General features: G+C 43.9%; 4 protein-coding genes across 6 annotated transcripts; 3 read left to right on the forward strand and 1 right to left on the reverse strand.

Moving 5' to 3' along the window:
- Positions 1-36,445: 36,445 nt before the first annotated feature.
- LOC127343391 (gallate 1-beta-glucosyltransferase 84A24-like) lies at positions 36,446-37,996 on the forward strand. Its single transcript, XM_051369519.2, has one exon. It carries the CDS (start codon positions 36,508-36,510, stop codon positions 37,855-37,857), a length of 1,350 nt encoding a protein of 449 aa, XP_051225479.1. The 5' UTR covers positions 36,446-36,507; the 3' UTR covers positions 37,858-37,996.
- Positions 37,997-42,007: 4,011 nt separating this feature from the next.
- On the reverse strand, positions 42,008-44,965 carry LOC127343392 (uncharacterized). 2 transcript variants are annotated; one of them, XM_051369521.1, is made up of 8 exons: positions 44,495-44,965; positions 43,931-44,222; positions 43,503-43,574; positions 43,221-43,288; positions 42,991-43,132; positions 42,840-42,920; positions 42,634-42,726; positions 42,008-42,551 (listed from the first exon to the last, which is right to left on the reverse strand). In XM_051369521.1, exons 2-8 carry the CDS (start codon positions 44,165-44,167, stop codon positions 42,450-42,452), a joined length of 795 nt encoding a protein of 264 aa, XP_051225481.1. In that variant the 5' UTR covers positions 44,168-44,222; positions 44,495-44,965; the 3' UTR covers positions 42,008-42,449. The 2 variants fall into 2 exon arrangements, with proteins under 2 accessions (XP_051225481.1, XP_051225480.1); XM_051369520.2 differs by having other exon boundaries at positions 43,931-44,182; positions 44,495-44,963.
- A 3,084-nt stretch (positions 44,966-48,049) lies between these two features.
- LOC127343393 (small ribosomal subunit protein RACK1z) lies at positions 48,050-50,136 on the forward strand. Its single transcript, XM_051369522.1, has 2 exons — positions 48,050-49,024; positions 49,809-50,136. Exons 1-2 carry the CDS (start codon positions 48,140-48,142, stop codon positions 49,920-49,922), a joined length of 999 nt encoding a protein of 332 aa, XP_051225482.1. The 5' UTR covers positions 48,050-48,139; the 3' UTR covers positions 49,923-50,136.
- A 14,777-nt stretch (positions 50,137-64,913) lies between these two features.
- LOC127343395 (uncharacterized) lies at positions 64,914-71,179 on the forward strand. Of its 2 annotated transcripts, XM_051369523.1 has the most exons (4): positions 64,914-65,435; positions 66,725-68,203; positions 68,458-68,483; positions 70,214-71,179. In XM_051369523.1, the coding sequence occupies exons 2-4, from the start codon at positions 66,727-66,729 to the stop codon at positions 70,940-70,942; spliced, it is 2,232 nt and encodes a 743-aa protein (XP_051225483.1). In that variant the 5' UTR covers positions 64,914-65,435; positions 66,725-66,726; the 3' UTR covers positions 70,943-71,179. The 2 variants fall into 2 exon arrangements, with proteins under 2 accessions (XP_051225483.1, XP_071684445.1); XM_071828344.1 differs by lacking the exon at positions 64,914-65,435 and having other exon boundaries at positions 66,703-68,203.
- Positions 71,180-72,089: the final 910 nt, after the last annotated feature.

A 72,089-nucleotide genomic window follows, 5' to 3' on the forward strand; every position in this document is an offset into this window, starting at 1 on the left:
TTTCGTCAATTCGTATCGCGTTTTTAGGTCGAAAGGGCTTATATAGGCGAAGAGGCGGCGCAGGAAGGGCACCAGGGCGCCCTCCCCATAGGCCGGCGCGGCCAGGGGCCTGCCCGCGCGGCCCTATGGTGTGGGGCCCCCAGGCCTCCCCTCTGACTCCCCTTCGGTGTCCTGGTCCGTCTTGGTGAATTATGATGTTTGGTCTTCGTTTCGTTGAATTCCGAGAATATTGCCTGAACAGCCTTTCTGGAACCAAAAACAGCAGAAAACAGGAACTGGCACTTCGGCATCTTGTTAATAGGTTAGTTCCGGAAAACGCATAAAAACATTATAAAGTGTGAGCAAAACATGTAGGTATTGTCATAAAACAAGCATGGAACATCAGAAATTATAGATACGTTGGAGACGTATCATCTAGTTTTGTGCACAAACCTTGGAGAGCTTCCTCATATTATGTAGAGCAATCTTCTTGATCTTATCATAATATCTATCTTTCTTTTGGTATCTTCTTTGTGGTTCATTTGGTTGCTTGCTTCATTTGTTGAAGCTTATTGACTTTGCTATCTTTTTGCAATCTTTGATCCTATCTATAGTGTGATTCCTTCCGAATATTCGTCATTGGATACGTGCATATTATTCAACTCAAATTCTGAGAAATGCACAAGCTATGGAGGAACTCTCACTATATTGACCTTCTAAATTTTTCACCCATTTCGGCAATTGGTGCCAATGGGGGAGAAGTTTGGAGGGTTTAAGGGAATTTGGTTATGTCTTTGCTTTGTGCTTAAGCATGTGCCTTTATTGCATTGCATCTTGTTGCTTTGCATAGTTGAATATTTAGAGGAAACTCCACTAGGCTTTGAATGCCAATATATGCAAGGAAAGTCAATATCATTCACATATGCATATATTATGGGGGAGTTTGCTCTATATATTCAACTTGTTTGTTAGTTAAATTCCTTATATAAACCCTCTCAAAGAGATTGTCATCAATTACCAAAATGGGGGAGATTGAAAGTGCATGGAGCCCCCATGTGTGGTTTTGGTAATTAATGACAATCCCTATGGAATAATGTTTGCATTGAGTTATATTTGTCGGATTTGTCCATAGGCAATGCTTGAACCATATGTTGGCTTCAAGATTGCAATAAGAAGCAAATGAAGAAGATCAAGTGTCAAGTATGTCTTGAAGATGAAGTGAACCCTGATGCGTGTAGTTGACACGTCCGTTGGGAACCCCAAGAGGAAGGTGTGATGCGCACAGCGGCAAGTTTCCCTCAGTAAGAAACCAAGGTTTAATCGAACCAGTAGGAGTCAAGAAGCACGTTGAAGGTTGATGGCGGCGGGATGTAGTGCGGCGCAACACCAGAGATTCCGGCGCCAACGTGGAACCTGCACAACACAACCAAAGTACTTTGCCCCAACGAAACAGTGAGGTTGTCAATCTCACCGGCTTGCTGTAACAAAGGATTAACCGTATTGTGTGGAAGATGATTGTTTGCAGAAAACAGTAAAACAAGTATTGCAGTAGATTGTATGCGATGTAAAGAATAGGACTGGGGTCCACAGTTCACTAGAGGTGTCTCTCCCATAAGATAAACAGCATGTTGGGTGAACAAATTACAGTTGGGCAATTGACAAATAGAGAGGGCATAACAATGCACATACATATTATGATGAGTACTGTGAGATTTAATTGGGCATTACGACAAAGTACATAGACCGCTATCCAGCATGCATCTATGCCTAAAAAGTCCACCTTCAGGTTATCATCCGAACCCCCTCCAGTATTAAGTTGCTAACAACAGACAATTGCATTAAGTATTGCGTGTAATGTAATCAGTGACTACATCCTCAAACATAGCACCAATGTTTTATCCCTAGTGGCAACAGCACATCCATAACCTTAGAGGTTCTTGTCACCCCTCCAGATTCACGGAGACATGAACCCACTATCGAGCATAAATACTCCCTCTTGGAGTTACTAGCATCAACTTGGCCAGAGCATCTACTAATAATGGAGAGCATGCAAGATCATAAACAACACATAGACATAATTTGATAATCAACATAACAAGTATTCTCTATTCATCGGATCCCAACAAACGCAACATATAGAATTACAGATAGATGATCTTGATCATGTTCGGCAGCTCACAAGACCCGACAATTAAGCACAATGGGGAGAAGACAACCATCTAGCTACTGCTATGGACCCATAGTCCAGGGGTAGACTACTCACTCATCACTCCGGAGGCGACCATGGCGGTGAAGAGTCCTCCGGGAGATGAATCCCCTCTCCGGCAGGGTGCCGGAGGAGATCTCCAGAATCCCCCGAGATGGGATTGGCGGCGGCGGCGTCTCAGTAAGGTTTTCTGTATCGTGGCTCTCGGTACTGGGGGTTTCGCGATGGAGGCTATTTGTAGGCGGAAGGGCAGGTAAAGAGGCAGCACGAGGGGCCGACACCATAGGTCGGCGCGGCCAGGGCCTGGGCCGCGCCGCCCTAGGGTGTGGCCACCTCGTGGCCCCACTTTGTCTCCTCTTCGGTCTTCTGGAAGCTTCGTGGCAAAATAGGACCCTGGGCGTTGATTTCGTCCAATTCCGAGAATATTTCGTTACTAGGATTTCTGAAACCAAAAACACCAGAAAACAGCAACTGGCTCTTCGGCATCTTGTTAATAGGTTAGTTTCAGAAAATGCACGAATATGACATAAAGTGTGCATAAAACATGTAGATATCATCAATAATGTGGCATGGAACACAAGAAATTATCGATACGTCGGAGACGTATCAGTATCCCCAAGCTTAGTTCTGCTCGTCCCGAGCAGGTAAAACGATAACAAAGATAATTTCTGGAGTGACATGCCATCATAACCTTGATCATACTATTTGTAAACATATGTAATGAATGCAGTGATCAAAACAATGGTAATGACATGAGTAAACAAGTGAATCATAAAGCAAAGACTTTTCATGAATAGTACTTCAAGACAAGCATCAATAAGTCTTGCATAAGAGTTAACTCATAAAGCAATAAATCAAAGTAAAGGTATTGAAGCAACACAAAGGAAGATTAAGTTTCAGCGGTTGCTTTCAACTTATAACATGTATATCTCATGGATAATTGTCAACATAGAGTAATATAATAAGTGCAATATGCAAGTATGTAGGAATCAATGCACAGTTCGCACAAGTGTTTGCTTCTTGAGATGGAGAGAAATAGGTGAACTGACTCAACATAAAAGTAAAAAGAATGGTCCTTCAAAGAGGAAAAGCATCGATTGCTATATTTGTGCTAGAGCTTTTATTTTGAAAACATGAAACAATTTTGTCAACGGCAGTAATAAAGCATATGAGTTATGTAAATTATATCTTACAAGTTGCAAGCCTCATGCATAGTATACTAATAGTGCCCGCACCTTGTCCTAATTAGCTTGGACTACCGGATCATTGCAATACACATGTTTTAACCAAGTGTCACAATGGGGTACCTCCATGCCGCCTGTACAAAGGTCTAAGGAGAAAGCTCGCATTTTGGATTTCTCGCTTTTGATTATTCTCAACTTAGACATCCATACCGGGACAACATGGACAATAGATAATGGACTCCTCTTTAATGCATACATCATGTTTCATTCATTATGAGTTATTTGTACCAAAAAGTGTGTTGTCATATTAGGATGTTGCCCCTAAAAATGAAAAGAGCCGTGGAGGCCATCAAAAAGAAAAAAAAAGAAAAAGAGAAAGAAAAAAAATGAAAAGAAAGAAAAAAAAAGAAAAAAAAGGAAAAAAGAAAAAAGAGAATAAAGAAAAAGGGGGCAGCATTACTATGTTTTATCCACACTTGTGCTCATGTTTTAGCACCCACATTATTCATAGTCATCATTTGTGCTCATGTTTAGCACCTACATTCATATGAGAGAGTTTTTATGTTTTACTAGTATAACTATGTGGGGAATTTACACTATAGAACTTGGGTTGTATATTCCAATGATGAGCCTCCTCAAAAGTGCTCTAGGTCTTCGTGAGCAACCAAGTTGGATGCACCCCCACTAGTTCCATTGGAGAGCTTTCATACACATATAGCTCTATGTGCATCCGTTGCATGGCAATCACTACTCCTTGCATATCATCGATCATAAGGCTTCCTCTTGTCTAATGGTCATTTACAGCTTTGCAAGCCTTTCTTCCATTTGGCCTTCCAAACCCCCATTAACGTTCTTTATGCCATAACATCCTGGTGCTAATACCAAATGCTTGCGCTCACCGGTTGAGTAGACTTCGAAACAGTTGATTCATGACGTTCATGTTTATGTTTACTTGACTGAATCCTTCTTATGTTGTGAAAATTTACTTGATGCTTGGAATGAAGGATAGAACTTCTATGCTGAATACTTAATACATCTTTAATGAACTTTGTACGGTTGCATGTCTTTAAAGCAATAGTTCATGAAAACTTCTAGCTTGTCTAACTCTTGCATTATCATCTCTTATATCAATATAGATACTTGCTTTGAATGATTTGATCTCAGCTCATATGCTTTACAATAGTATGATCAAGGTTATGATGGCATGTCACTCCAGAAATTATCTTTGTTATCGTTTACCTGCTCGGGACGAGCAGGAACTAAGCTTGGGGATGCTGATACGTCTCCGACGTATCGATAATTTCTTATGTTCCATGCCACATTATTGATGATATCTACATGTTTTATGCATACTTTACATCATATTTATGCATTTTCTGGAACTAACCTATTAACAAGATGCCGAAGAGCCAGTTGCTGTTTTCTGCTGTTTTTGGTTTCAGAAATCCTAGTAAGGAAATATTCTCGGAATTGGACGAAATCAACGCCCAGGGGCCTATTTTGCCACGAAGCTTCCAGAAGACCGGAGAGTCAACGAAGTGGGGCCACGAGGCGGCCAGATGATAGGGCGGCGCGGCCCAGGTCCTGGCCGCGCCACCCTGTCTCTTGGGCCCCTCGTGTGGCCCCCTGACCTGCCCTTCCGCCTACAAATAGCCTTCGTCGCGAAACCCCCAGTACCGAGAGCCACGATACGGAAAACCTTCCAGAGACGCCGCCGCCGCCAATCCCATCTCGGGGGATTCAGGAGATCGCCTCCGGCACCCTGCCGGAGAGGGAAATCATCTCCCGGAGGACTCTACGCCGCCATGGTCGCCTCCGGAGTGATGTGTGAGTAGTTCACCCCTGGACTATGGGTCCATAGCAGTAGCTAGATGGTTGTCTTCTCCTCATTATGCTTCATTGTCAGATCTTGTGAGCTGCCGAACATGATCAAGATCATCTATCTGTAATGCTATATGTTGTGTTTGTTGGGATCCGATGGATAGAGAATAATATGTTATGTTGATTATCAATTCATGTCTATGTGTTGTTTATGATCTTGCATGCTCTCCGTTATTAGTAGAGGCTCTGGCCAAGTTTTTGCTAGTAACTCCAAGAGGGAGAATTTATGCTCGATAGTGGGTTCATGTCTCCGTGAATCTGGGGGAGTGACAGAAACCTCTAAGGTTATGGATGTGCTGTTGCCACTAGGGATAAAACATTGATGCTATGTCCGAGGATGTAGTTATTGATTACATTACGCGCAATACTTAATGCAATTGTCTGTTGTTAGCAACTTAATGTTTGGAAGGGGTTCGGATGATAACCTGAAGGTGGACTTTTTAGGCATAGATGCATGCTGGATAGCGGTCTATGTACTTTGTCGTAATGCCCAATTAAATCTCACAATACTCATCATAATATGTATGTGCATGGTCATGCCCTCTCTATTTGTCAATTTCCCAACTGTAATTTGTTCACCCAACATGCTATTTATCTTATGGGAGAGACACCTCTAGTGAACTGTGGACCCCGGTCCAATTCTCTATATTGAAATACAATCTACTGCAATTGTTCTACTGTTTTCTGCAAACAATCATCATCCACACTATACATCTAATCCTTTGTTACAGCAAGCCGGTGAGATTGACAACCTCGCTGTTTCGTTGGGGCAAAGTACTTGGTTTGTGTTGTGCAGGTTCCACGTTGGCACCGGAATCCCTGGTGTTGCGCCGCACTACATCTCGCCGCCATCAACCTTCACGTGCTTCTTGACTCCTACTGGTTCGATAAACCTTGGTTTCTTACTGAGGGAAACTTGCCGCTGTGCGCATCACACCTTCCTCTTGGGGTTCCCAACGGACGCGTGTCGAACGGAAAGACAATACGTCAACCACGCGCATCATTCCTCTTCTTATTTGTTCTTCCTCTCTTATTCCCCCAATAGCTTTTGTAGCTTTGTTGGAATTTGAGAGAGAAGGACTTCAGCATCTTTGTGGTGTTCTTCCATTGTATTTGGTGCATTGGTTTGACTTCTCCGCGGTGATACGTGAAGGTGAAAGTTCGTGAGATATTCACTTCGGGAGCTTGTTCCCGGAGCTTGTTCCTCTTGGGTCTTTGGACCCTAGACGGCTTAGTGGTCTTTGTGGTGTTCTTGGGGACTCCAATCAAGTTGTGGAGATTCTTCAAGGGCAAGGCCTTTGTGGCAATGCTTAGTGGTCTTTGTGGTGTTCTTGGGGACTCCAATTAAGTTGTGGAGATTCTTCAAGGGCAAAGCCTTTGTGGCAATTTATTGGGAGCCTCCAATTAAGTTGTGGAGATAGCCCCAAGCTTTGTGCGGGTTCGGTGACCTCCCTAAGGTTCCATAGTGGATCGAGGACATCCCTTTTTGGTGGGAATTCTCGAGGAGAATACGGTGGCCCTCGTGCATTTGGAGTGACTTGTCCTCCACACCGCTCCAACGGAGAGCACTCGCAAGAGCGTGAACTTCGGGATACATCGTTGTCTCCGCGTCACTTTGGTTATTCCTATACCCGAGCTCTTTACTTATGCACTTTACCTTGTGATAGCCATCGTGCTTAAAGTTATATATCTTTCTATCACATAGTTGCTTGTATTGCTTAGCATAAGTTGTTGGTGCACATAGGTGAACCATAGTATATAGGCTTTGGGCTTGACAAAGTAAACGCTAGTTTTATTCCTCATTTGTTAAGCCCATCTCGTAAAAGTTTTAAATCGCCTATTCACCCCCACTCTAGGCGACATCCGTGTCCTTTCACCTAGCGTCCGCTCGCTTTCCCACGGGCCCTCATGGCAGTGACCCGGGTTCGATCGGCCTCGAATTCACAGCAAGCGCGCGAATGTCAACCGCCGGTGTGGCAACCGCGATGATTAACCCGCCAACCGCCGCAATGGAGCGCCGAACCGCCGCGGAAGAGCAACTGCCGGCCTCTTCGTTATACGCGCCACCGTTAATCCCTGTAGATTATAACCCATGCGTCTACGGTAATTCAAGTTGAACCGCCTACTTCTTGTTCCTCTTCTTCTTCGTCTCCAACACCGGCACGCCATGAGCGACTACACGCTGCCGTCGGACTCAGAGAGCGAGGGCAAGTCGCCCGGATTTCAGCATTGGGGGGTGATACGCGTTCAACACGCGTCCGTTGGGAACCCCAAGAGGAAGGTGTGATGCGTACAGCGGCAAGTTTCCCTCAGTATGAAACCAAGGTTATCAAACCAGTAGGAGCCAAGAAGCACGTTGAAGGTTGATGGCGGCGGGATGTAGTGCGGCGCAACACCAGGGATTCCGGCGCCAACGTGGAACCTGCACAACACAACCAAAGTACTTTGCCCCAACGAAACAGTGAGGTTGTCAATCTCACCGGCTTGCTGTAACAAAGGATTAACCGTATTGTGTGGAAGATGATTGTTTGCAGAAAACAGTAGAACAAGTATTGCAGTAGATTGTATTTCAGTAAAGAGAATTGGACCGGGGTCCACAGTTCACTAGAGGTGTCTCTCCCATAAGATAAACAGCATGTTGGGTGAACAAATTACAGTTGGGCAATTGACAAATAAAGAGGGCATGACCATGCACATACATATCATGATGAGTATAGTGAGATTTAATTGGGCATTACGACAAAGTACATAGACCACCATCCAACTGCATCTATGCCTAAAAAGTCCACCTTCAGGTTATCATCCGAACCCCCTCCAGTATTAAGTTGCAAAGCAACAGACAATTGCATTAAGTATGGTGCGTAATGTAATCAACAACTACATCCTTAGACATAGCATCAATGTTTTATCCCTAGTGGCAACAGCACAACACAACCTTAGAACTTTACATCCTTTGTCCCAGGTGTCAATGCAGGCATGAACCCACTATCGAGCATAAATACTCCCTCTTGGAGTTACAAGCATCTACTTGGCCAGAGCATCTACTAGTAACGGAGAGCATGCAAGATCATAAACAACACATAGATATAACTTTGATAATCAACATAACAAGTATTCTCTATTCATCGGATCCCAACAAACGCAACATATAAAATTACAGATAGATGATCTTGATCATGTTAGGCAGCTCACAAGATCCGACAATGATAGCACAATGGGGAGAAGACAACCATCTAGCTACTGCTATGGACCCATAGTCCAGGGGTAGACTACTCACACATCACTCCGGAGGCGACCATGGCGGCGTAGAGTCCTCCGGGAGATGATTCCCCTCTCCGGCAGGGTGCCGGAGGCGATCTCCTGGATCCCCCGAGATGGGATCGGCGGCGGCGGCGTCTCTGAAAGGTTTTCCGTATCGTGGCTCTCGGTACTGGGGTTTTCGCAACGGAGGCTATTTGTAGGCGGAAGGGCAGGTCAAGAGGCGGCACGGGGGCCCCACACCACAGGGCCGCGCGGCCAAGGGGGGGCCGCGCCGCCCTAGGGTGTGGCCCCCTCGTGGCCCCTCTTCGTCTCCTCTTCGGACTTCTGGAAGCTTCGTGGAAAAATAGGACCCTGGGCGTTGATTTCGTCCAATTCCGAGAATATTTCGTTACTAGGATTTCTGAAACCAAAAACAGCATAAAACAGCAACTGGCACTTCGGCATCTTGTTAATAGGTTAGTTCCAGAAAATGCACGAATATGACATAAAGTGTGCATAAAACATGTAGATAACATCAATAATGTGGCATGGAACATAAGAAATTATCGATATGTTGGAGACGTATCAGCATCCCCAAGCTTAGTTCTGCTCGTCCCGAGCAGGTAAAACGATAACACGTATAATTTACGGAGTGACATGCCATCATAATCTTGATCATACTATTTGTAAAGCATATGTAGTGAATGCAGCGATCAAAACAATGTATATGACATGAGTAAACAAGTGAATCATAAAGCAAAGACTTTTCATGAATAGCACTTCAAGACAAGCATCAATAAGTCTTGCATAAGAGTTAACTCATAAAGCAATAATTCATAGTAAAGGCATTGAAGCAACACAAAAGAAGATTAAGTTTCAGCGGTTGCTTTCAACTTGTAACATGTATATCTCATGGATATTGTCAACATAGAGTAATATAATAAGTGCAATAAGCAAGTATGTAGGAATCAATGCACAGTTCACACAAGTGTTTGCTTCTTGAGGTGAAGAGAAATAGGTGAACTGACTCAACATTGAAAGTAAGAGAATGGTCCTCATAGAGGAAAAGCATCGATTGCTATATTTGTGCTAGAGCTTTGATTTTGAAAACATGAAACAATTTTGTCAACGGTAGTAATAAAGCATATGTATCATGTAAATTATATCTTATAAGTTGCAAGCCTCATGCATAGTATACTAATAGTGCCCGCACCTTGTCCTAATTAGCTTGGACTACCGGATCATCACAATGCACATGTTTTAACCAAGTGTCACAAAGGGGTACCTCTATGCCGCCTGTACAAAGGTCTAAGGAGAAAGCTCGCATTGGATTTCTCGCTATTGATTATTCTTCAACTTAGACATCCATACCGGGACAACATAGACAACAGATAATGGACTCCTCTTTTATGCATAAGCATGTAACAACAATTAATAATTTTCTCATTTGAGATTGAGGATATATGTCCAAAACTGAAACTTCCACCATGGATCATGGCTTTAGTTAGCGGCCCAATGTTCTTCTCTAACAATATGCATGCTTAACTATAAGGTGGTTGATCTCTCTTACTTCAGACAAGACGGACATGCATAGCAACTCACATGAAATTCAACAAAGAGTAGTTGATGGCGTCCCCAGTAAACATGGTTATCGCACAACAAGCAACTTAATAAGAGATAAAGTGCATAATTACATATTCAATACCACAATAGTTTTTAAGCTATTTGTCCCATGAGCTATATATTGCAAAGGTGAATGATGGAATTTTAAAGGTAGCACTCAAGCAATTTACTTTGGAATGGCGGAAAATACCATGTAGTAGGTAGGTATGGTGGACACAAATGGCATAGTGGTTGGCTCAAGTATTTTGGATGCATGAGAAGTATTCCCTCTCGATACAAGGTTTAGGCTAGCAAGGCTTATTTGAAACAAACACAAGGATGAACCAGTGCAGCAAAACTCACATAAAAAACATATTGTAAACATTATAAGACTCCACACCGTCTTCCTTGTTGTTCAAACTCAATACTAGAAATTATCTAGACCTTAGAGAAACTAAATATGCAAACCAAATTTTAGCATGCTCTATGTATTTCTTCATTAATGGGTGCAAAGTATATGATGCAAGAGCTTAAACATGAGCACAACAATTGCCAAGTATCACATTACCCAAGACATTTATAGCAATTACTACATGTATCATTTTCCAATTCCAACCATATAACAATTTAACGAAGAAGAAACTGCGCCATGAATACTATGAGTTGAAACTAAGGACATACTTGTCCATATGCTACAGCAGAGCGTGTCTCTCTCCCATAAAGTGAATGCTAGGATCCATTTTATTCAAACAAAACAAAAAACAAAAACAAACCGACGCTCCAAGCAAAGCACATAAGATGTGATGGAATAAAAATATAGTTTCAGGGGAGGAACCTGATAATGTTGTCGATGAAGAAGGGGATGCCTTGGGCATCCCCAAGCTTAGATGCTTGAGTCTTCTTGATATATGCAGGGGTGAACCACCGGGGCATCCCCAAGCTTAGAGCTTTCACTCTCCTTGATCATGTTGCATCGTACTCCTCTCTTGATCCTTGAAAACTTCCTCCACACCAAACTCGAAACAACTCATTAGAGGGTTAGTGCACAATAAAAATTAACATATTCAGAGGTGACACAATCATTCTTAACACTTCTGGACATTGCATAAAGCTACTGGACATTAATGGATCAAAGAAATTCATCCAACATAGCAAAAGAGGCAATGCGAAATAAAAGACAGAATCTGTCAAAACAGAACAGTTCGTATTGACGAATTTTAAAATGGCACCAGACTTGCTCAAATGAAAATGCCCAAATTGAATGAAAGTTGCGTACATATCTGAGGATCATGCACGTAAATTGGCTTAATTTTCTGAGCTACCTACAGGGAGGTAGACCCAGATTCGTGACAGCAAAGAAATCTGGAACTGCGCAGTAATCCAAATCTAGTACTTACTTTACTATCAAAGACTTTACTTGGCACAACAAAACACTAAACTAAGATAAGGAGAGGTTGCTACAGTAGTAAACAACTTCCAAGACACAAATATAAAACAAAGTACTGTAGCAAAATAACACATGGGTTATCTCCCAAGAAGTTCTTTCTTTATAGCCATTAAGATGGGCTCAGCAGTTTTAATGATGCACTTGCAAGAAATAGTATTTAAAGCAAAAGAGAGCATCAAGAAGCAAATCCAAAACATATTTAAGTCTAACATGCTTCCTATGCATAGGAATCTTGTAAATAAACAAGTTCATGAGGAGCAAAGTAACAAGCATAGGAAGATAAAACAAGTGTAGCTTCAAAAATTTCAGCATATAGAGAGGTGTTTTAGTAACATGAAAATTTCCACAACCATATTTTCCTCTCTCATAATAACTTTCAGTAGTAACATGAGCAAACTCAACAATATAACTATCACATAAAGCATTCTTATCATGAGTCTCATGCATAAAATTATTACTCTCCACATAGGCATAATCAATTTTATTAGTTGTAGTGGGAGCAAATTCAACAAAGTAGCTATCATTATTATTCTCAACATCAAATATAGGAGGCATATTGTAATCATAATCAAATTTATCCTCCATAACAGGTGGTACTAAAAGACCAATATCATTATCATAAATAGGAGGCAAAGTATCATCAAAGTAAATTTTCTCCTCAATGCTTGGGGGAATAAAAAGATCATGAAAACCAGCTTCCCCAAGCTTAGAACTTTCTATATTATTATCAACAATGGTGTTCAAAGCGTTCATACTAATATTACTACCAGCATGCAAATAAGATTCCATAGGTTTTTTAATTTTCGCATCAAACAATCCATGTTTTAAATCAGGAAATAGAATAAGAAGATCATTCTTGTCCATTATGCCAAACTAGTGTAATAAAAACATGCATGATATTATAAAGTAAAACAAGTAACTAATTTTTTTGTGTTTTTGATATAGCAAACAAGATAGCAAATAAAGTAAAACTAGCAACTAATTTTTTTTGTATTTTGATTTAGTGCAGCAAACAAAGTAGTAAATAAAACTAAGCAAGACAAAAACAAAGTAAAGAGATTGAGAAGTGGAGACTCCCCTTGCAGCGTGTCTTGATCTCCCCGGCAACGGCGCCAGAAAAAGCTGCTTGATACGCGTTTAACACGCGTCCGTTGGGAACCCCAAGAGGAAGGTGTGATGCGTACAGCGGCAAGTTTCCCTCAGTATGAAACCAAGGTTATCGAACCAGTAGGAGCCAAGAAGCACGTTGAAGGTTGATGGCGGCGGGATGTAGTGCGGCGCAACACCAGGGATTCCGGCGCCAACATGGAACCTGCACAACACAACCAAAGTACTTTGCCCCAACGAAACAGTGAGGTTGTCAATCTCACCGGCTTGCTGTAACAAAGGATTAACCGTATTGTGTGGAAGATGATTGTTTGCAGAAAACAGTAGAACAAGTATTGCAGTAGATTGTATTTCAGTAAAGAGAATTGGACCGGGGTCCACAGTTCACTAGAGGTGTCTCTCCCATAAGATAAACAGCATGTTGGGTGAACAAATTACAGTTGGGCAATTGACAAATAAAGAGGGCATGACCATGCACATACATATCATGATGAGTATAGTGAGATTTAATTGGGCATTACGACAAAGTACATAGACCGCCATCCAACCGCATCTATGCCTAAAAAGTCCACCTTCAAAGTTATCATCCGAACCCCTCCAGTATTAAGTTGCAAAGCAACAGACAATTGCATTAAGTATGGTGCGTAATGTAATCAACAACTACATCCTTAGACATAGCATCAATGTTTTATCCCTAGTGGCAACAGCACAACACAACCTTAGAACTTTCTGTCACTATCCCAGGTGTCAATGCAGGCATGAACCCACTATCGAGCATAAATACTCCCTCTTGGAGTTACAAGCATCTACTTGGCCAGAGCATCTACTAGTAACGGAGAGCATGCAAGATCATAAACAACACATAGATATAACTTTGATAATCAACATAACAAGTATTCTCTATTCATCGGATCCCAACAAACGCAACATATAGAATTACAGATAGATGATCTTGATCATGTTAGGCAGCTCACAAGATCCGACAATGATAGCACAATGGGGAGAAGACAACCATCTAGCTACTGCTATGGACCCATAGTCCAGGGGTAGACTACTCACACATCACTCCGGAGGCGAACATGGCGGCGTAGAGTCCTCCGGGAGATGATTCCCCTCTCTGGCAGGGTGCCGGAGGCGATCTCCTGGATCCCCGAGATGGGATCGGCGGCGGCGGCGTCTCTGGAAGGTTTTCCGTATCGTGGCTCTCGGTACTGGGGTTTTCGCAACGGAGGCTATTTGTAGGCGGAAGGGCAGGTCAAGAGGCGGCACGGGGGCCCCACACCACAGGGCCGCGCGGCCAAGGGGGGGGCCGCGCCGCCCTAGGGTGTGGCCCCCTCGTGGCCCCTCTTCGTCTCCTCTTCGGACTTCTGGAAGCTTCGTGGCAAAATAGGACCCTGGGCGTTGATTTCGTCCAATTCCGAGAATATTTCGTTACTAGGATTTCTGAAACCAAAAACAGCAAAAACAAAGAATCGGCACTTCGGCATCTTGTTAATAGGTTAGTTCCAGAAAATGCATGAATATGACATAAAGTGTGCATAAAACATGTAGATAACATCAATAATGTGGCATGGAACATAAGAAATTATCGATACGTTGGAGACGTATCAGGGGGATCCCCTGCGATGCCAAGCGATTCGGGCTCCACGCCTAGCGACCCTGCCTCCACGCCGAGTGAGGAGGAGGAGGACGGAGGCGGCAATGCCAGCGAAGGCCAGGAGGAGGATGGAGGCGGCGCTGGCAGCGACGCCGAGGACGAGGAGGATGGGCAGGAGGAGGAGGACTCCGACACCAAGTTCGCCCGGTTGGAGGCGCAGGAGGCGACGGACGACAAGGCGGCGGCAAGGAAGAAATCCAGGGCCCGGGCGGGCGACGCGTCGCCGTCCGTTCACCGATGAAGATGACATTTCTTCCAGTTTCAACTCCTCGACGGGCGCATCGTCCTCCAGTTCCTCTTCCGATGAGGAGGTGACAAGCAAGAGGCGCAGGAGTTTGGACGAGGAGGCAGGGCCTTCTAACAAGAAGGCCAAAAACTAGTTTTAGTTTATATGTTTTTAAATTTGTTCTTCTTTGTATGTTAAATATGTTTGAACCTATTCGATTTAAGTATCCGGTGAATTGTTTAGGCTATAATCTATTCGATTGGAACTTGCTCATTCAACAAAAATGAAAAGAAGTAGTGATATGCGTGAAGTACACGTCCGTTGGGAACCCCAAGAGGAAGGTATGATGCGTACAACAGTAAGTTTTCCCTCAGTAAGAAACCAAGGTTATCGAACCAGTAGGAGCCAAGAAGCACGTGAAGGTTGATGGTGGCGGAGTGTAGTGCGGCGCAACGCCAGGAATTCCGGCGCCAACGTGGAACCTGCACAACACAATCAAAGTACTTTGCCCCAACGTAACAGTGAGGTTGTCAATCTCACCGGCTTGCTGTAACAAAGGATTAGATGTATAGTGTGGAAGATGATGTTTGCAAAGAACAGTAAGAACAAGTATTGCAGTAGATTGTATTCGATGTAAAAGAATGGACTGGGGTCCACAGTTCACTAGTGGTGTCTCTCCAATAAGAAACAGCATGTTGGGTGAACAAATTACAGTTGGGCAATTGACAAATAAAGAGGGCATGACAATGCACATACATATCATGATCAGTAGTGTGAAATTCAATTGGGCATTACGACAAAGTACATAGACCGCTATCCAGCATGCATCTATGCCTAAAAAGTCCACCTTCAGGTTAGCGTCCGCACCCCTTCCAGTATTAAGTTGCAAACAACAGACAATTGCATTAAGTATGGTGCGTAATCTAATCAACACAAATATCCTTAGACAAAGCATTGATGTTTTATCCCTAGTGGCAACAGCACATCCACAACCTTAGAACTTTCTGTCACTGTCCCATATTAAATGGAGGCATGAACCCACTATCGAGCATAAATACTCCCTCTTGGAGTTACAAGTATCAACTTGGCCAGAGCCTCTACTAGCAACGGAGAGCATGCAAGATCATAAACAACACATAGATGATAGATTGATAATAAACATAACATAGTATTCCATATTCATCGGATCCCAACAAACGCAACATGTAGCATTGCAAATAGATGATCTTGATCATGTTAGGCAGCTCACAAGATCGAACAATGATAGCACATGAGGAGAAGACAACCATCTAGCTACTGCTATGGACCCATAGTCCAGGGGTGAACTACTCACACATCACTCCGGAGGCGATCATGGCGATGAAGAGTCCTCCGGGAGATGATTCCCCTCTCCGGCAGGGTGCCGGAGGCGATCTCCTGAATCCCCCGAGATGGGATTGGCGGCGGCGGCGTCTCTGGAAGGTTTTCCGTATTGTGGCTCTCGGTACTGGGGTTTTCTCGACCAAGACTTTTTATAGGCGGAAGGGCAGAGTCGGGGGGCTGACGAGGGGCCCACACAACAGGAAGGCGCGGCCCCACCCTTGGCCGCGCGGCCCTGGCGTGGCGGCGCCTCGTCGTCCCACTTCGTAATCCTTTCGGTCTTCTGGAAGCTTCGTGGAAAAATAAGACCCTGGCGTTGATTTCGTCCAATTCCGAGAATATTTCCTTTGTAGGATTTCTGAAACCAAAAACAACAGAAAACAGCAACTGGCTCTTCGGCATCTTGTCAATAGGTTAGTGCCGGAAAATGCATAAATATGACATAAAGTGTGTATAAAACATGTGAGTATCATTAATAAAGTAGCATGGAACATAAGAAATTATAGATACGTTTGAGACGTATCAAGCATCCCCAAGCTTAGTTCCTACTCGTCCTCGAGTAGGTAAACGATAACAAAGATAATTTCTGAAGTGACATACTATCCTAATCTTGATCAATACTTTTGTAAAGCACATGAGATGAATGCAGCGATTCGAAGCAATGGTAAAGACAATAAATAAACAACTGAACCATATAGCAAAGACTTTTCATGAATATTACTTTCAAGACAAGCATCAATAAGACTTGCATAAGAGTTAACTCATAAAGCAATAGATTCATAGTAGAGAGTTTTGAAGCAACACAAAGGAAGATATAAGTTTCAGCAGTTGCTTTCAACTTCAACATGTTTATCTCATGGATATTTGTCAACACAAAGTAATATGATGAATGCAAATAAGCAAGTATGTAAGAATCAATGCACAGTTAACAAAAGTGTTTGCTTCTAAGATAGAAAGAAATAGGTAAACTGACTCAACATAAAAGTAAAAGAATGACCCTTCGCAGAGGGAAGCATGGATTACTATATTTGTGCTAGAGCTTTTATTTTGAAAACAAGAAACAATTTTGTCAACGGTAGTAATAAAGCATATGTGTTATGTATAAGATATCCTATAAGTTGCAAGCCTCGTGCATAGATTACCAATAGTGCCCGCACCTTGTCCTAATTAGCTTGGATTTACATGGATTATCATTGCATACCATATGTTTTAACCAAGTGTCACAAAGGGGTACCTCTATGCCGCCTGTACAAAGGTCTAAGGAGAAAGCTCGCATTGGATTTCTCGCTTTTGATTATTCTCAACTTAGACATCCATACCGGGATAACATAGACAACAGATAATGGACTCCTCTTTAATGCATAAGCATTCAACAACAAATAATATTCTCATAAGAGATTGAGGATTGTTGTCCAAACTGAAACTTCCACCATGGATCATGGCTTTAGTTAGCGGCCCAATGTTCTTCTCTAACAATATGCATACTCAAACCGTTTGATCACGATAAATCACCCTTACTTCAGACAAGACGAACATGCATAGCAACTCACATGATATTCAACAAAGGTGAAATAGTTGATGGCGTCCCCAGAAACATGGTTACCGCTCAACAAGCAACTTATTAAGAAATAAGATACATAAGTACATATTCAATACCACAATAGTTTTAAAGCTATTTTCCCATGAGCTATATATTGCAAAGACAAAGAATGGAATTTTAAAGGTAGCACTCAAGTAATTTACTTTGGAATGACGGAGAAATACCATGTAGTAGGTAGGTATGGTGGACACAAATGGCATAGTTTTTTGCTCAAGGATTTGGATGCACGAGAAGTATTCCCTCTCAGTACAAGGCTTAGGCTCGCAAGGTTGTTTGAAGCAAACTCAAGTATGAACCGGTACAGCAAAACTTACATAAGAACATATTGCAAGCATTATAAGACTCAACATTGTCTTCCTTGTTGTTCAAACACCTCACCAGAAAATATCTAGACTCTAGAGAGACCAATCATGCAAACCAAATTTTAACAAGCTCTATGTAGTTTTTCATTAATAGGTGCAAAGTATATGATGCAAGAGCTTAAACATGATCTATATGAGCACAACAATTGCCAAGTATCAAATTATTCAAGATATTATACCAATTACCACATGAAGCATTTTCCGTTTCCAACCATATAACAATTAACGAAGCAGTTTCATCCTTCGCCATGAACATTAAGAATAAAGCTAAGAACACATGTGATCATATGCAACAGCGGAGCATGTCTTTCTCCCACACAATGAATGCTAGGATCCAATTTTATTCAAACAAAAACAAAAACAAAAACAAAAAGACGCTCCAAGTAAAGCACATAAGATGTGACGGAATAAAAATATAGTTTCACTAGAGGTGACCTGATAATTTGTCGATGAAGAAGGGGATGCCTTGGGCATCCCCAAGCTTAGATGCTTGAGTCTTCTTGAAATATGCAGGGATAAACCACGGGGGCATCCCCAAGCTTAGAGCTTTCACTCTCCTTGATCATATTGTACCATCCTCCTCTCTTGATCCTTGAAAACTTCCTCCACACCAAACTCAAAATAAACTCATTAGAGGGTTAGTGCATAATCAAAAATTCACATGTTCAGAGGTGACATAATCATTCTTAACACTTCTGGACATTGCACAAAGGTACTGAAAGTTAATGGAATAAAGAAATCCATCAAACATAGCAAAACAGGCAATGCGAAATAAAAGGCAGAATCTGTCAAAACAGAACAGTCCGTAAAGACGAATTTTTCTGGGGCAATAAACTTGCTCAGATGAAAATGCTCAAATTGAATGAAAGTTGCGTACATATCTGAGGATCACTCACGTAAATTGGCATATTTTTCTGAGTTACCTACAGAGAATACTACTCAAATTCATGACAGCAAGAAATATGTTTCTGCGCAGTAATCCAAATCTAGTATGAACCTTACTATCAAAGACTTTACTTGGCACAACAATGCAATAAATAAAGATAAGGAGAGGTTAGTAACAACTTCCAAGACTCAAATATAAAATAAAAGTGCAGAAGTAAAATCATGGGTTGTCTCCCATAAGCGCTTTTCTTTAACGCCTTTCAGCTAGGCGCAGAAAGTGTGAATCAAGTATTATCAAGAGATGAAGCGTTAACATTCTTACCAAGGGCTTTGCGCCTACCCTTCTTACTCTTTGTTTTAGGGAATACATGACCACATCCAGGTATAGAGGAATTTAGAGTGCCTTTCCCCACATCTATGGTTGCTCCCAAGAGTTTCAGCAGGGATCTTCCAAGTGTGATTTGTCCTGTCCCTACACATTCAATAACGAGATAATCAGTGGATACCGTTCTTCCAAGAAGGGTTGTGAACACTCCTTCAGCTATTCCCTTAGGAATTATAACAGAGTTATCAGTAAGAGTTATTCCTTCTCCACCTTCAGTAAGTCCCCAGAGTGTCAAAGATTCATAAATACTTTCAGGCATAAGGCAAAATTCAGTCATAATATCACAACGGGCATTAAATTTTTTACCATCAATAGTAACTTTAATAGTAGGGTCCCACATTGAAGGTTCAGAGTTTATGGGAACATAATCAAAACGCTCATGAATCCGACCATACCCTTCTTTTAAGCAAGATACACTTGTCTCAAGAGTGTTCAATCTATTATAAATACTAACAAGAGATGGATCAAAATTATTAGCGGAGCTAGATGATGTAACCAATTTTTTTATGGCATTAAAAGCTTGATCCCCATCGCAGTGAAGGAAATCTCCTCCCACTACAGCATCCAAGGCATATCTATAGCGAAAAATAAGCCCAAAATAAAAGTTACTAAGAAGCAAACTTAGGATCATTTTAGGTTCAGTTTCATTATAGGAATAAAAAATTCTAGACCAAGCTTCTTTAAAACTCTCTTCACCACCTTGTTTAAAAGTGAAGATCGATTCCTCAGGTGATAGACTAACAACTACAGGACTAGTCATGATAATAAAATAAAGTAAATGCAAGTAACTAATTTTTTTGTGTTTTTAATATTGAGAACGCAAACAAGATAGTAAATAAAGTAAAACAAGTAATTTTTTTTGTATTTTTGATATAATGAGCAAACAAAGCAGTAAATAAAATAAAGCAAGACAAAAACAAAGTAAAGAGATTGGAAGTGGAGACTCCCCTTGCAGCGTGTCTTGATCTCTCCGGCAACGCCGCCAGAAAACGTTGCTTGATACGCGTGAAGTACACGTCCGTTGGGAAAACCAAGAGGAATGTATGATGCGTACAGCAGTAAGTTTTCCCTCAGTAAGAAACCAAGGTTATCGAACCAGTAGGAGCCAAGAAGCACGTGAAGGTTGATGGTGGCGGAGTGTAGTGCGGCGCAACACCAGGGATTCCGGCGCCAACGTGGAACCTGCACAACACAATCAAAGTACCTTGCCCCAACGTAACAGTGAGGTTGTCAATCTCACCGACTTGCTGTAACAAAGGATTAGATGTATAGTGTGGAAGATGATGTTTGCAAAGAACAGTAAGAACAAGTATTGCAGTAGATTGTATTCGATGTAAAAGAATGGACCGGGGTCCACAGTTTACTAGTGGTGTCTCTCCAATAAGAAATAGCATGTTGGGTGAACAAATTACAGTTGGGCAATTGACATAAAGAGGGCATGACAATGCACATACATATCATGATGAGTAGTGTGAAATTCAATTGGGCATTACGACAAAGAACATAGACCGCTATCCAGCATGCATCTATGCCTAAAAAGTCCATCTTCAGGTTAGTGTCCGCACCCCTTCCAGTATTAAGTTGCAAACAACAGACAATTGCATTAAGTATGGTGCGTAATGTAATCAACACAAATATCCTTACACAAAGCATTGATGTTTTATCCCTAGTGGCAACAGCACATCCACAATCTTAGAACTTTCTATCACTGTCCCAGATTAAATGGAGGCATGAACCCACTATCGAGCATAAATACTCCCTCTTGGAGTTACAAGTATCAACTTGGCCAGAGCCTCTACTAGCAACGGAGAGCATGCAAGATCATAAACAACACATAGATGATAGATTGATAATCAACATAACATAATATTCCATATTCATCGGATCCCAACAAACGCAACATGTAGCATTACAAATAGATGATCTTGATCATGTTAGGCAGCTCACAAGATCGAACAATGATAACACTGTAGGATAACGTTGCATAGAAAACAAAAAATTTTCCTACCGCGAACACGCAATCCAAGCCAAGATGCAATCTAGAAGACGGTAGCAACGAGGGGGTATCGAGTCTCACCCTTGAAGAGATTCCAAAGCCTACAAGATGAGGCTCTTGTTGCTGCGGTAGACGATCACTTGCCGCTTGCAAAAGCGCGTAGAAGATCTTGATCACGATCGGTTCCGGCGCCACGAACGGGCAGCACCTCCGTACTCGGTCACACGTTCGGTTGTTGATGAAGACGACGTCCACCTCCCCGTTCCAGCGGGCAGCGGAAGTAGTAGCTCCTCTTGAATCCGACAGCACGACGGCGTGGTGTCGGTGGCGGTGTAGAAGTCCGGCGGAGCTTCGCTAAGCAAACCGGACAATATGAAGTGGAGGAGCAAAGCTAGGGTTTGGGAGGGGGTGGCCGGCCACTCAAGGGGGGCGGCCAAGCTATGGTCTTAGGGTGGTCGGCCCCCTCCCTTGGCCCCTCATTATATAGGTGGATCCCAAGTGTTGGTGTCCAAGTCTTCGAATAAGACCCGAAACCAAAACCTTCCATAGGAGGGGGCAAACCTAGCCCAACTAGGACTCCCACCCAAAGGTGGGATTCCCACCTCCCATGTGGGGGGTGGCCGGCCCCCTATGGTGGAGTCCACTTGGGACTCCACCCCCACTAGGGCTGGCCGGCCATGGAGGTGGAGTCCCTTGTGGACTCCACCTTCCTTGGTGGTTTCTTCCGGACTTTTCTAGAACCTTCTAGAACCTTCCATAGAACCTTCCGCGACATTTTATTTCACATAAAATGACATCCTATATATGAATCTTATTCTCAGGACCATTCCGGAACTCCTCGTGATGTCCGGGATCTCATCCGGGACTCCGAACAAATATTCGAACTTCATTCCATAATTCAAGAACTACCATTTCAACATCCAACTTTAAGTGTGTCACCCTACGGTTCGAGAACTATGCGGACATGGTTGAGTACTCACTCCGACCAATAACCAATAGCGGGATCAGGAGATCCATAATGGCTCCCACATATTCAACGATGACTTTAGTGATCGAATGAACCATACCCAGCTATTACCAATTCCCTGTGTCTCGCGATATTTTCCGGGTCCGAGGTTTGATCTTCGGTATCACTCTATACCTTGTTCAACCTCGTCTCTGACAAGTACTCTTTACTCGTACCGTGGTATGTGGTCTCTTATGAACTCATTCATATGCTTGCAAGACATTAGACGACATTCCACCGAGAGGGCCCAGTATATCTATCCGTCATCGGGATGGACAAATCCCACTGTTGATCCATATGCCTCAACTCATACTTTCCGGATACTTAATCCCACCTTTATAGCCACCCATTTACGCAGTGGTGTTTGGTGTAATCAAAGTACCTTTCCGGTATAAGTGATTTACATGATCTCATGGTCATAAGGACTAGGTAACTATGTATCGAAAGCTTATAGCAAATAACTTAATGACGAGATCTTATGCTACGCTTAATTGGGTGTGTCCATTACATCATTCACACAATGACATAACCTTGTTATTAATAACATCCAATGTTCATGATTATGAAACTAATCATCCATTAATCAACAAGCTAGTTTAAGAGGCATACTAGGGACTTCTTGTTTGTCTACATATCACACATGTACTAATGTTTCGGTTAATACAATTCTAGCATGATATATAAACATTTATCATAAACATAAAGATATAAATAATAACCACTTTATTATTGCCTCTAGGGCATATCTCCTTCAGTCTCCCACTTGCACTAGAGTCAATAATCTAGATTACATTGTAATATACCTAACACCCATGGCATTCTGGTGTTGGTCATGCTTTGCCCTAGGGAGAGCTTTAGTCAACGGATCTGCTACATTCAGATCAGTGTGTACTTTGCAAATCTTTACTTCTCCATCTTCGATGTACTCGCGAATCGAGTGGTAACGCAGCTTGATATGCTTCAGCCTCTTGTGTGACCTTGGCTCTTGTGCATTGGCGATGGCACCCATGTTATCACAGGTAAATGATTAATGGGTCCAATGCACTCGGAACCACACCGAGCTCTACAATGAACCTCTTCATCCATACCGCTTCGATGAAGCCTCCGAAGCCGCTATGTACTCGATTCTGTTGAAGACTTCGCCACCGTGCACCGCTTCGAGCTTGCCCAGCATCGCAGCACCATTCAATATAAACACGTACCTGCATTGTGACTTAGAGTCATCGGGATCGGTGTTCCAACTTGCATCGGTGTTACCGTTTACAACGAGCTCTTGGTCACCTCCATAACAAAGAAACATATCCTTAGTTCTTTTCAAGTACTTCAGGATATTCTTGACCGCTGTCCAGTGTTCCATTCTGGATCACTTTGATATCTGCTAGTCAAACTAACAGCATGTGCTATATCCGGTCTAGTACATAGCATGGCATACATGATAGATCCTCTGCCGAGGCATAGGGGATGTTACACATCCTTTCTCTTTCTTCTGCGTAGCCGGTCCTTGAGTTTTACTCAATACCTTGCCTCGGTAACATAGGTAAGAACCCTTTCTTACTTTCGTCCATTCTAAACTTCTTTAGAATCTTGTCCAGATATGTACTCTGTGATAGCCCTATTAGGCGTCTTGATCTATCTCTATAAATCTTGATGCCTAATATATACGATGCTTCACCAAGGTCTTTCATTGAAAAACTATTATTCAAATAACCCTTAACACTGCTTAATAGTTCTATATCATTCCCGATCAATAATATGTCATCTACATATAATATCGGGAATGCTACAGAGCTCCCACTCACTTTCTTGTAAATACAGGCCTCTCCATGACATCGTATAAACCCGAAGTCTTTGATCACCTTATCAAAGCGTCGGTTCCAACTTCTTGATGCTTGCTTCGGTCCATAGATTGAACGCTGAAGTTTGCATACTTTGTCGGCATTTTTAGGATCGACAAAACCTTTGGGTTGTACCATATACAACTCTTCCTCAATGTCTCCATTAAGGAACGCCGTTTTGACATCCATCTCGCCAAATCTCATAATCGAAAAATGCAGCTATTGCTAACAAAATCCTCACAGATTTTAGCTTCGCTACAGGTGAGAAAGTCTCATCGTAGTCAACTCCTTGAATTTGTCGGAAACCCTTTGCGACAAGTCGAGCTTTATAGACAGTAATATTACCATCAGCATCTGTTTTTCTCTTGAAGATCCATTTATTTTCGACAGCCTTTCGGCTATCAGGTAAGTCTACCAAAGTCCATACTTTGTTATCATACATGGATCCCATTTCGGATTTCATGGCTTCTTGCCATTTGTTGGAATCTGGGCTCATCATCGCTTCTTCATACGTCGCAGGTCCTCATCATTGTTATCCACAATCATGACATTTAGACAAGGATCATACCAATCAGGAGTGGCACGTTCCCTTGTCGATCTGCGAGGTTCAGTAGTTTCCTCGTTCGAAGTTTCATGATCATTATCATTAGCTTCCTCTGTTGCCGGTGTAGGCGGTGCAGTACAACTTCCAGATCGCGCTACTCGATCAACGAGTATAGATTCATCAATCTCATCGAGTTCTACTTTTCTTCCAGTCACTTCTTTAGTGAGAAATTCTTTCTCAAGAAAGGTTCCGTTCTTAGCAACAAAGATTTTGCCTTCGGATCTGTGATAGAAAGTGTATCCTATAGTTTCCTTAGGATAACCTATGAAGACGCATTTCTCCGCTTTGGGTTCTAGCTTGTCCGGTTGTAACTTCTTTACATAGGCTTCGCAACCCCAAACTTTCAGGAACGACAGCTTAGGTTTCTTATTAAACCATAATTCATACGGTGTCGTTTCTACGGATTTTGATGGTGCTCTATTTAAAGTGAATGCGGCTGTCTCTAATGCATAACTCCAAAATGATAACGGCAAATCAGTAAGAGACATCATACTACGAACCATATCTAAGAGAGTTCGATTACGACGTTCGGACACACCGTTTCGTTGAGGTGTTCCGGCGGTGTCAATTGTGAAAGTATTCCGCATTTCTTTAAATGCATGCCAAACTCATAACTCAGATATTCACCTCCACGATCAGATCGTAGAAATTTGATCTTCTTGTTACGTTGATTTTCTACTTCACTTTGAAATTCCTTAAACTTCTCGAAAGTTTCGGATTTATGTTTCATGAAATAGATATACCCATATCTACTCAGATCATCTCGTGAAGGTTAGAACATAACGATAACCACCGCGCGATGCTACGCTCATTGGTCCACATACATCGGTATGTATGATTTCCAATAAGTCAGTAGCTCGCTCCATCATACCAGAGAATGGAGTCTTTGTCATTTTTCCCATTAGACATGCTTCGCATCTATCAAGTGACTCAAAGTCAAGTGATTCAAGTAATCCATCAGTATGGAGTTTCTTCATGCGTTTCACTCCAATATGACCAAGACGATAAGTGCCACATATAAGTAGAATTATCATTTAGTTTAATTCGCTTAGCATCAATGTTATGTATATGTGTATCACTACTATCGAGATCTAACAGAAATAAGCCATTCTTTTGTGGTGCTCGACCATAAAAGATATTATTCATAAAAATAGAACAACCATTATTCTCAGACTTGAATGAATAACCGTCTTGCATTAAACAAGATCCAGATATAATGTTCATGCTCAACGCAGTACATAATAACAATTATTTAGGCTTAAAACTAATCCCGAAGGTAGATGTAGAGGAAGTGTCCATTGCGATCACATTGACCTTGGATCCGTTTCCAACGCGCATCGTCACTTCATCTTTCAGCGGTTGTCGTTTATTCTTTAGTTCCTGTTTCGAGTTACAAATATGAGCAACCGAACCGGTATCAAATACCAGGTACTAGAACGAGAACTAGTGAGATAAACATCTATAACATGTATATCGGATATACCTTCTTTCTTCTTCTTGACAAGGCCGCTCTTTAGATCAGCCGGATACTTGGAGCAATTACGCTTCCAGGTGTCCCTTCTCCTTGCGGTAATAGCACTCGGCATCGGGCTTAGGGCCGTTCTTAGGTTTCATAGGAGGCGTGGCAGCTTTCTTGCCACCCTTCTTGAATTTTCCCTTAGACTTGCCTGTTTCTTGAAACCGGTGGTCTTGTTGACCATCAACACTTGGTGCTCTTTCTTGATCTCAATCTCAGCAGCGTTTAGCATGGCAATGAGTTCAGGTAACTCCTTGTTCATGTTACGCATATTGTAGTTCATCACAAAGTTCTTGTAACTTGGTGGCGGTGATTGAAGGACACGATTAATCCCCAGTTAGGAATCACTATTCCCAAGTCACCGAGTTTCTTCGCATGCCCGGTCATGGCGAGCATGTGCTCACTAACGGAGCTGCCTTCTTCCATCATACATTGAAGAAATGTTTCGATGCTTCATAGCATTCCATCGCCGCATGAGTCTCGAATATAGCTTTCAGCTCATTCATCAACTCATGAGGATCATGGTGCTCAAAACGTTTTTGAAGATCGGATTCCAGACCGCACGGGATGGCACACCGAACTTGAGAGTACCGAGTTTTCCGAGTTGCGTAAACAGCTTTTACTTCATCGGATTCATCTTCTGCGGGGAGGGTCACCTAGCGGTGCATCAAGCACAAATTGCAGATTTCCGCCGAGAGGAAGATCCTCACATGACGGAACCGGTCGGTGAAGTTGCTACCGTTGCTCTTAAGTTTCTCTTTCTCTAGGAACTGATTAAAATTGATTGAGGACGCCATCTCTACAACATATATTTGCAATAGTTTAGACTAAGTTTATGACAAATTGAGTTCAAATTTTAATTCAACATAATTAAAAACCCTAGGTGAACTCCCACTCAAAACAATATCCCTCGCATTGTCTTAGTGATCACACGAACCAAATCCACCGCACCTAAACCCGATCATCACGAGAAAAGGTGTGATTTCAATGGCGAACACTCATAGTGTTCATCATATCAACCATATGATTCATGCTCTACCTTTCGGTATCACGTGTTCCGAGACCATGTCTGTACATGCTAGGCTCGTCAAGGCCACCTTAGTATCCGCATGTGCAAAACTGTCTTGCACCCGTTGTATGTACTTATCGAATCTATCACACCCGATCATCACGAGATGCTTCGAAACGATAAGACTTAATAACGGTGCTACTAAGGATGAACACTTTATTATCTTGAGATTTTAGTGAGGGATCATCTTATAATGCTACCGTCGCGATCTAAGCAAAATAAGATGCATAAAAAGGATTAACATCACATGCAGTTCATATGTGATATGATATGGCCCTTTTGTTCTTGTGCCTTTGATCTTCATCTCCAAAGCACGGATATGATCTCCATCATCTTCGGGCATGATCTCCATCATCGTCGGCGTAGCACCAAGGTCAATGGCACCGTCTTCATGTTTGTCCTCCATGTAGCAACTATTACAACTACTTTGAAATACTACTCAACATGAAATTTAAAGACAACCATAAGGCTCCTGCCGGTTGCCACAATACAATAATGATCATCTCATACATATTCATCATCATATCATGGCCATATCACATCACCAAACCCTGCAAAAACAAGTTAGACGTCTCTAATTTGGTTTGCATATTTTACGTGGTTTAGGGTTTTCGAGAGAGATCTAATCTACCTACGAACATGAACCACAACGTTGATACTAATGTTTTCAATAGAAGAGTAAATTGAATCTTTACTATAGTAGGAGAGACAGACACCCGCAAAGCCTCTTATGCAATACAAGTTGCATGTCGAACGAGGAACAAGTCTCATGAACGCGGTCATGTAAAGTTAGTCCGAGCCGCTTCATCCCACTATGCCATAAAGATGCAGAGTACTCAAACTAAAGATAACAAGAGCATCAACGCCCACAAACCATTGTGTTCTACTCGTGCAACCATCTATGCATAGACACGGCTCTGATACCACTGTAGGATAACGTTGCATAGAAAACAAAAAATTTTCCTACCGCGAACACGCAATCCAAGCCAAGATGCAATCTAGAAGACGGTAGCAACGAGGGGGTATCGAGTCTCACCCTTGAAGAGATTCCAAAGCCTACAAGATGAGGCTCTTGTTGCTGCGGTAGACGATCACTTGCCGCTTGCAAAAGCGCGTAGAAGATCTTGATCACGATCGGTTCCGGCGCCACGAACGGCGGCACCTCCGTACTCGGTCACACGTTCGGTTGTTGATGAAGACGACGTCCACCTCCCCGTTCCAGCGGGCAGCGGAAGTAGTAGCTCCTCTTGAATCCGACAGCACGACGGCGTGGTGTCGGTGGCGGTGTAGAAGTCCGGCGGAGCTTCGCTAAGCAAACCGGACAATATGAAGTGGAGGAGCAAAGCTAGGGTTTGGGAGGGGGTGGCCGGCCACTCAAGGGGGGCGGCCAAGCTATGGTCTTAGGGTGGTCGGCCCCCTCCCTTGGCCCCTCATTATATAGGTGGATCCCAAGTGTTGGTGTCCAAGTCTTCGAATAAGACCCGAAACCAAAACCTTCCATAGGAGGGGGCAAACCTAGCCCAACTAGGACTCCCACCCAAAGGTGGGATTCCCACCTCCCATGTGGGGGGTGGCCGGCCCCCTATGGTGGAGTCCACTTGGGACTCCACCCCCACTAGGGCTGGCCGGCCATGGAGGTGGAGTCCCTTGTGGACTCCACCTTCCTTGGTGGTTTCTTCCGGACTTTTCTAGAACCTTCTAGAACCTTCCATAGAACCTTCCGCGACATTTTATTTCACATAAAATGACATCCTATATATGAATCTTATTCTCCGGACCATTCCGGAACTCCTCGTGATGTCCGGGATCTCATCCGGGACTCCGAACAAATATTCGAACTTCATTCCATAATTCAAGAACTACCATTTCAACATCCAACTTTAAGTGTGTCACCCTACGGTTCGAGAACTATGCGGACATGGTTGAGTACTCACTCCGACCAATAACCAATAGCGGGATCTGGAGATCCATAATGGCTCCCACATATTCAACGATGACTTTAGTGATCGAATGAACCATACACATATATTACCAATTCCCTTTGTCTCGCGATATTTTACTTGTCCGAGGTTTGATCTTCGGTATCACTCTATACCTTGTTCAACCTCGTCTCCTGACAAGTACTCTTTACTCGTACCGTGGTATGTGGTCTCTTATGAACTCATTCATATGCTTGCAAGACATTAGACGACATTCCACCGAGAGGGCCCAGAGTATATCTATCCGTCATCGGGATGGACAAATCCCACTGTTGATCCATATGCCTCAACTCATACTTTCCGGATACTTAATCCCACCTTTATAGCCACCCATTTACGCAGTGGTGTTTGGTGTAATCAAAGTACCTTTCCGGTATAAGTGATTTACATGATCTCATGGTCATAAGGACTAGGTAACTATGTATCGAAAGCTTATAGCAAATAACTTAATGACGAGATCTTATGCTACGCTTAATTGGGTGTGTCCATTACATCATTCACACAATGACATAACCTTGTTATTAATAACATCCAATGTTCATGATTATGAAACTAATCATCCATTAATCAACAAGCTAGTTTAAGAGGCATACTAGGGACTTCTTGTTTGTCTACATATCACACATGTACTAATGTTTCGGTTAATACAATTCTAGCATGATATATAAACATTTATCATAAACATAAAGATATAAATAATAACCACTTTATTATTGCCTCTAGGGCATATCTCCTTCAAACACATGAGGAGAAGACAACCATCTAGATACTGCTATGGACCCATAGTCCAGGGGTGAACTACTCACACATCACTCCAGAGGCGATCATGGCGATGAAGAGTCCTCCGGGAGATGATTCCCCTCTCCGGCAGGGTGCCGGAGGCGATCTCCTGAATCCCCCAAGATGGGATTGGCGGCGGCGGCGCCTCCGGAAGGTTTTCCGTATCGTGGCTCTCGGTACTGGGGTTTTCTTGACGAAAACTTTTTATAGGCGGAAGGGCAGAGTCGGGGGGCTGACGAGGGGCCCACACAACAGGGTGGCGCGGCCCCACCCTTGGCCGCGTGGCCCTGGCGTGGCGGCGCCTCATCGCCCCACTTCGTAATCCTTTCGGTCTTCTGGAAGCTTCGTGGAAAAATAAGACCCTGTGCGTTGATTTCGTCCAATTCCGAGAATATTTCCTTTGTAGGATTTCTGAAACCAAAAATAGCAGAAAACAACAACTGGCTCTTCGGCATCTTGTCAATAGGTTAGTGCCGGAAAATGCATAAATATGACATAAAGTGTGTATAAAACATGTGACTATCATCAATAAAGTAGAATGGAACATAAGAAATTATAGATACATTTGAGACGTATCAAGTAGCACAAAAAAAAACACTTGCATGTCCAAAATGCGTCGGACCACTAGAGGTAGCCCCCGGCGCAAACGGACATTTCGCCCCTCGCGGTAATTTTGGCGTCCGCCTGGCGACGCAAACGGACGCCCACGGACAATTTGGACGTCCGAAATGCGTCGCGCCGCTGGAGATGCCCTAAGTTCTAACTATCGGTGTCCGAGCCGGATTTACCGGTGTGGTAGTGCCTGCGGCACACTGTGTCGTCGAACACCTTGACGATCATCTCACCGTCACCCTCGTAGTTGAAGCTGGCCTCCCGTAGCTGCAACTGCGCCGGCTCGACGCCATCGACGAACTCGGCGAACTTGTGTGGGAGCCGCTTGATGCTGAGTGGATCGCCATCGATGTGGAGGAGGAACTCGAAGCAGCGGTCCTCATTCGAAGACGAGGAGGGCACAGGCGACGGCGATCATGGTGTCATAGCTGCTCCACCACGGCGGCCCCTGCCCCGGCCACGGCCCCGGGGGCGCCCAGGCCCGCGGCCTCGACCGCCTCGCTGGCCACCAGGTCCCTCCATGGACTTCCTCGCGGGCCTGACTGCGTCACAGGAAGAGCTAGGCGGCGCTACAGCGGAGCTTGTGACGGCTAGGGTTTGCTTGGAGGAGTGGATGAGGAAGAAGAATCGCGCGTCCTCTTTATATAGGCTGGAAGCAGGAGATGGCCGCGGGACGTGTGTCGTCGCCATTAACTTCGTTGGCGGAGGTGGGCGGCGGCCGCTCAGCAGCCGAGGCATCGCCATTAACGAGGCGCAGACTGCCGAAGCGACGCAGCGGCCCCAGTCGTTGGCGCCCCTGAGAAGACACATCAACGCAGTGTCGCTGTCAGGCGGACCCGACGAAATGTCCGCCAGACACGAGCGGACACTTTCCGCGTCCGCGTAGCGTCCATAGAGAAGCATCTGAGGCGCATATTTGAGCCAGATTTGCGTCGCTGTGAATGACCCTATCATTTTACGTCGCTCAACTGAAGGTGATACCAGACGAAATTTTTGGCCCGACGGACGCAAACGGACGTCGCTCCGTTGGAGATGCGCTGATGACAACAGGCTACCCACTACCTTGTGAGAGACAAAATAGCTCCCGCCTTCTAAAACTAGAAGCATAGTAAAAGCTATTTAGCCATTTAGGTGAGATCTGAGATGTCATATTTGTAGTATCACTGCATTTTTATTTACTTTGTCCTTTGAGTTTAATAAGAATCAAATTTATCAAGTTTGAGTACAAATGAAAAATATTAAAAGTATAATATCATATGAATATAATGTGAAATAGATTTTGTGACGATTCTAATACTCTTTTCGTTCTAAATTAATTGACTGGATTTTATCTAAATACGGGTGTGTAGACACGTTTGTCGACTAGATATATGCATCTATATCTAGACAAAGCTAAGTCAATTAGTATGAATAATATAGAGTTTACATTGTAGATGTTGATAACTTTTGGTAAATATTTATTCAACCTTTATTAACACTAGCAAAAGTGCCCGTGCGTTGCACCGGGATAAATAAATATTTAAATGCTTTTGTAAACTATTTGTGTTGACACTTGTCCTCTTGGTCACCATCGTAATCAATTCTAAAATTCCATCAGTGGTATACCATTGTGGCACATTGCATATGATTTTCTTGGTATAAGTTTGTCACATTAATCAACCACAGCTAGAGGTTCCTTCACTGGCTCATTTGCCTGCCGATTAGATCACGCTACACCATCTATGCGGCAGTGCAACATCAATATACCGTTGGCGTTAAGAAGAAAAAAGAGGATGAATAAATCGTTGGATGCTATTAGTTTATTCTAATACGGTGGTTAAATTAATTTAGATTAATTATATTACAAAAAGTTGTCCCCAAATAAACTCTAATTTGCATGCTACCGAGATATGAAAAAAACTACATTCATTTACTGGTCATCCACGCCGAGTGAGGTGAGGACTGGTGCAAGGGTCGGTGGCCGCCGTGGCGCGTGAGCCTCGCCGGCCTAGAAGGTATACTCGGTCGTCTCCATCCTCAGAGAGACATCGCCTCCCTGGGGCATGGCGAGCGCATTGTGAGGCCCCAATCCACCGCCACACCGCGCCTCTCTCTCGTTTCCCCCTCGTGCTCAACCCGACCATGCCTCCAAGCCGGGCCTAGGCTTGGGCCTTGATTTTGTGCGATTTAGTGAAGCAGCTCGGCCCAAGGCCCGAGGCCTGACGGGCTTTCTATGTGATGGGCCAGGCCTGAGCCTATTTTGAACCCATCCAATCTTCTTCCACCAGTATCCCTCTTTATCAAATTGGTCTGATCCTTAGCTTCCTCATGACCAGATTCCTTATTTAATTATCCGCTCCGGCATGTGACCTGTGTGACATTATTCTTTTAAGTCTTCTCATATTTGCTGCTGATTGTTGTTCTAATTCGGCTCAGATTAACCCAAAATATTTAGGCATATAAACTGGTGGAAGTTATTATATGCCGGCAAGGTGGGACTATTTCCTGATGTATACGCACTGGTTAAAATAAAAAGAGCATCTATGTGCTTACGGCCTGGTCAGTCTAGCAGCCCATAACGGGAGGTCTAGCGGACGATTCTGAAATCTGAAAAGAAAGGTTCGATCGATTGAGGAGGAACCTCCCTCGGTTGATCGCGCTCCAAGCTGTCTGCGCAGTGAAGCGAAGATTTCCAATCGAGGATTAAGGATCTCTAAAAAAAAAATATTGACGAAGAAAACCAACAGCGCGCCGCCCCCAAAGCTCCCAGCTCCCAGCGAACTCGCCCTGCGTGCCGCCTTCGGCAAACTCTCCAAGCGAGCCTCCCCAGCCACCCCACTCGCCGAGTCGCCGACTCGGGTCCTACCCCCGTCTCTCTTCTCTCGTTCAGTTCTCTCCCCGTTCGTTCCAGACCCGCCTCCCTTCGGGCCGGCGTTGACCGGAGCCGGTGAGCCGCCGTGGCTCCGTGGAGCCGCTGCGCCGGCGGAGTTGGAGAAGGCTAGGGAGGGCAGGGGAGTTGGAGAAGGACAGGGCCGGGGACCAGTTCGTTGCTTCTTTGCCCTGTTCTAGAGGTGTCTCGGTAGGGAGGACGGAAAACAAACTTCAACCGATACGGTGGCAATTTAGTGTATTATGCGATCTGGTGGGAGGGCAAAACTGTCCTAAAAAATGTTGGACGAAGCCCGTGCGTTGCAACGGGATAGGAAATACTCTGCCGACGCCAAGGGTGGGAGGCCACCACCCACCGGCGCAAGGCTGTGAGGAGTGCAGGAGTCCGCTAGCAGGAAGCTGAGAGCGGGTTTACCTTTTTCATATAGTATATTAATTTTATTAGCTTTTATTTGATAAAAATACATTATAAAAAAGTGAAAACAAATGAGAGAAGTCCACTTTACCCCCTCAAACTTGTCTCAAGGTTTAGTTTGCAACCCTGAATTTTTATTTGTTTCAAGTTTCAACCTCAAACTTTAGAAACTATTCAGAACACACCCCTTTCATTGTTTTTATTGCAACCTCGCCTTTTTCATGTACGATAAATCAACGCCCGAGTTAAAATATAACCATATTTGTATGTACCTCCTCATACATGCATGCTAGGACTGGTATACCAAAATCAACGAATGCGCGTTTGTATGTTCTCAGTCAGCGACAACATATTTCTTTCTTGTATATCTCACATGTGAGATCTCAATACATGTACTGAGTATGTTTAGTTAAAATACATGATAAACCCGGCTGATGTGTATATAAAATTGGCTTAAACCAGTTAGGGACGGTGAAAGTGGTGTATTCCAAACGGTTTTTAAAATTTAGGGTTGAAACTTAAAACAAATCAGAGTTAAGTGTTGTAAACTGAACTTTAGGACAAATTTAGGGTGGTAAACTGGACTTTTCTCAAAACAAATTACATTACCAAAATCCCGTCTGAAAAGGAACCTCGTATTATTCCGTTTAGGATTCAGCTCATATACAACAAAGTGGGAAAAAAACTTGATGCGATGTGTATGGGCTGCACAAGCAGCACACACATTTTGCATAGATGAAGACATGATATGGCACTTCATTAGTTTCTATACGGAATAAACACAGAAATCACAGGAGTCCACTATACAACATCATTATTTATGATTGCATCGAAGAGATTCTTGATTCTTCCTAGGCAAGTGAACGTGACCACATCTCCAGTTCACATTCAGTAAAAAAAACTGCATAGAAAAAGATTCTAGTGATACCCAGATTTCAGAATAAGATAGTGTACTGCATTGCAGTTAGGACAGTGGCGAAGCTGAACTCACTCGACAGGCCGAACCTCACCGGCCATCATACTCAGAAACTCCTGCATCCGTGATCCTGTTTAACAAGACTTCATGCTGAGAAACTCTTGCAGACCATTCCACGACATATATCAAAGGGGCATATAATCGAACACCTTCCGCGCAGCTCCACACGCGAAGCCTGAAAAAACCAAGTGATGAGAGCCCTTGCATAGTTCCATACTTTCATTGACCTGCCGTGCAGGTGCTAGTTCAACTCCCCTACCCTATCCATGGCCAGACAACAAAGCTACCGGCAGCATGAATTAGCAGCAGATCGATCACCTCGGCTCCATAACGCACCGGAAGCAAAAGGCCCCCTCTCAGCTTCGCCAAGGTCGCCCGCCCATCCCCAAATTCCTTCTCAGTGTCGGCAATGTCGAGCTGGGGCGGAACTTCGGCCGTGGCAATATCCATCTTGATCTTGTGCAGAAATTCCGGCGGGACTTCGCGCTGGATTTCGATTTCGGTCGAGGGGCAGAAGTCCTCTGTATGAGGAGATCGAAGAACACAACCCGTGCTCGTGTTGGAGACGCGAGGGTGACCGAGGCTAGGGCGTTGGCACCCGGTTCGAGGCTGCGGATCTGGCTGATGGTCGAGGCAGCCGCTGGCGAACTCCGCCCGCGCCCTAGCGCCTCTCCCCTCACAGGCCGCACCGCTGCTGCGACTCGAGGGCCACCCGACTGCGCGCCCCTTCTCCTCTGGCTCGTGCTCGCCATCGGCCTCACCATCCGCCGCCTCAAGTTCTGCGACCGCCCTCTTCCCGTCGCCCGACCGCCTCGTCTCCTCCCCGACCTCTGCTCGTCAACGGTCGCGTCCGTCTCCTGCAGCAACTCGTCGCTGCTCGCGTGGTGCTTGGACGCCCTGCCGTCCCGCTGTTCCTCGCGCCCGTAGGCCGAGCGCCGCCAGCACCGCTCCCCGCGGCCGGCCTCTATTTCGTCCTCGCGCGCCCCCGTGAAATTCACCGCCGCCTCGTCCTGGACGCGGTGGAGAACGGTTGACGAAGAAAAGAAAAGAACCAAACGAATCGGTACCACGATGGCACTTTGCTGTAATATGGGATTTGGTGGGAGGGTAAAACCGTCCAACGAAAAGTTGGACGAAAATTCTGGCAGAAACCTTAGCTCCTTTATTATTAGGTATAGATTAAACTTTGACTAAACCCAGAAACGGAGGGAGTACTATCAAATTATAAATGTGGGTGCATGCTGCAGTGAATTGTGCCTGCATTTGGAAACACATACAGGGTCCACATTACACCTCTTGAACATCATATATAGACAAAATTAAATGAGCCCTGACCTCCAGCCCCGGCTTAAATTTTGAAGCGAAGGTCCGCCAGCCGTATACAGGATATCACGAGATCGAGACGTCTACCTACATGGGTAAAAACGTATCCAGATACAACATGATTTTTAATCCATTGATATTAGGAGAGAGTGGCATCACCATTGACGACCAAAGTTCAGTGGTACGATAGAAAAGCTGAGATAAATTTGTGGGCGAGTATTAAATATCTTCCTTTCTCGTTTATCTCACGAAGAAATTTCTTGCTATCCTGTCGGATAGTGCAGAAGCCGCCACATTTTGCTACTCCGCAACTGCACCAACATATTACGCTTGCGCCAGCAGATCGCCTGTATCCAGCCGTACTTAAGACTGTCGAAGACAGCTACCACGGCCACGGCCGCCGCCACGATGCCGACGACGACGCCGGTGCAGCCTCACGTCCTCCTCGTCGCCACCCCGTTCCAGAGCCACGTCAACCCCCTCATGCGCCTCGGCCGACGCCTCGCCGCCAAGGGCGTGCTGGTCACCTTCACCACCGCTCTCCGCGCAGGCATCCGCCTCGACGAGGTCTCCGGCGTCGACGGGTTCCGCGTCGAGTGCCTGCGCGGCGGCGACCTGTGGGAACCCGACGATCCCCGGTTCGTCGACGCCAACGACATGGCGCGCCACCTGTCGGCCGCCGGACCGGCGGCGCTGGAGGCGCTCATCCGCCGGGAGGCGGCTGCCGGGCGGCCGGTGACGTGCGTGGTGGCCAACGCCTTCGTCCCGTGGGCGCTCCCCGTGGCCGCCGACATGGGCCTCCCGCGCGCCATGCTGTGGATCCAGTCCTGCGCCCTGCTCTCCGTGTACTACCACTACCTGCACGCGCTCGCGCCCTTCCCCGACACGGACGACGCGTCCGGCTCCGTGGCCATCCCCGGGCTCCCTTCCCTGGCGATCGACGAGCTCCGCCCCCTCCTGATCTACACCTCCAGCCAGGACATGTGGCGCCAGATGGTCGTCACGGACCTCGGCAGCGTCCGCGAGAAGGTGTCATGGCTTCTCGTCAACACCTTCGACGCGCTGGAGCACGAGACCATCGCGGCGCTCAGCGAGCACGTGCCGGTCATACCCGTCGGCCCGCTCCTCGAGCCGGAAACCGCCGAGGCCGACGGCTGCATCGCGTGGCTCGACGCGCAGCCGCCGCGGTCGGTTGTGTTGGTCGCGTTCGGGAGCCTCGTGAAGACCGGCGACGAGGAGACGGCCGAGATAGCGGAGGCGCTGGCCAGCGTCGACCGGCCCTTCCTGTGGGTGCTGCGCGACGAGAACCGCGCGCTCCTCTCCAAGGACACCCTCGCGGCGGCCACCTCCCGCGGCAGAGGCAAGGTCGTGGCGTGGTGCAGGCAGGCGCGGGTGCTCGCGCACGGCGCGGTCGGGTGCTTCGTGACGCACTGCGGCTGGAACTCCACCACGGAGGCGCTCGCCGCTGGCGTGCCGATCGTCGCGTGCACGAGGTGGTCCGACCAGCGCATCAACGCCAAGTTCCTCGTGGACGTGTACCGGGTCGGCGTCCGTAGCCCGACGCCGGTGTCAAGGGAGTCGCTCCGTCGGTCCATCGAGGAGGTCATGGGCGGGCCGGAGGCGGAGGGGTTCGGACTACGAGCGGCCAGCTTGAAGAAGAGGGCGCGTGCGGCGTTGGCCGACGGCGGCTCGTCGGATAACGGCGTCCAGGCTTTTGTTGATCAGATAAGTGAACTAGCTAGGTCCGGGGGTGGTTGACTAGGTCGAGCCATACTGCGACTTTGAAGTTGACTAGGCTGGCCTTGTGGGCATGACGAGTAAAAATAATCTATAGTGTGACAATGGACGGTTTGTACCTTTCCATAAGGAAAATGATGATTTGGGTTGGCCTTCGTATTGTCCTATTTTCCCCATGATTGTGCACTCATTTCCTAGTCCTAGTATATAAGAGGATAAAGAGCATATCCAGTCGCGTTCCCCGAAGGTATTTAGGGCACGCCAGATATTTTTTTCGTTCCGAGTCACGCGTTCCAAATGTCATTTCCGTCTTGCGCGGTCCAATACGGTGTCTGGCGGCCCGAGCCCGGTTCACAGGGGTTGGGCATGCCGGATACATCGATAAGCGAGACGAGAAGTGGCGGGACCGACGCGTTAGCGACTCACGAATGGACGCTCAACCGTCGCCTACCTAGCAACGGTGCGGTTGCCGGGAAGGGGAACCATCGCAGTGGCAACCGCGTTGATCGACGCGTGAACCGTCGGAATAGAGCGCGAACTCCGCGGACGAGCAACCGCAACTCTCTTCGATATCCACGTTGCCATTCATCCGCGCTTAATAAGAGCCCTACGTATGCGCTTTCCGATCTACAACCGACCAGCGCCATTCATCTCTCCTCTTCTCTCTCACCATGAGCAACCTCTCTTTGTCATCGGACACCGACAGCGAGGGGAAGCCACCGGGATGGCGCCATTGGTGGGACAGAGTTGCAACACCTAGCAGCTCTACTTCCCCGCCAATGGACAGCCAGGAGGAGGATTGTGGGGCCGACGAGGAGGAGGAGTAAGAGGCTGAGGAGGAAGAGGCTGAGGAGGCGGCAGCGGCAAAGAAGGAGGCAAGGGCCCGGGCGAAGGCGAAGGCGCAGCCGGCGAGCACCGTCGATGACAAGGGGGACACAAGTTCCTCCAACGCCATCGTGACGAGCAGGAAGCGCCACCGTGAGAACGACGAGGCGGGGCCATCAAAGAAGAACTAGTATAAAAAAATAGTTCATTTTTTTCGAAGTTTTATATGTAATTTGTTTATGTTGCACTACTTTGAAAATTAGTTCATATTTTTCGAAGTCTTCACCGTACCTACAAATTTCTTCTCTATATTGCAATTAAAAATACAAAAAAGCAGATGCATTATTTTAATGTTTGTGGGGGGCGCGTTTAGGGGACGCGGCTGGGGAGCGATGTCCCCCAAACGCGGCACGAAGAAAACACGTCCCCCAAACACTCGATCTGGCGCCATTTGGGGTCGCTTTGGGGGACGCGGCTGGAAATGCTCTAACCCTTTTGGGCAACCAACCAACCAGTATGTAGGTACTACTTCTTTAAGGGCAGAGTATAGGTACTTTTGATCCGAAAAATCATTTTGGGTCATGGGCACCAGTGCTCTCATCCTACTAAAAATATCGAAAATTTATTTATTTCTTTTAAAAAGTTATGTACAAAAATTCTAAAAGGAGCTGATGATGTATCGCACTAATGTACAAATTTGTAATTACAAATGTTTTGTTTTTTGAGCTACGCAAAAATGACAATGTCTGATTTTCTTGAAGATTTGAATCACTAAATTTAGATCCACATATTTGTTATTTTTATATGGCCCAAAATACAAATTATTTTCAGTTGAAGTTTACACGCTTGTGGGATACAGTACTAACTACATCATGATTTATTTTTAGATTTTTCTGAAACTTAGAAATATAATTTTAATTACTTTTTAAAAGAGGGATCACTCGTGCCCATGTGCACCAAATCTCTGACTTTTGATCCCACATGAATAGTAAACTAAAATAAATATTTTTTTAAAAAAATGAAATAAAATTTTATATGTATAGAATGTATGCAGGTATGTGCTGGCCAAGTTTCAAACTTAAATTTATGTAACTTACGAAAAAGGACAAAGTACCTCAAGTTAAAACATTTCACCATACATGTTGCATATTTCATTTTTTTCGTGGAGGTCACATATGTACGTATTTTTTTGATTGAAAATTGGCGCACACATGCATCAAATCTATATTTACGTGTCAATGTTTTTTCACAAATTTGTGAAACTCAAAAACAACAATCTTTTCTGGTAGTTTGAGAATCGAGTTCTCACACATATTTCGAGTTGATGAAGAGGATATGATCGATGAACCTATAATAGATGTACCTATACTGAATAATGCTTATAAAAGACAGAAAAAAAAGTCTTATGATAAGACTAATTTGCGGAGGAGTAATAGAGTAAGGTTTAAAAAAGTCTATTCTTAAAATGGCGGGATTAAGAGGTATGTCATGGAATAGTGAGGGTTTTAAGGATCCTGAGAAGCACCTGTTTGTGAAGGAGGCTATCTGGGAACACCATCTAGATTTCATTGCTTTGTTAGAGACGGGCCGTTCAAATTTTTGAAGAACTTTTTTTAGTAGCCTTGTCGGTACAGCTGACTTGGGTTGGTTTTGTCTTCCACCTTGCGAGAGGTCGGGGGGGGGGGGGGGATTTTAATTGGCATTAATACTACAACTCTTATGGTTAAGAATGTGGATAATGGTGACTTCTGTGTGAAGTTATATCTCCGTTCTAAACACGATGGTTTTGAATGGATTCTTGTATCTGCAAGACTCAAGAAAACCGGATTTTTATCAGAATTGGTGAGATTGTGTGATAATGAGACCCAACCAATTTTGTTAGCCAGAGATTTTAATATTCTTCGCAGACCAGAGGAGAAGAGCAATGATAGTTTTAACCCTAGATGGCCCTTTATGATGGCCCTTTATGTTTAATGCCATTATTGAAAATTTGAACCTTAGAGAAATTGTGCTCTCGGGTAGGCAATTCACATGGGCTAGTAGAAGGGCTAATTCACTGGTTGAGCCAGTTGAGGGGGTCCTCCGAGCCGTCGAAGGTGGCGAAGTCGAGCTTGGTGAAGCGTGGCGGTGTCGGGGCAGCGCCGCCATGGCCGTATGGCGCGGCGCGGCCGGCGTAGGGTCCCGCGAACCCCACGGTTGTGGCGTCCGGGAGGGTGGGCATCGGTGGATCCCCGGCTGTCGAGTAGACCGGTGGGGGCGACGACGACTCGGTGATCCAATCCGGTAGCGGTGATGGCAACGGGGGAAGTGGGCTTGCTGAATAGGGATGTCGCTCGTGGCGGTGGAGGCCGGCCCTGTGGTGAGGGGCGGCAGCCACGGCGGCCAGGGCAGGGCAGGTGGCGGGGGCGGCAGCAGCTGCACGCCGAGACGCCGGTATCCGAGCGCACGATCGGCACCGGGCGGTGGCGGCGGGCGGCTGCGGCGGCGCCGACGACCCCTGGGAACCGATCAGGTAGAGCCGGATCCCATGGACGGCGGTGACGAGGTCATTGTTGGCCCCGCTCATCTGCTCGGGGGTGTAGACGACAGGAGTCGGCGGCGGGGCGGAAGGCGGCGTGATGGCGGCGGCGGTGGTGGTGGCGGCGGCCGTAGAGGCGGGCAGCGGGCCGGCTGGCGTGGTAGACGCGGGCGGTGGCGACGACATGATCGAACGAGAGCTATCTGATACCAAGTTGGTAGGAGTTGGGGTTCTACCGTGTCTAGGGCGTAGATTGTAGGGGAAGGAGGAGGGTGTACGCGGCCGAGGAGGAGGACGGCGGCGGCAGGGCGCCGTGGCGACGGGCAAGGCGGCACAGCGGCTAGGGTTAGGAGAGAGACCGACTCCTTTGGGAGTCGGCAATAATAATACGATTATTGCTTGATTGATCACGTCTGATTACAACTAGTATTTATGAACTGAAAAGAGATAAAAATAAATGGGCTAAGCCCCTAATTGGGCCCACGGTTCTGCCCCCTCCTAGTGTATGACAGGCCGGTCATAACATATACTCCCACGTTGTGTTAACATTGTTATCTTTATAGTGTTCTTTACTTCATGGTTCTATCGTAGTATTGGGAATCCGTATCAAACTTGGTTGAACTTGGTAGTACTTTCTCGTGTAAACTTTTTTTTTTTCGAAAAGGGGAAAGTCCCGGCCTCTGCATCGATTGATGCGTATGGCTTTCTCGTATAAACTAGCCTTGTTGTTTTGCTCTCTATGTTATAGCTTAATTTATCCTCGATTGTTATTATTGTAGCCCAGAGTTGCTGTTCTTTCTAGTTCGCAATGACAGAGAATAAGAGAACACTTCTGAAGCAAAATCATTTTGTAGTGTAAGCAAAGAGACACTGATGTAAGCGTGAAGGTTTGCACGTTTTTCTTTACAGAGCTGCAGATTCAGTTCCCTACTCTTTTCAAAGAAAATGCAGACGTTTGAGTGATTGTTATCTTCTGTAGTTGGGTACAATTTTCTCTTTCCCAGGAATGTGGGGGGGCCTGTACATTTCACTCCACTTGCCTAGGTTCTCCTAATTTTTATATACACATGCCCACTTCATCTTAATGACTTGTGAACTTAGGTGGATCTGTTTTAGTATGCCTTGTGTAGAAAGATTCTACGAAACAACTCTACACTTGCAATGGTTTTGCATCCTCTGCATCCTATGACAACCAGCATAGATCTCGCCAACTTCATCCAATGAGACAGATATTTACAGAACCTAACCACAGTTTTCCTTCCGCAGCTTCCTACTGGATGCTGATAACATGTTGTTGTGTTGGCATCGACTGCAGGCTCTGTAAGCCCTCTGCTCGTCCTGGCTCTGAAACTGGCGTCACGTCATGAACACCCTGTTGCATTATCATAAAAGCTTTACATTCTGAATGAAAGTGACGATTTTTCTAGGAATGAATGTACATGTGTTTGACATACCTGGTGTTGATTGTACCGATGGAGCAATGTGACAACTGATATCAAGATGATGTAGATTGGTATGACAATTCCGGCTGTTCTCAACATCAGCAGCTGTCTCATCAACGTAATTCGTATCAGCCAGGTAATTTGGTTGCCCATGAACCGCATTCAGTACAATAAAGTTATAGAAAGGTTTTGTCGGGTTACCGGATTCAGTCTCTTACCGTGATCAGTGCCATGGAGTACACCTCAGGACCGCCGAGGAGAAGCGAAATCGCGTCACGGAGCACTAGCAGAGCCATCAACTGAAAGTAACATGTAGATTAGTTGACTACTCGTGGCCAGATGGAAGGTTTTACGTTCTGCAGCACTTACAGCTATGGCAATTACACGGCAGTAGGTGGCACCTTTCGGATTGGAACCTTGAGAGTCAAAGCTTGATGTGCCAGCAGCATGACCAGCCGTTTGCGAAATGTTTTCTTCAGCATTGAGGTTCTCTGGTGTTTCTCCAGTTCTCCTACAGTGAAAAGAGGGCTAGGCTGTATGAGATATAACCCCTTCTCGTACCAGAATGTTACCATGGATCTTAAGCACCAAAATGACACCTGAAGATAATTTGGTTTCTTCCGATCCGAAACAACTTCAAAGGGGCACTGTAGTTTGGTGTAAATTGCTGCGCCATAGGAGCATAGACAGCAAATTAGTCAACAAACCATGCACTGTCTTTTGGAAAGACTGATGATGGTTTTTTCATCGTCTCTCGTGGTATAGATCTGAACTGAAAACTGATTTACTAGGAAGAAACGGGCAAGCTGAATTCAGCCACTTCTTTTTTTGTATCAGTTGAGAATGATTTGTTATGGTAAGGCAGTTTCAGAAGTGCTCACCTGTAAGCATATCTCACATATGGTGTCTCCCTTCTCGTTACACCACCTCTGGATGCATATGTGGTGAGCGTACTGCAGGCAGCAACAAACTAATTCAAGTATTGGAAATTTGGAATGACTAAATAGGCATTTTCTAGAAAAATAAAAGGGTAGTCGAATCTATGTGAAAATCATGATGCAATCAACACCAGGGATCACACCCTCGCGACAGCAACAAAGGATGGAGGAATTCGCTGACAGTGATATGGAAAACAGAAAGTTTGTTCCAAGTGGCATCTTGAATGAAAGAATCTAATACGAAAGCGAGCTCCCTTCCATGGTTGAAGATGCGGTTACGAGTAAGCGGGTTCTGAGCTTGAGGTTATTCTGAGGTTCAGACTTCGAATAGTACTTAATTATCAAGCTGGAAGAGGAACATAAAACCTTGCCTTGAGGCTACCCTTGCAGGAGCAAGGGGTCTCCATGTAAGCTTCATCACCTTCTTCTTGGCAGATTCTGCATTCCACCACGACGCCACTCTTGATCCTCCCGTCCTCAAAAACAGAATGATCATGATGATCACAATCAGCCTTCCCGGAAGGAACGTCGAAGGCCTGATGAATGGCTGACTGAAGCGTCGCCTCCGTGATCATCCGCCCCGTCATCAGGGCGAAGTGGTCCGCCATCCTTGAGTCGATCGTCTGCAGATGAAGACGGCGAAGATTGGATCAAAACAAAGCCCTGGACAACATAGGCAGCTCTGATTATTTTCGCGGACACGATAGCTGAAAGAATATTCGGAACAGGCGCCACGAAATCTATTATCCATGTTGATTTGCACCATATGACAAGAATTAGACCACGAACATCATATCACACGAGACGGCATAAAAGTGGCTGCTTTCAGCAATCTCTTCACCAAACATCCTTGGTGATAAAAAGGAGCTAAAAAGAGCCATGTGCCCATGCATGGAGATATGGAAAAAAGGCTATTTGGATTACATGTTACTTACCTGGAGGCAAAGGAGACGAAGGCCGTGCGGGGCAGGAAAAGGCAGGAGCTTTTTACACCATGAGAATGAGCTGAGACATAGCACGCACGCAGGTCGCCCGAAGGATCTCTGCTTTCTTCACGAACGAAGGAGGAGATGATATGATATGCAGGCCAAGGGGAGCAGGAGGAAAAGAAGATACGAGTAGGAGAGGCAGGCCAACAACAGAGCAGCAACAAGCGGAAGGAGGGTCTTAGAGAAGCAACAACAGAAGATTAGGACGCTTGCAAGGCGGGACTTGGAGATCCCAAACATCCAGAGAAGCAAGAGATCGATCGATTGATTAGGTGGCCCTCCTCTGCTACCGCCCTTCTTGTTGCTGAAGAATCATCCGCCACCTCGCGATTCGTGCTACTACTAACTGTATTGGATACTACGTACACGTTTAATTATCACTACAGTAACAGTTTTAGCCTTGCACTATGTGAAATGTTTTTTTATCTTGTGATGTAGTATGTGATGGTCTTTCCCTGTTGATTATATGAAGAAGAAAATTGTGACAGCATTTGTTTCCTCAAATCAAATAGAAAAAGGAGCTAGCCGACCCAACCCAACGTGCAGATTCTCCACAAAGCGCTTGGCAGTTGGGATGATCGTTGGGAAACTGATCCTCTTTTCCTGCCAAAGCCACCAATTTTCATGGGCGATCCCATTCATCATCCTGGTAACTGTTGAGTTACCCGACCGGGTGCAATCATCCACGGACAGTTTTTGCGAAACGTCAAGTTTCCGTGGCATTCTGCCGTACCATGATAGGTTATCTGATTGGAGTGGAGAGGCTGACACCTGGAAGGTGTTGGGGATTTGGATTAGGGCTCCGTCGCTGTACTAATTGAACGCTCGTCTGGCTCTCTGCGATGAGCCGTCCCCGCATGAGGTGGACGGGCAGCACGTTTCGTTTCATGTGGCTCTTTTCATTCACGGACAGGCTAAACTTGTTCTAGCTGCATCCTCAAATTTGATTTCTATTTTACAGTTCTCTCTCTCTTTTCTATTCTTCAGGAAACAGGGAAAGTAATGTAAGTTGTAAACCGATCCAGTCAGATCTAGCCGCAATATGTTGTCAGCACATTTCAAGGTGAGCAGATCGCGGTTGAATGCCGACTTAAATGTGGTATTTTTTTCCCCGAAAGGAATAATAATCTAGGAGAAGCCTCTACAATGACTTTCTAAAAATAATAAAAACCTAATTCTGCGTTCCTTCGGATTTAAACCTGAGTGGTTGGGGTTATACATCCACTTTCTAATTAAGTGAGTTAGACACATTTCTCACTTAAATTTGTTATATATGTGACCGCAAATTTGTAGTCAAAATATCAAGGACTCCTACACAAAGGAACAATTTTCTTCAAACAAATATTCATACAATTTTTTTTCCTTTATGCAAATAACATGAATAAAGTATCTATCCAAGCGTGGAACACTAAACTTTGGCCAAAATTGTGCACCTGTTCATACATCACAATATATATATCCAATACAATAATATTAAGCCAAACTAATACTCCATAATAAGGTGGATGCGCAATACTGATAATATAATATTCCATAGTGAGCAGAAGAAGCTTACAAATGTGTGTCGATGGACTAAGTTGGCCGTCTAGGCATTTAAAGTTATGCTAGCTATATGGGATAATTTAGTTTGAGGACCTTGGATAATCCAAAAAGGATGTCAGATGATTCATACCCTCAGATATCAACAATATCATATCTGCTTTGCGGTTGACCAGTATCGCGTAACATCCTAGCCTACACTTAATAGAATTGGTAGAATACTTATATCAACAAATTATAACTTATCAAAAAACTCATCTCCAAAAAATTTCAAGGTTAAGCTTGTTTGGCTTGAAGCAATTTAAGGATGGCTGACCAGCCGGAAAGAAGAAATAATTACCCATACCATTATACGCCTTGCAAAAATGCTACGTCTTATGTTATGTCATCAATAAGAACGCCCCCTGCCCAGACCAGGCCAGAGTGTGTCTTGTTCCTCTTATATTATGTTATCAATAATATTTGTAGCTCCGCTGCATTATTTAGTGGAGTTCCAAGTCCTTCGGGACCCTTCCTTGTTAAAGAAAAAAAAACCTTTATCATCCATCTTCGAAAAATGTAGTTCATAGTAAAACAATGTTGTACCTTTTGCGACCAGCCTATAACATGACATGACATAATTCTTAACTTGAATCTCCAATAATCGGACTTTCTAATCATGGTCAAAATAATAGAAAATCTTTTAAAGAAGCATAGAAGCAAATAATTTATTGCCCTCTCTAGGGCCTGTTTGTTTGGGCTAGAGCTTGAGCTTCTACTGCTTTTGGGTCCTTAGAAGCACAAGCCCAGACAAAAACCTAATTTTTAGATATGAGCTTCTTTAAGCGCTTAAAAGGTCTGCGCAGCTTCTCCCTTAAATCCGAATCGGCATATGCTATTGCCCCTGAAGTTGCAGTTATGTACGGCCAAATGCCACCGCCTAGAAAAAATGAATCGGCCCCAATTCCACCTCACATCCATTTCCTGCTACCGAGTCCCGACCCGCATGCGAGAGGCGGCCAGGATTTTCGCACTGTCGGCCTCTCCATCGTACGCCGCCGACCGGCTCTCCCAACCCCGCCGCCGGCCTGCCCTTCCTCCCAATCCCATCACCGGCCGGTCCTCCCGGAGCTCCTCTCCCTTGACCGTCCCACCCGGAGGTTCTCCCCGACCTTGTTGCCGACAGCCAACGCCGTTGACCACGACCTCCTCCCCATCCATCGCCATCCCCTTCCCCCGGCCACTACAACCTCCATCAAGCTGCCGGTGACATGTCCCGGGCTCTGTCCGACCTCCATCCACCACATCTCCTTTGTATTTGCACCTGCTTGTTGTATGAAATCTGATATGTGATATTGGTATATGAAATCAGATAATTGGCCTTCCTCCCGTTGCTGCTAATTTACGTGTTGTTATGTGTGTATTTTTAGATATGTGAGATTTGTATGATTTAAGACTAATACTAGTAATGTGTTTCTTCACCATGAAAATAAATTCTGGAAATATTACTTATTTACCTAAAAAAAGTGTTAAGCCTATTATTTGAGCTAGTATATCACATAATCAGCTAAATCATGTTACATTAGTACTTAAACATCATCATCGGTATACATGGTATTTCAGACATTCTTTACCAGCTACATGTCCACCAGCTGTTCTAAAAGCAGTTTGCCAAACACCACTTTTATCGTTCACCAGATGCTGCAGCTCAAACAAACATGCACTAGAGGATCAAAGCATTTTTTTTCTGCTTTCGTAGCAGTTTTCAGCAATAGAGGCCCATGCTCATGGACCTGGTTTAGCAATCGACAGATGCTGCATTTTCGACGGGCCTCTTATGTTGAAGGCGATCAAATATAACGGCCCAGAGAGCCCTATAGATGCATCGGACGGTCACGATTTCCGCTGAACTGAGCAGAAAGCCCTGCATCCCCGAAACCCTAGCGTCTTACGCCGCCCCCACTATAAAGGCCTCCTCCTCCCTCTTCTCCCGCTTTCCTTCTCATCTCCAGCCCGCGCCGCCGCATTCTCCCCACCACCAAACCCTAGCCCTCCTCCCTCCGCCGCTCCACCATGGCCGGCTCGCAGGAGTCCCTCGTGTACGCCGGCGTCATGCGCGGCCACAACGACCAGGTGACGGCCATCGCCACGCCCATCGACAACTCGCCCTTCATCGTCTCCTCCTCCCGCGACAAGTCCCTCCTGGTCTGGGACCTCACCAACCCCATCCAGGCCACCCAGGACTCCAGCTCCGAGTACGGCGTCCCCTTCCGCCGCCTCACCGGCCACGGCCACTTCGTCCAGGACGTCGTCCTCAGCTCGGACGGCCAGTTCGCGCTCTCCGGATCCTGGGACGGCGAGCTCCGCCTCTGGGACCTGTCCACCGGCGCCACCACCCGCCGCTTCGTTGGCCACGACAAGGACGTCCTCTCCGTCGCCTTCTCCATCGACAACCGCCAGATCGTCTCCGCGTCCCGCGACAAGACCATCAAGCTCTGGAACACCCTCGGTGAGTGCAAGTACACCATCGGCGGCGAGCTCGGAGGCGGCGAGGGCCACAACGGCTGGGTGTCCTGCGTCCGTTTCTCCCCCAACAACTTCGCCCCAACCATCGTCTCGGGCTCGTGGGACCGCTCCGTCAAGGTGTGGAACCTCACCAACTGCAAGCTCCGCAACACTCTTGACGGCCATGGTGGGTACGTCAGTGCCGTCGCAGTGAGCCCAGACGGTTCGCTCTGCGCCTCTGGTGGTAAGGATGGAGTCACCTTGCTCTGGGATTTGGGTGAGGGCAAGAAGCTCTACTCGCTGGACGCGGGCTCCATTATCAACTCGCTCTGCTTCTCGCCCAACCGCTACTGGCTCTGCGCGGCCACACATGATTCCATCAAGATCTGGGATCTTGAGTCAAAGCACATTGTGCAGGACCTTAGGCCCGAGATCACAGTCTCCACTAAACAGGTTTGTTTCCCATGCCGGCCATCACTAAATAGTTCCATATCGTTGCTATTGTTCCCTAATGTTGGTTGTGTAATTTACTGTTTGATTATGATAAGCTTACTCATGTGGTGGCAACATAGATCTGTTTCATTTTGTTGTAGCTGCTGTGCCATTCAAATTTATTTTATAGTATTTTGTTCTGTACTAGTTTCGTAAAATCTTCCAAACCTCAGATTTAAGCTTAGATTCTCAACGTTAAACCTAATGGTTTTAGTTTGTTATTTCATATCATATAAACCAAATGTCGACTAAGGTGCCCATTTGATCTAAAGTCCGTAGATATGAAAAGGAGCTGATGCCTAGTAATGTAATTAGACTGTAATCTTGCTTGGTAGGTTGTTGGAGCATTGTTTTTAGCTTTATTGTATATACTGAGTTTAGAATGTGGCAATCCTGTTGTAATGTATTGGATGCATGTTCTGTTAGCTTTTTGTCATAGAAGTTTCTCTCAGCTTGCTAACAGTGTAATTCTCTGCTAGATATATATTGGTTTTGTTAAATACAATGACATGATATACTATGTTCATCTCTGTTATCTAGGTTGTAATATAGTTAGCAGTGATTATATTTTAATGATCTGTTTTTCTATGCATTTTCTCATGCGTGCCTAGGTCTAATTATCAAAACCGTCACCTCTTAACTGATCTACTTCGTCATTTTCTTAGGTTTATATCCCATGGCTATGTTAATTTAATTCTGATTGTATTTGAATGCCATCTTACAATTTTTACATCCTGTTGCACAGCTGCTCTACTGCACTTGTTTGAGCTGGAGCGCGGATGGCAGCACTCTCTATGCTGGTTACACTGATGGAACCATCAGGATCTATAAGATCTCAGGGTTCAGCTACTCGAGCTAGATTATGCATCTTGTTTTAGTGGCCCTTGTTCAGTTAAACTGCTGTGGTATCTTCTGTTTTGACTGTCTAAAGGCATAATGTCTGCCTTGGTACTCTCCTTAATTTGCTATCTGTGTCTTAGCCTCTGTCAGTCATGTTCTCATGGATAATGCGGATAGGTACTCATTTGCACTGTGTTTTGGTTGCTCAATATATTGTCGCATGAATCATGAAATCTGTGCTGCTGCTTGGTAGTATATTCAGTTGGTGATGTTTGTTTCCTGTTCCATTTTGTGGAACGTTCTTGGAATGCTGATGTGTTGTTCCTGCTTGGCAAACAAGAGTTCCGAATCCATCTGAGCATCCTATGATACGTAATCCGAAGTTATATACGTAATCCGAAGTTATACCAAAGTACAGATGTTAAAATGCAAATGAGTTAGAATGGTAGCAGAGATTTGCGTATATGAAAACTGTATATCGTGTAAGGTATACTAAATTGAAGCTCATCTAAACTGTTCAACTGTTCAACTGATTTTAAATCTAAACTGTTCAACTGATTTTAAATCTAAAGCAAGATCACTATCAGGGTATTTTCTAAATCGAAAATACACTTGGAGTTCAAATATTTGCTTGCATACTTTGCACACATTGGACCAAATGTGCCCTGACAATCATCTTTCTTTGGTTCATGGAACAATGAACATAAACGCAGCAAGCTAAATTGAGTTTTTGATTTTTTTTCTCTTGGAAACGTCCATTTATTTTCTTAGAATGTACACGCATCAAAACTAGAGACGTGGCAATGTGGCATGTTTGGTCTACGGCCAAAAATTAGATAGCCAATGTATGAAAATACTGGATTTGATCAAACGTTGGTAAAGTATACTAAATTTTGACTGTCAATTTAAACCATCTCAACATCTTATAAATTCAATTATTTATGGGGTGTTTATGTTATAAATGCGGCAAGCAATAACAAAAAATGAAAGAAAAAAAAATCGCGGTGGGATAGATAAGATTTAACTGTAAAATCCCTTCAGAAGGGGAAAATCACGGAGGCTAGCCATCAAAACTTAATTATATCAGAAGTGTTAACAAATGCCATGAGTTATAAACCCTAGTCGGCGGTTTACAAGAGGTAGACACAATCTTGCTCCGCTTGTCAGAAGTTAGTCTCCCTTTTATATAAATTTAGATTAAAACATAACAAACTCTACCTTAAAACAAATTTTATCTTGTAGCATGAAATCAACAATTCTCTAAATAATAACAAAAATTTTTTTTGGTGCCAAACAACCACTTGAGCTAAACGGTTATACCAACCAAGGTCGAGTAAAGCTCAAATTTGGCAAAAAAAAAATGGTTTTGTCATCATATCAACAAGATTATCATGAGTACTTATATTGCATTTACCTTGTGCAACAATGTCGGAAACATAATGGCTACTTGTGTTTTGTCCTCTTATGGAACATTTGATTTTTAGTAAGATATATTACATTGTACTATCATGTAACAAGTTAAAATCATCTCCATAAAGTTCAGCATCCAAACATTTCAACCAAATAAAATGTTTGCAATCTTCAACAATAGCCATGTATTCTTCCTCAGTTGTAAACTGGGAAACAATATGTTGTAACGTTGCTTTCCAACTAGCAACACATCCATCAATAGTGAACACATAACCTGTGAGGGACATCTTCTTATCCAAGTGGGCAACAAAATCTGAATCCATATAGCCACCGAGTTCCTCACCAGTCTCGCCAACTTTAAAGCAAGCTTTGGATGTGCCACGAAGCTACCTGAAAATCCACTAAAAATCTTTCCAATGTTCTTTATCAGGATTAGTCATGTATCGACTGACCAAACTCATAGCATATGATAAATCGAGACATGAACAAACCATGTCATACATCAAGGAATCAACAAACATTAGAATATGGAACTCGTGACATGCACTCAAAATCTTCATAAGTACTAGGACATTGCAATGCTGACAATTTGAAATGGGGAGCAATATGTGTACTAACAGACTTTGCACCATACATACTAAAACATTGAAGGATTTTCTTAATGTAATTTTGCTGACTAAGAAATAACACACTAGATTTTCTTTCCTAATTTCTATACCTAGTATTTTCTTACCATCACGAAGATCCTTCATTTCAAACTCACTAATCAACTATGCTTTCAAAGTAGTCTTTTTTGCTCCTGGCAGCAATCAACATATCATCAACACATAACAATAAGTATATAGGTGAACCATTAACAAACTTGATGTAAACGCAGCTATCATACTGAGATCTCTTAAAATCATGTTCACGCATAAATGAATCAAACCTTTTTTTTATACCATTGTCTTGGAGACTGTTAATTTCAAACCATAAAGGAACCTCTTTAACTTGCAAATAAGGTCCTCCTTACCAGGCACAACAAAACCTTCAGGCTGGTCCATATATATCACCTCCTCAAGTTCTTCATACAAAAAATAGTCTTCATATCTAACTGCTCAAGCTCAAGATCATGCATGCATATCTACAATACAAAAGAATGCACGAATGAAATTGTGCTTCTTAACCAGAGATAATACATCATTATAATCAATATCTAGAATCTAGTTGAAATCTTTTGCTACTAACCTTGCCTTAAACCTTGAAGGCTTATTATGAGACAAACCTTTCTTTCTCTAATATACCCACTCGTTGCACTAGAAGACATTCTTTTTTAGGCAAGTGCACAACATCCCATGTGATATCTTTCTCAAGTGATCGCATCTCCTCTTGCATATAAGATATCCACTTCTCGAGGTCAATGAAATAAATGACCTTAGTGTATGTAGCAGGTTTAGAATCATTCTCCACCTGTTAGCACACGTCAAAGCATAATGAGTAATATTACACTCTTGAATTAACCGAGGCCATGGACCTTTGTTTCGCCTCAGTCCATTAGCAACAATTGAATTATTTGCTTGTTGTAAATCAAAGGGTGAGCGGTGAAGATCATTGTTATCATTCTAATTTTGAGCAACATTCTCCTCCATGTGCTCTACGTACATGCTAAGCTTATGTTGCTCATCATTAGAAACATCAAAAAGATCAAAAGCGTCAGAAACATCTATAGATGGACTACTATGATACATAACCGTCTTATTAAACACAAAATTCATGCTCATCAAGACCGTTTTAATTTCAAGATTCCATTCAAATGCCTTAATTCCTGAACCATAACCAACGAACACACACTTAACAACCGTATGTGAAAGTGCATGGAGCCCTCATGTGTGGTTTTGGTAATTGATGATAATCCCTATGGACTAATGTTTGCATTGAGTGATATGTGTAGGAGTTGTTCATAGGAAATGCTTGAACCATATGTTGGCTTCAAGGTTGCAAATAGAAGAATGTGACGAAGATCAAGTGATAAGTATGTCTTGAAGAAGAAGATTGGTGATCTCTCATGTGTATCTTCAAGACATAAACACGATGAGGAAAGAAGGAATGGTGTGCAAGTTTAAGACGAGTCCTCCCGAGGAGATCATGATCGTGAGCTTGCCATCCATATGGTGATCATGGATATGCGAAGATGCGCCGAATAAGAAGCACTCCCATAATGGATTATGTGGGAGCACTCGCAAGACTTCATCAAGCAAGCACAATCAAGAAAGGTATTCCATCTTGTTGCGGTCAAGATCTTCATCATCTTGCTCAAATGGAATGCGCAAGGTTAAGGTTTTCTCTTGGTAGGGTTTATCTCTTACCGGTCTCGTGATTTAGTTAGGATACCGGTTTATAGGTCAGTTGTCGTACTATCAAGAGGCTCTCGAGTGAGTAACTCGATCGTATCATTGGGGTGAGCTCAAACCTTTGCATCCTTCATCATCTTTCTTGGTTGTTATTTGTATCTTATCCATGTGGTGCTTTAGAGCTTGTGGTTATTTTCATGACAAGCTCTAGCTCATCAAAAACAGATTCTGCATGTATCTCTTGTTGCGTGATACGTCTCAAACGTATCTATAATTTCTTATGTTCCATGCTAGTTTTATGACAATACCTACATGTTTTGTTCACACTTTATATCGTTTTGATGCGTTTTCCGGAACTAACCTATTGACGAGATGCCGAAGGGCCAGTTGCTGTTTTCTGCTGTTTTTGGTTTCAGAAATCCTAGTAAGGAAATATTCTCGGAATTGGACGAAATCAACGCCCAGCATCTTAGAATTCCACGAAGCTTCCAGAACACCCGAGAGTGACCAGAGGAGAGCCACAGGGCCACCAGACAATAGGGCGGCGCGGCCCAAGGGGGGGGCGCCCCCCTGTTGTGTGGCTGCCCCGTAACCCTTCCGACTCCACCTCTTCGCCTATTTAAAGCTCCCTGACCTAAATCTTCGATACGGAAAAGCCACGGTACGAGAAACCTTCCAGAGCCGCCGCCATCGCGAAGCCAAGATCTGGGGGACAGGAGTCTCTGTGCCGGCACGCCGCCGGGACGGGGAAGTGCCCCCGGAAGGCTTCTCCATCGACACCACCGCCATCTTCATCACCGCTGCTGTCTCCCATGAGGAGGGAGTAGTTCATCCCCGAGGCTAAGGGCTGTACCGGTAGCTATGTGGTTAATCTCTCTCCTATGTACTTCAATACAATGATCTCACGAGCTGCCTTACATGATTGAGATTCATATGAGCTTTGTATCACTATTAGTCTATGTGCTACTCTTGTGATGTTATTAAAATAGTCTATTCCTCCTTCACGGTGTAATGGTGACAGTGTGTGCATCGTGTAGTACTTGGCGTAGGTTATGATCATAATCTCTTGTAGGTTATGGAGTTAATTATTACTATGATAGTATTGATGTGATTTATTCCCCCTTCATAGTGTAAAGGTGACAGTGTGTATGCTATGTTAGTACTCGGTTTAAATTGCAAAGATCTATTATGCTCTAAAGGTTACTTAAATATGAATGTCGAATGTTGTGGCGCTTGTTAACTCCGGCTTGAGGGAGCTCTTGTAGCCCTACACAACGAATGGTGTTCATTATCAAACAAGAGTATATGTAGCACAAAGGAAGAGAACTTATTTATTTATGTGATCAATGTTGAGAGTGTCCACTAGTGAAAGTATGATCCCTAGGCCTTGTTTCCAAATACTGCAATCATCGCTTGTTTACTGTTTTACTGCATCTTTACTTCCTGCAATATTACTACCATCAACTGCACGCCAGCAAGCACTTTTCTGGCGCCGTTACTACTGCTCATATTCATTCATACCACTTGCATTTCACTATCTCTTCGCCGAACTAGTGCACCTATACATCTGACAAGTTTATTAGGTGTGTTGGGGACACAAGAGACTTCTTGTATCGTGATTGCAGGGTTGCTTGAGAGGGATATCTTTGACCTCTTCCTCCCTGAGTTCGATAAACCTTGGGTGATCCACTTAAGGGAAACTTGCTGCTGTTCTACAAACCTCTGCTCTTGGAGGCCCAACACTGTCTACAAGAATAGAAGCACCCGTAGACATCAAGCACTTTTCTGGCGCCGTTGCCGGGGAGGAAAGGTAAAAGGCACTCATACTCCGGTCCCAGGTAACTAAGTACTTTTCTGGCGCCATTGTGTGAGTGCTCGAAGCTATTTCCTTTAGATCCTGCAATTGCATCTTTTTGTTTCTTGTTAAACACTAGTAAGGCATAATGGAAAACAACTGTGAGCTTTTTATACTATTTCCTGAGTCAAGACATGAATGGTTTAATGCGAAAATTAAAAAACCTATGGAATCTTATTTGCATGCTAGTAGTAATATTAGTCTGAACGCTTTGAACACCATTGTTGATAATGATATAGAAAATTCTAAGCTTGGGGAGGTCGGTTTTGATGAAAATGATCTCTTTAGCCCTCCGGGTATTGAGGAGAAAGTTTATGTTGATTATGATATGCCTCCCATATATGATGATTATAATGATAGTGGTCTTCTGGTGCCGCCTACTATGGAGAGTAAATCTTATTATGATGATACTATACCTCCTATATTTGATAATGAGAATAATAATGATAGCTACTTTGTTGAATTTGCTCCCACTACAACTAATAAAATTGATTATGCTTATGTTGGGAGTAGTAATAATTTTATGCATGAGACTCATGATAAGAATGCTTTATGTGATAGTTATATTGTTGAATTTGTTCATGATGCTACTGAAATTTATTATGAGAGAGGAAAATATGGTTGTAGAAGTTTTCATGTTACTAAAACACCTCTTTATATGCTGAAAATCTTGAAGTTACACTTATTTTATCTTTCTATGCTTGTTGCATTATGCTTCATGAATTTGTTTATTTACAAGATTCCTTTTCATAGGAAGTGGGTTAGGCTTAAATTTGTTTTGAATTTTCTTCTTGATGCTCTCTTTTGCTTCAACTCCTATTTCTTGCGAGTGCATCATTGAAATTACTGAGTCCATCTTAATGGCTATAAAGAAAGAACTTCTTGGGAGATAACCCATGTGTTTATTTTACTACAGCAATTTTATTTTATATTTGAGTCTTGGAAGTTGTTACTACTGTAGCAACCTCTCCTTATCTTTATTTTATTGTAATGTTGTGCCAAGTAAAGTCTTTGATAGCAAGGTTCATACTAGATTTGGATTACTGCGCAGAAACAGATTTCTTGCTGTCACGAATTTGGGCAGGGTTCTCTGTAGGTAACTCAGAAAAATCTGCCAACTTACGTGCGTGATCCTCAGATATGTACGCAACTTTCTTTTAATTTGAGTATTTTCATCTGAGCAAGTCCAGTGCCTCTAAAAAATTCGTCTTTACGGACTGTTCTGTTTTGACAGATTCTGCCTTTTATTTCGCATTGCCTCTTTTGCTGTGTTGGATGGATTTCTTTGTTCCATTGACTTCCAGTAGCTTTGGGCAATGTCCAGAAGTGTTAAGAATGATTGTGTCACCTCTGAACATGTGAATTTTTGATTATGCACTAACCCTCTAATGAGTTTGTTTTAAGTTTGATGTGGAGGAAGTTTTCAAGGGTCAAGAGAGGAGGATGATATACTATGATCAAGAAGAGTGAAAAGTCTAAGCTTGGGGATGCACCCGTAGTTCATCCCTGCATGTTTCAAGAAGACTCAAGCGTCTAAGCTTGGGGATGCCCAAGGCATCCCCTTCTTCGTCGACAATTTATCAGGTTTCTTCTCTTGAAACTATATTTTTATTCGGTCACATCTTATGTGCTTTACTTGGAGCATCTGTTTGTTTTTGTTTATGTTTGAATAAATTCATGCTTGTGTGGAAGAGAGACACGCTCCGCTGTTGCGTATGAACACATGTGTTCTTAGCTTTACTCTTAATGTTCATGGCGAAGGTTGAAACTGCTTCGTTCATTGTTATATGGTTGGAAACATAAAATGCTGCATGTGGTAATTGGTATAATGTCTTGAATAATTGGATACTTGGCAATTGTTGTGCTCATATAGATCATGTTTAAGCTCTTGCATCATGTACTTTGTACCCATTAATGAAGAACTACATAGAGCTTGTTAAAATTTGGTTTGCATGATTGTTCTCTAGAGTCTAGATATTTTCTGGTTAAGGTGTTTGAACAACAAGGAAGACGATGTAAAGTCTTATAATGCTTACAATATGTTCATATGTGAATCTTGCTGCACCGTTTTATACTTGAGTTTGCTTCAAACAACCTTGCTAGCCTAGCCTTGTATTGAGAGGAATTCTTCTCGTGCATCCAAATCCTTGAGCCAAAAACTATGCCATTTGTGTCCACCATACCTACCTACCACATGGTATTTCTCTGCCATTCCAAAGTACATTACTTGAGTACTACCTTTAAACTTCTATTCTTTGCCTTTACAATACATAGCTCATGGGAAAATAGCCTTAAAAACTATTGTGGTGAAGAATATGTACTTATGTATCTTATTTCTTAATAAGTTGCTTGTTGAGCGGTAACCATGTTTCTGGGGACGCCATCAACTTTTACCTTTGTTGAATATCATGTGAGTTGCTATGCATGTTCGTCTTGTCTGAAGTAAGGGCGATTTTCATGATCAAATGGTTTGAGTATGCATATTGTTAGAGAAGAACATTGGGCCGCTAACTAAAGCCATGAATCATGGTGGAAGTTTCAGTTTGGACACAAATCCTCAATCTCTTATGAGAATATTATCTGTTGTTGAATGCTTATGCATTAAAAGAGGAGTCCATTATCTGTTGTCTATGTTGTCCCGGTATGGATGTCTAAGTTGAGAATAATCAAAAGCGAGAAATCCAATGCGAACTTTCACCTTAGACCTCTGTACAGGCGGCATAGAGGTACCCCTTTGTGACACTTGGTTGAAACATATGCTATGCAATGATAATCCGTGTTAATCCAAGCTAATTAGGACAAGGTGCGAGCACTATTAGTATTCTATGCATGAGGCTTGCAACTTATAGGATATCTTATACATAACACATATGCTTTATTACTACCGTTGACAAAATTGTTTCTATGTTTTTAAAATAAAAAGCTCTAGCAGAAAAATAGTAATCCATGCTTCCCTCTGCGAAGGGCCTTTCTTTTACTTTATGTTGAGTCAGTTTACCCACTTCTTTCTATCTTAGAAGCAAACACTTGTGTCAACTGTGTGCATTGATTCTTACATGTTTACCTATTGCACTTGTTATATTGCTTTATGTTGACAACTATCCATGAGATATACATGTTACAAGTTGAAAGCAACCGCTGAAACTTATATCTTCCTTTGTGTTGCTTCAAACCTTTTACTTTGAATCTATTGCTTTATGAGTTAACTCTTATGCAAGACTTATTGATGCTTGTCTTGAAAGTACTATTCATGAAAAGTCTTTGCTATATGATTCAGTTGTTTAGTCATTGTCTTTACCATTGCTTTGAATCACTTCATTCATCTCATATGATTCACATGTTTTGTTCACACTTTATATCGTTTTGATGCGTTTTCCGGAACTAACCTATTGACGAGATGCCGAAGGGCCAGTTGCTGTTTTCTGCTGTTTTTGGTTTCAGAAATCCTAGTAAGGAAATATTCTCGGAATTGGACGAAATCAACGCCCAGCATCTTAGAATTCCACAAAGCTTCCAGAACACCCGAGAGGGACCAGAGGAGAGCCACAAGGCCACCAGACAGTAGGGCGGCGCGGCCCAAGGGGGGCGCGCCCCCCTGTTGTGTGGCTACCCCGTAACCCTTCCGACTCCTCCTCTTCGCCTATTTAAAGCTCCCTGACCTTAATCTTCGATACGGAAAAGCCACGGTACGAGAAACCTTCCAGAGCCGCTGCCATCGCGAAGCCAAGATCTGGGGGACAGGAGTCTCTGTTCCGGCACGCCGCCGGGACGGGGAAGTGCCCCCGGAAGGCTTCTCCATCGACACCACCGCCATCTTCATCACCGCTGCTGTCTCCCATGAGGAGGGAGTAGTTCATCCCCGAGGCTAAGGGCTGTACCGGTAGCTATGTGGTTAATCTCTCTCCTATGTACTTCAATACAATGATCTCACGAGCTGCCTTACATGATTGAGATTCATATGAGCTTTGTATCACTATTAGTCTATGTGCTACTCTTGTGATGTTATTAAAGTAGTCTATTCCTCCTTCATGGTGTAATGGTGAAAGTGTGTGCATCGTGTAGTACTTGGCGTAGGTTATGATCATAATCTCTTGTAGGTTATGGAGTTAATTATTACTATGATAGTATTGATGTGATTTATTCCCCCTTCATAGTGTAAAGGTGACAGTGTGTATGCTATGTTAGTACTCGGTTTAAATTGCAAAGATCTATTATGCTCTAAAGGTTACTTAAATATGAATGTCGAATGTTGTGGCGCTTGTTAACTCCGGCTTGAGGGAGCTCTTGTAGCCCTACACAACGAATGGTGTTCATTATCAAACAAGAGTATATGTAGCACAAAGGAAGAGAACTTATTTATTTATGTGGTCAATGTTGAGAGTGTCCACTAGTGAAAGTATGATCCCTAGGCCTTGTTTCCAAATACTGCAATCATCGCTTGTTTACTGTTTTACTGCATCTTTACTTCCTGCAATATTACTACCATCAACTGCACGCCAGCAAGCACTTTTCTGGCGCCGTTACTACTGCTCATATTCATTCATACCACTTGTATTTCACTATCTCTTCGCCGAACTAGTGCACTTATACATCTGACAAGTGTATTAGGTGTGTTGGGGACACAAGAGACTTCTTGTATCGTGATTGCAGGGTTGCTTGAGAGGGATATCTTTGACATCTTCCTCCCTGAGTTCGATAAACCTTGGGTGATCCACTTAAGGGAAACTTGCTGCTGTTCTACAAACCTCTGCTCTTGGAGGCCCAACACTGTCTACAAGAATAGAAGCACCCGTAGACATCATTGCGTTTTCGAGCTTGGTGATTTTCTCGCTTTCTAGTCTTGAGAGGTTGCACCTCTAAAATTCATAGAAAATCACCCCCATTTGTTTCCATATTTTCTCGGTTTCTCGTATTGAGAGGTTTGCCCCAAGGTTGGAGACTCCGGGAAAGACTCCGGTCCCCTATGCCTCACATTCTGGTGGGGCGTACGTGGACTCCTGGCCTGACCGAAGACTCTGGGCCGGAGACTCTAGTGTCAAAATGCCTAGGGCCGGAGACTATAGTGTCTGACACCGGAGTCTCCGTTCTAAGTGGATCGGCAGACCGGAGACTTCGACCTTAGTTGTTCTGCAACAACTCTATTTTGTGGAGGACTATATAAAGCATTCTTCTTCCCCAAAATCCGGTTGCTTCTCTTGCTCTCTCTCTCCTCCATTGCTAACCTTGAGAAGCTTTCCTCTCTCTAAATCCCTCCATGATTCTTACCCCTTTTGAGGGAAAAGAGAGAGGAGATCTGGATCTATATTTCTACCAATCAAATCCATCTCTTTATAAGGGGAATCCTCTAGATCTAGATCTTAGAGTAATTTGGTGTTCCTCCTCCCTAATTCTCCCAATAGCTTTAGTAGCTTTGTTGGAATTAGAGAGTGGAGGATTTGGACATCTTAGTGATGTTCTTGCCATTGCATTTGGTGCATCGTTTTGAGTTCCCCCGGTGATACGTGGAGGTGAAAGTTTGTGAGATATTCACTTCGGGAGCTTGTTCCCGGAGCTTGTTCCTCTTGGGTCTTTGTGTTGGAATTGGTGCCCAAGAGGCAATAATAAAGGATATTTATTATCATCAATTCATGTTCATGATATTATTTGTTCACCATGCTTGTTTGTATTATTCGGAAACATAATACTTGTGTGGAGAAACAAATGAAGTGTCCCTAGTATTGCCTCTGTACTAGTTCGTTAAGTAAGTGTTGGTTTTTGGTTTCCTTAACATGGTGTCACTTATTAGCGAGGTCATATTATAAAGGAGAATAATATGATGGACTTGACCTAACCAAAGTGTAGCAATTGATCGTGTTGCATAGTTCCGATTGCGAAGCTTTTTCATTTTCATCTGTACTATTCTTTTGACTATGAGATTATACAACTCCCGGGTTTCAGAAGAATACATTGCAAGCGTTACTTGGTAATTGGGTGATTATAAAGCTATCTCGCATGTGTTCCATAAGATACTTGTTGGATTGTATGTTATCAAGAGTGAGATTTTTCCATCCAAGTAACGGAAAGATATTCTCTGGGCCCTCTCGGTAATACGCACTCTACCGTTTGCAAACACGTGCCTAGGTCACGAGAGGGTGTGGTATTACAACGACAAAAGAGTACCTACCTGTAACGAGATAGGAAAAAGGTATGGAAATACCGACGATCAAATCTCGGGTAACTAAGATATCGCATGACATGGGAATTATATATGTATGACATAAGTGGTTCACTCGATGAGATCATCATTGAATATATGGAGGTTATTATGGATCTCCAGACCCCTCTATTAACCATTTTCTATGAATGTAATCATGTCCACATATTCGCGAACCCGTAGGATCACACACTTAAGGTACGATGTCGCTAGGGTAAGAGAGATATTTAGTGCGATGTTTTTGGAGTCCCGAATGGTCAATTTAAAATCATTGTTTATTTCTTAATTGATGATGACTAGTTGATAAACTTGGATTTTTTTGCTCAAGCACTGATATTATTTTTATAAGCAAATAAACTTCAGATAGGTTTCTCTGATTTAACTACACATCATTCAACATATCACCCAATACTAGGACGAATCTAGGCCACCAGTAGGGTGGCCTAGGGCACGGGACGACGATTGGGCTACACTTGAACACTCTATTACACATTAGCTACTAGAAGGTGGCCACAGGCATGCCGTGCGCGCATGTTCTTCCTTCATCACTGCCGATATATTTGATACGGATAAGAGAAAGCTACACAAACTCGATATCCAATATTTAAACTTTATGTGACTATACATGGGCATTTTTTGATCCAGGTTAGGCTTCAAGCCGGCCGAGAAAAGTTCAATGCTAAATACCTAGGCTTGACCGTCATGCCTAAGCCTAAGCCCAACCCAAGCATGCAAAAGCCTGTTGGGCCTTCAGGCCTCGTGCCAGGCCTTTTCCTTAAATTGCCAAAATGCAAAGCCTAGGCCTGGCCCGGCCATCGGGCCTAAATCTCTGGCCCAGCCCCGATCCAGGTGTTATCAGGCTCGGCCTGGAGCCCATGACTAGCAATATTTAATCAGATTTGCATCGAGAGATATAAAATTGTGACTAGCTTGTGTACTGTTTGATCTACCCGCTAGATGCCCTGGGTACGGGTACCCTATGGGTACCCTAAAATTGTATACCCATGGCTACGAATATAGATAGAAGTTTATGCCCACCGACGATGTAAATATGGTACTCCCTTCGATCCATATTACTTGACGCGGATATAAATATATCTAGACACATATTAATTATATATATATATATATATCTATTTAGGTTAAGTGCATTTTCGGTCCCTTAAGTCTTGCGAAAGTCTAATTTTGGTCCCTCAACTCTGTTTTGGTCTAAATCTGCCCTCAAACTCTTAATTAAGTCCATTTTTAGTCCCTAACATCGGTTTAATGATGCTTGACCGGTTATTGACTCTCCTTTTCTGCCATCATGGACATAATCAACTGGTTTTAATCTACACGTGATCATTTTTCCTCAGTCAATAAATAGAAAAATACCCTTGCCCTAACACACATGTGTGCCGCCTCCACCTTTCTCGCTTGGTGCAGCAATCCTCACCACTTCAGCCGCCTCCACCTTTCCTCCTGACGCAAAAGCCCTAGCATGTCCGCCGATTTTGCCTTTCTCGCTCGGCTTATCCATCCTAGTAGTGTGAGGCGTCGTCGCTAGGTGTTGGGGAAGAATTAGGGTTACTACGACAAATAAATAATTATCATGATCTCACCGGCAAACGTTCAAAAAGCTAATTGCGTAACTTATCGCAAGGTGAGACGGTCCTACGTGGACTAAACATGTTCAAATCTGTCCACGGCAGTAAAAAAAGAGAGTCAAAACTGGTCAACCATCGTTAAACCGCTATCAAAAACCAACATTGGACTTATAAGAGTTAGAGTGCAGGTTAAAACGAAATTAAGAGATTAAAGTTAGACTTTTGTGCAATACATAAAGGACCAAAAATGCACTTAAGAGCATCTCCAGTCGCGTCCCCCAAAGCGTCCCCCAAAGGGATTTGGGGCGCGCCGGACAAAAAAAGCGTTCCAGCCGCGTCCCCCAAAGCCCATTTTTATCCGGCGCGGTCCGATACGGTGTCCGGCGCCCCGAGCCCGTCCCCGTCCCACAGGGGACGCTCGGGGGACGCCGGACACAACGAAAAGCGAGGCGGGCTCCCACATGTCGGCGACTATTTGCATAAACCGTTGGTTCGCGCCTCTTTTCTCGTCGCTCCTTCCTTCCCGCGCCTCCCACCCCACCGCCGCCGCTGGATTTCCCGGCCGTTTGGGCGTCTGATCTCTGCTGAGAGTCGGCACCGTTGTCGCGGGCCGGGGCTCCCGCCGGTCGTGCCGCCGCCGCCGCGTCGCCAGCGCGTCCCAGAACGCGCCGTCAAATCCGCCCCACCTCCGCGCACAGAAGGTGCTCGACGACTTGCCAGGTAGGCGCGATTGGTCGCTGTTTGTTGCGTCGTCTGCCTCGGCACAGAAGGAGGCTTGCAGGAAGGATGTCGAGCGGGCATTTGGTGTGCTTCAAGCACAATTTGCCATTGTCCGGTACCCTGCTCTAAGCTGGTCTCACGACCAAATGTGGGAGGTGATGCAGGCTTGTGTGATCATGCACAACATGATCATCGAGTTGATCATGAGTTGCCTGTAGATTTTGCTGATTTTCTCGCCATGCACGCAGAGATCCGTGACAGCAATGTGCATGAGCAACTTCAAGCTGATCTCGTTGAGCATTTGTGGAGGATCAAAGGAAATACCGTGGCACCTTGATGTATCATCTAGCCCTATTTATTATATTTGATTACTTGTTTTATTGTTTGTTGTAATTTAATTTGAAAACAATCCTCGCAAACATTTTTTTTCATATGCTACATTTGATATAAATGGTTTATGTGTTAAAAAAATTATTTTAAATGTTTGGGGGCGGCGTTTGGGGGACGCGGCTGGGGAGCGACGTCCCCCAAACGCGGCACGAACAAAACACGTCCCCCAAACGCTCAATCCGGCGCGGTTTGGGGAACGCTTTGGGGAACGGGTATTTTAGTGATAGGTTCTATAGGAACTGGACGATCCTATTTGGTCAAATACCTAACGAAAAATTACGCTGGAGATGCTCTAACTCTATCTATTTTAGCATCTGGATGTGTATCCTATCCATTGCAGTCGGAGCCACATAGCTGGACAGATAGATTGAGGCGAGTACGTGGAATGCAAAAATATCTCCGCCATATCTCCGGGGGGCCTAGAAAAAGCGCAAAGCGCGCTGAGATATTTTTGTTTGACGAGCTGGCTCGAAAAAACAAAGAGCCTACCCGCCTCCGTTACTTGGCTGAGAGGCTGCTACGTCACCCCGGCCGCTCTCCGCTTCACTCCTCTCCCCGCCTCCTCCGCCTTTAATGGCGACAAGACGCGGCCGGATGCATACCAACCACAGTCCCTCCCATCCCTTTTCCCCTAATCCTGAGCCAGCAGCAGCAAGGGAGGGAGGAGGAATCAATCCCTCGCGGAAAATTCGCTCCACCCACACGTTCTTATTCCGCGATTGGGACGGCGATGCCCGGGGCCGGAAAGGAGTGGCCGAGCGGCCGGGGCTGAGCGCTCGCTCGGGCCATGCTCTTGCCTGTGGCGCAAGTGGTTGATTGACGGACAGGTGCCGCCGCCGCCGCCGCGAATTGCTTATTCTGGGTCTTTTAAGCATCTCCGTCTTCTTCTCCAACCAGGAGCCCCGAGCGAACGGCTCTGGTTTGTTTTGCCGGGGTTTCTTGGTTCTTGGCCGGCTTCTTCTCGCCGGAGTTTTGGTGATTTCTGAGCTCGCGGTGGAGGCGCTCTGATCTGGTTCTGTCCGGAGAAACCAAGCCACCGGTTGCTGAGGTAATTCCATATACCCTCTTGAATGCTTATGTGTCGCTATGCTATATTCAACTTGGTTTATGGGCTGCTGTTTCTTGTTCCATTTCTTGTTGGGGCGGTTGTGCAATTTGCTTTGTCAAATGCTTACGATGGTACAGTAAAAAAGAGGGTGTAACCTTCTTTAATTGCCACAGTATTATTATCCAAGTTGAGTAGCAATAAGTTTCGTGAGCTTACTGTTGGGAAAATTAATCACATATCAGAACAAGCTTAGATGTTTCAGTTCAGCTGTTCACATGGTTGTGGTTGCACCTTAGTATATAATACAATAAGCTAGTCCCTCCATAATTTGTTGAGGCTTGCATCGCACTGAATTCTATCATGTGTATTTTTTTTGCGATGTTTATCATATGTTGTTTGCAACGTTGATACCTGATAGATATTTACAAAAAAAAAAATACTAAGTGTCTATGTAGTTAAATACTACTGCATTTACTTAGTCATGAACTCATGATTCATTTAAACAGGATAATGCCCCTATCACCAGTATTTATGCTTGTATTTTCTGCTCCTACTGCCTTTCACTGTTTCTAGTACTTGCTTCGGAAGTTGGTTAGTAAGTATGTAGTGCACCGTGCAAAGTACCTTTTAGTGTAGTGATACTGTGCAGTGCCATGAATGAACAGTGTAAAATGGATATTAAGTACTGGAGACTATAGCAGAGTTTCATGACTTGACGTTATGACTTCATAGAATGGGATAAAAAAAGGACAATATCAGAATGAGCTTGTTAAGATCGTTTTTTAGATGCTTGTTAAGATCGTTAGCGAGGGTAATACTTGACTGGTCTTTTCCTTATTATTCCGGGAAGGTTGTAAGACATGTCTAGTGACGTGGCGGAGACAGCAGGGTGGAAGGGTGGGGCGGGCCCCACCCTAAGATTTGGCCCAACCCATATGTTTTTCTATGGAAAATAAGAAAAAAAACATTAAAAAGAAGTCCATCCCAAGTTAGGTCTGCCACACCTTGCACTGTTATTTTCAGAAAACTTTGGTACTTCCATAAGTTTATGCTAAATGGGTGATTTGAAGTATGCACTTCTGTATTTATTTTTCTATAAAAAATGACATGGTATCTGATTAATTGTTTTGATACTCGGTGTTTTCAGCATGTGATGTGATAGTTTCTTTGGACATTAGGGCATAGACCTTGCCTTTTTTTACAGCCCTTCACCCAATGAATTACTTCCATTCTTTCCCTTTTTCCTGCCAAAGTTTCAGCCAATTTTCTTAAGCCGAACTGCAATCCAGTCATGTCAGGTGGTGCTTCTAAAAGATTTCGTCAGAAGGAAGATTTTGAACTTCTGCTGAGCAAAAGTGACATCAGAGAATCATCTTACCGCAAACACTCCTTGTGGATGGCACACTGGACCAGAGATGGCATCAGCGCAGAACCTCAAAATAGCAAGAGTTGTAGTCCTTTCGAGGAAATCAATGATGTCAGATATGCAAAAGATTGTGGAAATTTACCTTTTGAACTCATGAAAGCTAGGGTGGCTGAAAGGTTCATGGTGGGAGTTAGCCATGGAGGTGCCTCTTCTGGGAATACACAACAATTCAGTTCTAATATGTGGGGTGTAGCTCATGATGTTTGCCAAGTTCAGTGCAAGAATACTGATCAGTTTGGTAGGCCTTTCGAAAGTTCTGTGGTGCAGAAAAATATGAACTTATATGCTGCTAAGACAGTGGTATCAGAAAGATTTTCTTTACATAAGCCTTCAGATTTATCTGTGGATTCTCCTAAACTTTTGAGTTCTGACAATAATCTGAGTTCAGAATGGAGTCATTTTCCTATGTTTGCAATTAATAGGAAAATTGACAGTATACTTAACCCAAGACGGTCTGTTCTTGCTACGTCATCTGATAAAAATTTTGTTCCACAAAATAGTTTGAAGCCAAACATGTCTGCATCTAATGTGATGGCATTTTCATCAAAGGAATATCAGTTTCACACACACCAAGTAACTGATGAAAATGCGGTTCACTGCAAATCTGCAGGAGTCGTCCTATCTCACCTAGGTGATCACATCGGCCTTGATTCTGACCATGCAGGAAGAAAACTGAAAGGACATTTGTCAAATGAAGAATCATGCTCTTGCAGTAAGGATGAAACCAACTCATCATGTTCATTATTAGCAGACAAGCTCCTTTGTAGTCCTTCAAAGGGGTCACCTTATTGGTCTAGCAAGAACAAAGACATGTTTTCAGCAAGCAGAAAAGAGAATGAAATTGTTGATTCTTTATTGGAAAAGAAGTTTGAAGGATGCCAAAATCAACACAATTGTGAGGAAATACCGTTTCATGAGCCAGCTCTCGCTAGAGAATACCAGATGAATTCAGTAAATACTTCTTCCATTGGCAAGTGCATTGATGTGAACATTAATGGCCATGGTGAACAACAACACCCCAGTACACGCAGAATGGATTCTGCTACAGATTGGACACAGTTCTCCAGGTTACCGGATACAGCTGAAAATACACTGAGAATGAAGAGCAAAGGAGAAGCACTGGCTTGTAGAAAACCGCCAAAGCAAAAATTGACACATAACAAACAGAAAGGTTCCTGCTTATTTGAAATGTTAACACTGCCCTCTGAATCATATGTGGCATGCTCCAAAGATAATTCTCGCAGTAACATGGGCAAATGTTTATCGGAAACACAGAAGCAGTTATCAACTAAAACTGATACATTGTACAGCGATACTCATCATGCATCAAAATCCACAGCAGGTGAGATGGTTATGAGATAATCTAGTATTCTAGTATAGCTTAAGACTTATTTCTGGACTTCTGGTAGTGGTACACACTCACTGATGGTTAAGAGTTATTAGGTTAAGAGTTATTAGGTTGTTTTTGTCAAAAGGTGCTACTTGATAATCTAAATAAAAGAAAAGAGAAAATATGCATTATTGTTTGCATGCTATATATCTTGCACTAGCTGTGCTCATTGTAATATTAATAATATGTTTGTTCTGGCTTTGTAGGGTTTGCTTCAACATCAATACAGAAGGTATTAGCACTCTACTTTGCTCTTTTTTTAAGATTTTGCTCTATTGTTAATGTACTACTACTTCTGTTCCGAATCAAAAGACGTTCTACCTTTTTCTGAATCGTATGTATCTAGATGCATTTCAGTGTGTTTCAGTCCGTATGTAGTCCACATTGAAAAATCCAAAACATCTTATAATTCGGAACGGAGGGTGTATATCTGGATGCAACCAAGGAGAGTTTAGGTGCTCAGAAAACATGGAAGGCATTTCTGTGGTCATGGAATCATGAAACATTATTTAGTAGTATATTCTTGTATGGAAGCATACCACATCATAAGCCATAACAGATGGGGCTTGCAATGAGACACATCACATGTAAATATACCAAAAAGCTCATTCTCAAAACTTGCAGAAGTTCACTTCTCTACCTTGAACAAATGAATCCATTTACTTTACTCCTTTAGTCCCATCCCAGGCGTTTCCGAGGCTGACTTGGACAACAAATGAGCACGAAATGGTATAGACAAAATTTGGGAAACAAAATAGAGACCAAGGAAATCGAAAAATGTAAAAGATCGGGAAAAATGAAAAAAGAATAGTTGGGGAAAAGAGAACTAGAAATTTCTGTTTTCTTAGAAAATATGTGAAAAATAAATTTGGGGGAGATAAATAAGTATAGAAATAGAAAAATCCGAAAATTCTGATTTATGAAACATTCCAGATTAAAAAGCAACTGGTTTCAGAGTTCAGGGTTGAAAGGTGAACTTCTGAAAGAATATCGGGTTAAAAAGTGTATTTTTTCTTATAAAAATGCACTTTTCATACTTCTGTAACGTGTCCTTTGGCATTTAGGTGGATTATGATAATCCTGTTTGGCGAACCAGATTTTACCTATTTAAGTGTTTGTTTCGCCCATTTTTGTGAGTGCAGCGATATGGAGGACGGGCTCCAACCTCCAAGTAGCCCATTTTCAGAACTTCTAAAAATTCGAATCTAAATTTCGAAAAATAAAAAACAGTACTGAGAAGTACTTCATTCTACCCGTGTAAATTTTCATTACGAAATACATTGTATTTTAGCCGCAGAAATATGAAATTCAAACCTTCTAAATCTGATTTTTCTTTTTTGCCGAGCCCAAAATAGAAGATATTTCACATTAATAATTTGCATGCTCGTAGTGTACATAATTGCCATCCACATATTTTTTTCCCGGTTTTTTTTAGAACTTTGAAATGTTGAAAATGTTCAAATAAAGGGCTCCGTGTAGAATGAGCTTGATTTGGGGTTTTCGCTATTTTTGCCTCGTTTTCAACAATATAAAATTAGCACAACATAGCATAGTTCAGCAACTACAAACTAGCCGAAAATCAACATGCTGCAAAAGCTTTCTACCTTTCGATAGTGTAACTTTGCTTGCTTATGTGCGAATTGATTTGATTATAATTCTCAGAGTTCAAATAAAAAATACTTCCTTGTGAGACTTAACTGTTGAATTGATTCAATGGCTGAACTGAAAGTCTCTGGTCTTGGTTGGAATCATTTCTACTCCAGAACTTTGTTTGCCACATTTGCGGTTATGATCATGTATGCTGAAGGAATATAATCGTTTATTAAATTGAGTATATTCCTGCTCATTCAACATTTCTTCTACATTTGACCTTTGCGGATCCTGGAACTAAAATAGTTAATATTTGGTATTGGAATATGGAAGCTCATTACTAATGTTGTCTAACTAGCAATTGTTCCACAGGACCATGGTTGTCTAGACTCAGCAAAAACTGAACGGTTAGTGTCGTCGTCAATTAAAAGAGAATCAAGCTGCTGTGAAGGAAATGAAACAGTCAACGTGAGTTCAGAGCATCAAAACTCTTATTCCAAGGCAACTTGCACAAGTAAGCAAGAATGGAGCATACCAAAAACATCGAGCATGAATCTAGATCTAGTTCTTTTTCAGATAAGCAGGATGAGAAATCCAATTTCAAAGGCTCTAACTGAGTCACCAGTATGCTCGGATCCAAGTGACAAGTGGCTCAAACGCCTGAAACGTGATGTTTCAGATCCTCATGTTCCTTGTTCCAAGAGACCAAAGTCTGGAGACAGTCCAACTCCTGGAGGAGCATGTACCATGTATAGTCAAGTGCTTGATTACAAGATGGATAGTACGATCAAACATGTGAAGGAGGACCAACTGACGCAGGATACACTGATGGACCAACAAAACAAAGATGGGTCTTCTGTTTCAGCAAAGAATCTTAATCATTGGATAGGGAGGTGGTGCCAAGGTGGCACCCCTAATTTTCATGGAAGTTTGAGTCTAGGGAAGCAATCGCGCAAGTCTAACACGCCACCTGATTGTCTTGAAGGCCAGTTTCCAAGCATCGCAGCGATGGCTATGATGGGGCGTGTAATGAACAAGCTTCGCCCATGTGAACTTGAGAAGAAGGGTCCTTCTGTAGTCTGGAAGACAGAGGGGTTGTGAAATTTGCAAACTGCCTACCCGGCTGTATTCATGCTGGCCATCGGCTGTTGGCTAAAATCTGCAGTCAGGAGATAAATTGCTGCACTGATCGCAGTGTATATGATTGTCGGCTCATAGAGAAAAAAAGATCATAGTGTGAATATCATTTTCAACGAAAGAAAAATGTGTGGTTTTTATTCATCACATAGCGTCACAGATTCATGAATTAATTGCCCAAAGGTCTTGGGATTGATATCATTTTGCGTCTTCTGAAGGGTACCCTATTTGTGTACCGTAACGAAACTGGTATTCACGACTGAAAATGGTCCTGCGCTTGTCAGCTGTTGCATTTCATTTTCATTTTACTCGAATTCGAGTTGGGTTGTGCTTTACTTGCCGTTGTCGACCGAGGCACTCTGAGATGTCTACCCCCTTTCACCCACCTCCGTTGTGCTTGACATGGAGTACAAATCCTTAACCTTAAAGCATCTTCACCGGTGTGCCCAATAGCGATCCCAATAGCAATTTGGGGTAACGCTGCGTTTTTTGAGCCACACCAGCGTCCCCAATAAGTAGCCAGCCAGTTTTGGAGTCCACTACAACCACCGGCAAACCCTGTGTCGGCCCCTTCGCGCGGGTGCCGAAGGGCACGCCACCGCCTCGCGTCACGTCGGATGGAAGCCCTCGGCCCCGTCTGGCAGCGGCTATTTAGCGGCTGGCGTAATGACCTAGCCATGCGTGCCATAGATTAATGGCGTCACCGTCCACCTACCTTCGCCGAAGCAATAAATTGCGCACCACCGCCCCCACGCCCTGCCTCTGGTTATAAAACGGGGTGCTCGGGCACCAGCTTCTCCTCACACAAACCCTAGCGCTGCCGCCGACCACCATCTCCCCAAGCTCGATGGACGGTTCTACAGGCCATGGTCGCCGAGGCAGTGGCTGGGGTGTAGGACCCCCACTCCCTGAACAATCACCGTCGCCGAACTGCTTCCCCCAGTTCTCCGAGTTTGTCGTCCTCATCAAGGAGGACCCATTGTGTTAAAAAAGGCTTTCGGACAAGTTCGCGCAATATCTCGTTGGCCGTGAGCCAGCTAGCGTGCACTTGCGGGAAGCCAACTGCTGTGTCTGCTGTTGGCCTGTCGAGGTGTTGTTCGACGAGAATGGC

This window comes from Lolium perenne, chromosome 3 (genome assembly GCF_019359855.2).
Source record: "Lolium perenne isolate Kyuss_39 chromosome 3, Kyuss_2.0, whole genome shotgun sequence".
NCBI lineage: Eukaryota > Viridiplantae > Streptophyta > Magnoliopsida > Poales > Poaceae > Lolium > Lolium perenne.

Bases quoted from the DNA above. Each gene is read 5' to 3' on its own strand.
- LOC127343392 (XM_051369521.1), bottom strand. From the start codon at position 44,167: ATGGCGGACCACTTCGCCCTGATGACGGGGCGGATGATCACGGAGGCG. The intron at 43,133-43,220 runs GTGTCATTTTGG...TTTTCACTGTAG, and splicing joins AGAAACCAAATTATCTTCAG to GAGAACTGGAGAAACACCAG. The intron at 42,552-42,633 runs GTATGTCAAACA...ATAATGCAACAG, and splicing joins ATCGGTACAATCAACACCAG to GGTGTTCATGACGTGACGCC.
- LOC127343391 (XM_051369519.2), top strand. From the start codon at position 36,508: ATGCCGACGACGACGCCGGTGCAGCCTCACGTCCTCCTCGTCGCCACC.
- LOC127343395 (XM_051369523.1), top strand. From the start codon at position 66,727: ATGTCAGGTGGTGCTTCTAAAAGATTTCGTCAGAAGGAAGATTTTGAA. The intron at 68,204-68,457 runs GTGAGATGGTTA...CTGGCTTTGTAG, and splicing joins TGCATCAAAATCCACAGCAG to GGTTTGCTTCAACATCAATA. The intron at 68,484-70,213 runs GTATTAGCACTC...ATTGTTCCACAG, and splicing joins CTTCAACATCAATACAGAAG to GACCATGGTTGTCTAGACTC.
- LOC127343393 (XM_051369522.1), top strand. From the start codon at position 48,140: ATGGCCGGCTCGCAGGAGTCCCTCGTGTACGCCGGCGTCATGCGCGGC. The intron at 49,025-49,808 runs GTTTGTTTCCCA...CCTGTTGCACAG, and splicing joins TCACAGTCTCCACTAAACAG to CTGCTCTACTGCACTTGTTT.